The sequence below is a fragment of the Ictidomys tridecemlineatus genome, chromosome 14 (genome assembly GCF_052094955.1).
Source record: "Ictidomys tridecemlineatus isolate mIctTri1 chromosome 14, mIctTri1.hap1, whole genome shotgun sequence".
Lineage (NCBI taxonomy): Eukaryota > Metazoa > Chordata > Mammalia > Rodentia > Sciuridae > Ictidomys > Ictidomys tridecemlineatus.
Genome location: NC_135490.1, coordinates 50910177 through 50967362, shown reverse-complemented (window position 1 = coordinate 50967362; position 57186 = coordinate 50910177). Strand labels below are relative to the sequence as shown.

At 37.5% G+C, this 57186-nt stretch overlaps 1 long non-coding RNA gene across 1 annotated transcript; it reads left to right on the top strand.

Moving 5' to 3' along the window:
- The first annotated feature begins 1402 nt into the window (after positions 1-1402).
- On the top strand, positions 1403-54378 carry LOC144370390 (uncharacterized). The gene is made up of 4 exons (XR_013430368.1): positions 1403-4071; positions 7318-7482; positions 42435-42564; positions 43169-54378. It is a non-coding gene; the product is annotated as an uncharacterized LOC144370390 (long non-coding RNA).
- The last annotated feature ends 2808 nt before the right edge of the window (positions 54379-57186 follow it).

Below are 57186 nucleotides of genomic sequence, written 5' to 3'. Positions count from 1 at the left end.
AATCTGATCAGGCTGTAAAAACATGGTAGTTTATTTTTTTCTTTTTTACCTAAGCTGAGTCTCTGCTATGCTTATGGCTCTTTTTTTAAAAAATAACTTTTTAAAAATGAGTGCAATGGAATGTTACTCAGCATTAAAGGAGAATAAAATTATTGCATTTGCAGATCAATGGATAGAGTTGGAGAATATCATGCTAAGTGAAATAAGTCAATCCAAAAAAAAAAACCCAAAAAAACAGGGACTGAATGTTTTCTCTGATAAGTGGATACTAATCCATAATGGGAGGGTGGCGCAGGATGGAATGAGTTGGAGGAACTTTGGATGGGTCAAAGTGGAGGGAGGGAATGGAGCAAGGGGATAGGAAAGATGGTGGAATGAGACAGACATCATTACCCTACTTCTTGTGCAACCAGAGAAGTGAAAAATTATGCTCCGTTAACAATGAATTGAAGAGCTTTCTACTGTCAGGTATAATTGATTAGGATAAATTAAAAAATTAGTGTGTTATGAACATACAGAAAGGCAAAATTCACTGTGGTGTATTCATCATATATGTACATAGGAAAGTTTGGTCATGCTCATTCCACTATGCTTCTCTTTTCCCATCCTTTTACCTTCCCCCTAAGTTTCATTTCTCTACACCATCAATCTCTCTTCTATTTTTATGGGATCCCCCTTGCCCTTGCCCCCCACTCTCCGTATATTTTGGTCTAGTTTCAAAAAAAAATTGAATCCTTGACTTTCTGGGTCTGGCTTAATTCACTTGGCATAATGTTTTCTAGTTTCGTCCATTTACCAGCAAATGCCATATATTCATTATTCTTTATGGCTGAGTAAAACTCTATTGTATATATATATATACTATTTTTTCTTTATCAATTTCTGTTGATGGGCACCTAGAGTGGTTCCATAGCTTGACTATTTTGAATTGCACCTCTAAAAACATTGATGTGGCTGCATTCTTATATTTTGCGGATTTTAGATCTTTTGAACATATACCAAGGAGTGGAATAGCTAGGTGTTATGGTGATTTCTTCCTAGTTTTTTGAAAAATCTCCATACTGCTTTCCAGGATGGTTGCACTATTTTGAGTCCCACCAACAATATATGAATGTACCTTTTCCCCCATCTCCTCACCAGTATTTATTGCTATTTGTTATCTTGATAATTGCTATTCTGACTAGAATGAGATGAAATCTCCATGTCGTTTTAATTTGCATTTCCCTATTTGCTATATATGCTGACCATTTTTTCATATATTTCTTGGCCATTTGTATTTCTTTTTTTGAGAAACATCTGTTTAGTTCTTTTGCCCATTTATTTATTGGGTTATTTGTTTTTTTGATGTTAAGTTTATATATATATATATATATATGTATATATTCTGGATATTAATCCTTTATCTGAGGAGCAGGTGGCAAAGACATTCTCCCATCTTGTAGGCTCTCTCTTCACACTCTTGTTTCTGTTGCTGTGCAGAAGCTTTCTAATTGGATGCTGTCCCACTTATTGATTCTTGTTTTTATTTCTTGTGCTTAATGAGTCTTGTTAAGTAAGTTGATGCCTGTGCCTATATGTTGAAATGTTGAGCCTACATTTTCTTCTTAGAAGTTATAGAGTTTCTGGTCTAATTCCTGGGTCTTTGATCTATGTCTTTGATCTTTTTTGTTAAAAAAAAATGGTTCTTCTTAGTTATACATAACATTAAGATTCATTTGGACATAATTGTAAAAGCATGGATTGTAATTTGTTCTAATTCAGTCCCCACTACTTCCCCTTTCCCTCTCCTCTTCCATCCCCCTATTCCCCTCATTCTACTGATCTTTCTGTTTACTTATAGTTTTGTTTTTAAATTAGTACTAATAGATAAATACATAATGGTGAGATTTCACTGTGGTGTATTCATATATGTATAGGAAAGTTAGGTCAGATTCATTCATTGTTCTTTCCTTCTCTTGTCCCATCTCCTTCTCCCTCGATCCCTTTCTTCTACTCCACTGATCTTCTATTTTCTTTGGTCCACTTTGAAATGACCTTTGTCCAGAGTGAGAGATAGGGATCAAGTTTCATTCTTCTACATATAGGTATCCAGTTTTCCAAGCACCTTTTGTTAAAATGGTCATCCTTTCTCTTTTTAGAATCTTTGTCAAGTATCATAGGGCTATAAGTAAGTATATGAGTTTGTCTCTGGATCTTCTGTTCTGTTTCATTGGTGCCAGTACCATATTAATTTTGTTACTGTAACTCTGTGGTATAATTTGAGATCAGGTATTGTGATGCCTCCAGAATTGCTCTTTTTGTTCAGGATTGCTTTGGCCATTCTGGGTCTATTATTCTTCCAAATGAATTTTAGAACTGTTTTTTTTTTTTTTGGTTCTAGTTCTGTGAAGAATGCCATTGGTATTTTGGTGGGGATTGTGTTGAATCTATATGCTGCTTTGGTAGTATGGCCATTTTGATAAAATTCTGCCTATCCTAGAACATAGGAGGTCTTTCATCTTCTGAGATCTTCTATTTCTTTTTTCAGTGTTTTCATACAGGTCTTTCACCTCCTTGGTTAGATTTATTCTAAAGATTTTTTTTCAAGTTATTGTAAATGCGATAGTTTTCCTGATTTCTTTCTCAGCGGATTCATTATTGGTGCATAGGAAAGCAATATGTTGTTCTTGTATCCTGCTAAATTTGTTTATCATCTTTAGAAGTCTTCTCTTGGAGTTTTTCAGGTCTTCTAAACATAGGATAATGTCATCGGTGGACAGATAATTTGACTTCTTTTTTTCCTATTTCTCTCCCTTTAATTTCCTTCTCTTGCCTAATTGCTCTGGCTTGAGTTTTATGGAATATGTTGAATTGGAGTGGTGAGATTGGACATCCTTGTCTTATTCCTGTTTTCAGAGGAAATATTCTCAGTTTTTCTCTGTTCAGTATTATATTGGCCTTTGGTTTGTCATATATAGCCTTTACGATGTTGAGGTCAGTTCCTTCTATCCCTGGTTTCTCTAGTGTTTTAAACATGAATGAGTGCTGGACTTTGTCCAATGCTTATTCTGTATCGAAATAATCATGTGATTCTTGTCCTTAAATCTATTTATGTGGTGAATTCATTTATTGATTTGTCTACGTTGAGCTAGGCTTGCATCCCCGATCATGGTGTACTATCTTTATTTACTGTGTTTTTGAATGTAATTTGAAGCATTTTATTAAGAAGTTTTTCATCTGTGTTCATCAAGGATATTGGTCTGTAGTTTTCTTTCCTTGATATGCTTTTATCTGGTTTTGGTATCAGGGTGATAACTGGCTTCATAGAATGAATTTGGCAGTGTTTCCTCCTTTCTTTTATCTTCTTATACCCAAATTGGATGTATCCAGACCAGCTTTTTCCAGAATTAGCTTTTACCTCTTGAGAATTGGATTAATGGACTCATTTTACACACACACGCACACACACACACACACACACACAAATGCACGCATGCACAACCTACACACATATACATTTATTTCTGATTTTTTAAAATGTCTTTTAAAACTGTTTTACCTTTCTGGGAGCTTTAGGTATGTTAAAGAAAAAAATTAATTTATACTTATTTTAGTATATTCATGCTTTGATTTATAGAATCAAGTATTTTAGAATTGTTAATAATTCAAGTCTCAGCATCATCCAGTTAAAGGGGGTTAATATTTGGGCATCCACAGCATCTGATGTATTCTCCTAGGGCCTTTGGGAGTGAGACAATAATAGTTATCTGTCCTCATGAACCTTACATGCAGCTATGCTCATGGTAAATCAGAAGAATGTGCTGCATGGAAGAATTTTGCATAGAGGAAAATACTCAGAAAATGAACCATTGTTTTAATGGAGAAAACAGTTAATTTTAAACATTAGTGGCACTTTAGGACATTATTTTTCTTTAATCATTATTACATGAGAATCCTCTGATCAAGCTGGATGATGCTGTAGATGTTGATGAGATACTGACTGATACTTCTACCAGCTACCTTCTATGTATCTATGAAAATAAGGAAAACATTAAGGACAAAAAAATGGGGAACATTTTCATTGGCATTGTGGTAAGTATTTTGTAGGTGAAAAAGGAATAATAACTGTTCATGGTATTTCTAAACATGAGAATCACAAATGGTTTATAATGAGGATAACTGATGAGATATGCCTTGAAGTAGTTGAATTGGGAAGCATTGGATTATATGTTACATTACTAGTTACAGTATACTCCTATCTCAGCATTCTGTGCTATGGAAAAATACAGATAGTTTTGGTTCATATGCTTCAGGATTTTAGGGTTGAAGGTAAGTGGAGTAATAGGCATAAATGTGGACAGTGTGCACATAGTAGAATAAAACATAAGCCAGCCACATGCATGAGTAGCAAGAGTTTTCTAGATTTCCTCTACAGGCTTGAAATTAAACATGAATGATTCTAGAATATTCTATCTAGATTTGGAGAAAGGGATAGTTAGAGAAGTGATAATTGACCAATGTAAAACACCAGACTAAGTGTTAGGAATATTTATACTCAGTGTTTCATATAAACATGGTTTGTGAATTATAGTTTTCTTGCCCTTGCCTTATGGCAATTTATGAATACATTTGCCCATTTACATGCCTACCTGGACCATGCTCAAAATATTTTTAGGGCCTTTGACAATTATTAAATACCTTTGTCCTGTTGTACATTAAGTGAAAGCAGGGCTTTTTGCCTGAGTAATAATTTCTCTTTGCTTTTTAAAATTTCTACAGTCATTGACAATATCAATAAATTCTTACAATCTAAATGTCTCCAGTGTGACTTTTAATACCTTATTCTGTGTTACTCTGTGCTAACTTGGCATTTGCTTAACCTGTAAGCTCTTCTCTCAGGGAGTTAGCATTACCTTGGGGATTGGATGGCTCTAAGCCAATTAGATTTTTTTTCTTCCTTGAGAAGCACTTTTTATCTAACTGCAGACACAGTTGGACCTATCTACAAATAGTAAAGTTATTTGCTTTTAGGCTTTAACATATGTTGTATGCTATTTTATATTTACCTGAAACTCAGTTTAAAGAACAGAGTTGACAATGTATAGTTCCTTATTAGCACATTTAGAAATAACCTCTAATCTACTGCCAGATCTAACCATAGTATGTGAAGTGGGATACAAAAATAAAATGAAAGTGGTAATTTGCACTTTCAGTGTTTGTTTGTTTTGTTTTTTTTGTTTTTTTTGGATCCTCTCTTGATCTCAGAAACCACTTTTGGATTGATGATATCCAGAGTTAAGGATATCATCAGTCCAAAAGTGGTTATAGGGTGTGGATATAGGATGAATTATAGGATGTGGATATTTTCAGCTGGCTCAACCTCTCTCCTGAGCTCCAGGCTTTTGCATCTAAATTAGTATTAAGCAAGGGCACTCAGAATTTTATGACCCTTCAAACTCAGTGGCTGAAATGGAATTCATTTTCCTTTACCTTCAGAAAAGTTCTTCCTGGATTTTTCCCTGCTGTGATCAGTGTTAGCCATTCCATAGTCACAGCCTGGGAGTCATCTTCGTGTACTGGCAGTGAGTCTAGAATCGAAGGCTTCACTATTGGAAAAACACGGTGATTAGGACCATTGCCTTAAGTATGGACAGTATGGTTCTAAACAGATTGACTTTAAATTTCTCTTCTTGTTTTTTTGGTACCAGTGATTGAACTCGGGGGAACTTGATCACTGAGCCACATCCCATTCCCATTTTGTATTTTATTTAGAGAATGGGTCTCACTGAGTTGCTTAGCACCTTGCTTTTGCTGAGGCTGGCTTTGAAACTTAGATATGTATCCTGAGACACTGATACTATAGATAGTATAGTATGGAATACTATAGAAAGCTTTTTGAATGGAATTAAAAGATTTTTCTTTTTATAAAATTGTAGTCTTTTTTGAATGAAAGTATTTTTTTGATCTATGCGTGAGATATTTAAAAAATTATAAAATATTCAATGAAAAATGCATAAAATAAATTTGGCAGGGTAGCATAAGACAGTCACCCAGGTCAGAACTATAACTACTACAACCCATAAGATCCTTGTGTGTCTCTTCACTCCAGAAGTGACTGTAATCCAGACTTTTGAGGTAATAAGTTCCTTCCTTTTAGTTCTAGTTTTACCACTTTAATCACAAGTGTAGATATACTGTATGTATTTTTCTTTAGATCCTGCTTCTTTTGTTTCCTATGTTTTTATGTGAGATTTATTTACATTTGTTGCTGTAGGTTTTTCGTTGCTGTGTCCTATTATATTTTATGGTGTACAGTTTACATATTCCTCTGTTGGTGGACATATGGGTTCTCTCTAGTTTTTGGTTCTACAAAGAATGCTGCTATATGTATAAATGTTTTTGTGCATGTCTTCTACTTTATACATGCCTGAATTTTTCAGGAATTTACATCTGGGGAAGGAATTGCTGATTATAGGATGTGGATATTTTCAGCGGGCTGTTTTAGAAAGAGGCTGTGTCAGTTGGTTAGCCATCAATAGCATATGAACATAGGGATTAATGATTCTCCCTTCTTTTAGCTGGTGGAGGCTGTAACTCACCCTAGGCTTCTCATAGGCATTAGTAGTATATAAGAGTGTGGCCTGGGGAGTTAGACTGTGTGGGTTTGAATCCACCATTTAGTACTGAGACCCTGGCTAAGTAACTTGACATTTTTTTTAACCTCTTCCAAGTGGTAATATTTTCCAGTTTGTCTTTTGGCATAGGGTAATGGGGTATCTTCAAGTTATTTAATTGAATAGACTGCCTGGTTGGGGTTCATGAGAATTTGTTACATGTATATTGTTGTTTTTTTTTTTTTTGCAAAAGTTTGCTTTTTATTTATTTGTTTATATGATTAAGTGTATTCTTGAACATTTTGGTTTTCAGATTACTAGGACCATATCACTTATTACTTCTGTATCTATCTGTACAATGCCTTATATTTTCTAAAGCATTCATATTTTCTTTTCTGACTTGATCCTTACAATAGTTCTGTTAGGGAAATAAACTGACTTATTTCCATTTTGGAGGAGGAAACTGAGGCCCAAGTAGAATTTGGTGACTTGTCATAGTCACTCCATCTTTGCATTAGGTCCAGGGCCTGTACTCAGGTGCCTTTTGAAACTCCCATTTAGTTTCTTTTAGTTCAGTGACTCTGACTTATGTAAATGAGTCTTGAAAAACAACAGGTTTTCAAACACTTTAGAAATGGAATGTATCATCTTTACTATTTGCATGTTTAACCATAACTGGAAGAAATTATATTGTCTGTGATATTACATTTGTGCTTGTTTTCAGGGTGTGAAGCCTGCCACAGGTGAAGTTGTGTTGGATAGTTTCCAGGACTCTCCTTCCCGTTCTGAGCTGGACTCGGATATCAAGCCTGCAGCCGGTGGAGCTGCTACTTCCATCAGACTTGTCAGAGCAAACAGAGATGCTCATTCACAGGGTCACTGCTATTAGGTATGTTGGCATGCTGTTTGAAGATAATGATTATGAAACTGATTTACTGACAAAGCCAAACTTGTTAAAGTTGTTAAAAATAGTTTATAATTATAAAAATTATATTTCAATGTAACTTAAAAAAATTATATTTCAGCTTTTTTAAAAATTACATTTCAGAATTGTATTTCAAAGTAATGGAAATTTTCAAAAGAAAATTACCCGTACTGTCTCTTTAATGTAAGACTATAAAAATGATCATTTTAAAGGGGCTTCTGATATTACTTAATGCTATTGTTTGGTAATTAAGGGGCTTATGATATTACTTCAGTATATTGTTTGGTAATTTTCAGTTTCCGGAGATAAGATTCATTTTTTGGAAATCTTACATAGTTTTGAAAATGCTTTCTTTGTGCTTTATTTTCTTTTTTCTATTTTTAAAAAAATTTTATTGTTGGTTGTTCAAAACATTACATAGTTCTTGACATATCATATTTCACACTTTGATTCAAGTGGGTTATGAACTCCCATTTTTACCCTGTATACAGATTGCAGAATCACATCGGTTACACATCCACTGATTTACATATTGCCATACTAGTGTCTGTTGTATTCTGCTGCCTTTCCTATCCTCTACTATCCCCCTTTTTGTGCTTTAAGTTTCAGTTCAGTGCTGCGTCCAGTAGTGTCCAGTAGTTTTATTTACAAGATCTAAGGTCACATGACTTATATATGAAATGGTGTAATGGGCACTGTGGCTGTAGAGGAAGAAAATGAGTCTATTATATGTGTCTGGCACAGTTGACAACCCAGTAGGAGAGGCAAATATGTACATATCTAACTGGATTCATGAGGCATGATATGTTATGTACCATTGAGGAGGATTCTATACTGCCACTGTGGAGCAGTGGTGAAGACCAGCAGTGGTGGTGAAGAGACCAAAATTTTGGGCTGGGGCTTAAATGAAGAGGAAGTTGTATATTGAGGAACTGGACTTTAGAATTAGGCAAGCAAGCACATAAAGATTTTCATTTAGTAAGTCGACAAAACAGTTAGAAAATCAAACTGATTTATTAAGTGAAGTTCCATATGTTTCTTTGATCTTAAAGTTAAGAGTGTTCATTCTATTTAAATGTAACTTCCAACAAAGTAGCTTTCATAATTTGTTTTTTGATTATAACACAGACATATGTTCATTTAGAAGTTAGGATTTACAAAAAAGAAAGATAAAGTAATTCAAAATTGTAAAACCCAGAGATAACTACATTTTAGTGTATTATTTCTGTATACGTATACCACTTTTTTCATTAATGAACTTGGATTTGTATGGCAAAATCACTTCGGTATACTTTTTTTTCTTTCTTTTTGAGCCAATCCTGAGTAATTTATTCTGACATGTGTCAAGGAACATTGAAGAAAGAGCAGATCTGTGAAGCCCCAGAAGTTTTTTTGTTGTTGTTGTTTGTGTTTTTACTTTTTGAAAATTTTAAATTTTTTAAAAAATTTATTTTAATTAGATATATATGACAGAATGCATTTCATTCATTGTACACATAGCAGCACAACTTTACATTTCTATGGTCGTACACGATGTAGTGTCACACTATATGTGCAGTCATACATGAACCTAGGTTAATGATATCCATCTCATTCCACCATCTTTCATATCCCCATGTCCCTTCCCTACCATTCCTTCCCCATGCCTGATCAAAGTTCCCCCATTTTTCCCTTGTCGCCCCCATTATGGATCATCCACTTATCAGAGAGAACATTCAGTCCTTGTTTTGTGGGGATTGGCTTACTTCACTTAGCATGATATTCTCCAACTCCATCCATTTACCTGCAAATGCCATAATTTTATTCTCTTTTAATGCTGAGTAATATTCCATTGTGTGTGTGTGTGTGTGTGTGTATCACAGTTTTTTTTCCATTCATCTATTGAAGGGTATCTAAGTTGCTTCCACAGTTTTAACTATTGTGAATTGAACTGCTACAAACCTTCATTAAACAAAGAAAAACTCAACAAATAAAAATATCAAAGCCCTAGAAAAAGAAGAAAAAAACAACCCCCAAAATAGTAGAAGACAGGACATAATTAAAATCAGGGTGGAAATCAATGAAATTGAAACAGAAGAAACAATTCAAAAAATTGACAAAAAGATAGTTCTTTGAAAAAATAAATAAAATTGACAAACCCTTAGCCACCCTAATGAAAAGAAGGGAGAAAAACTCAAATTACTAAAATTTGTGATGAAAAAGGAAATATCATAACAGACACTATTGAAATATAGAAGAAAATTAGAAACTATTTTGGTATCCTTTTTTTTTTTAACTTAAAAGCTTCCCATATCTTTTGTTTATTTTGGAAAACTTCAAACATACAAAATTATTCAGAATAGTGTAGTAAAAGCTCATGAACCCATCAACTAGCTTTACCATTTCTCAATTCGGAGCTTGTCTTATTTCATCCATCTCCCTCTCTGGTTAATTTATTTTGAAGCAAATCTTAGTAAACATTATTTTATCTGCTAATATTTCAGTAGGTACTCTTGAAGGCAAAATGATCGCACAACATTTAGTTATGTAAATAGGTCATCATTTATCCATTTCCCTTTTGTTATGTTGTAATCATTTTTTTTCAGTATTACAAATATTGCTGTGATGAATATCTATGCAAATATTTCTGTATGTGTGGTGCATCTTTATTTCCTTCAAATGAATTCCTGAAAATAGAATTTCTAACTCAGGGGGTGATAACTATATATTTATAAAGTTCTTGATTACTTTTTAGAATAAATAATATTAATTTATATTTCCACCAGTATAGCACAAGAGGGTTCCTTGAACCCATGCCAACATTGGGGGTGATAATTTAAAAATTTTTAACCTTTCACATAGGTAAAAAATTCCACATCAGGTCCCCTAATTTTGTTCTTAATTCTTTTCTGTGTTCAAACTTGAATGATTAAAAATCATATAGTAAAGTTACAAGGGGTGCTGCTATTGGAGAGCTAAAAGAATTAATCAGATATCTACTTTTTATTTTTAAGACTAGTCTTCTAGAGCTATATTTTCAGTATTTCACATTTGACTTCATTTTTTTCATAATTGAGTATTTATTTGACTTAGGCTAATAGAAATTAAATTTGATCAGTTGCATTATCAGGCTCATTTTCTCTCTTCTTATTTATTCAAAATAATAAAGACAAAATTCAGTACAATGTCAAAACATCCCACAATGAAGACATTTCCAAAACTGAATTTTTGTTTAACAAGAACCATTGCCTAGTGATATTCATAAATGTCCATTTATTACATGAGATACCAAAGCCTAAATTTGGAGACATTTTAGATGTCATATATGAGTTTTACCAAATTTAATGATTGCATCTGTCTTGTTTTGATTTGTATTTCTTTGGTTAGCATTGGGAGTTTATATTTTTTCCTCTGTTTAATGACCACATGTAAGTGCTCATTCTTTTGCATACTTTGTTTATTTTAGTTTCATTTGACTAAACAGCCAAAAGTTGGTATTTCTGTGGAGTGCCTATAGCTAATTTATATCTGTGGACAGAGTGGAGCAGTGGAGATTGAAGAATCATAGGGTCAAACAGTGCAGACCCCTGTAACATAGGATTAGGTTGGAAAACTGATCTTCCCCTTAGTGACTAAGTAAATAACTCAACAGTATTACCCATTATTGTTCTTTTCTGGGTGATAAGTGTGTTTACCTTATGGGATTGCTGTATGGATTAAATAAGTTAATATGTTAAAGGTAGATCAGTCCTTATCTCTTTTAACATTGTCTCTCTCCTGTTCACTCCTGGAACTCTGTCATATGTTTTTTAGACCTTCTTATTTACTCTCTGTGCACGATTCTTTATGGTCTAATTGTATAAGTCTCCATCTATAGCTGTTTTTTATATCCTTTTGAATTTTTCTCCTTCAAAATTAAAAGAATTTTGACTCTTCTTTAAATTTTTTTTTATTATATTTGAGTTCACTGCTTATGCATTGATTTTAATAGACTGTCTGGACCAGTTAAGTCCTCCATGCCTCTAATCATATTCCTTTATTTTTATACTTAAAAAGTTCACTCCCCATACTGAAAGTACTTCATTTTTATTTTCATCTATATTTCACATTAGTCACTTTTTCTTTGTTTTACTTTACTCTGTGAGGTAAAATCTTACCACAATTCCCCCACTAAATACTAGTGGTTCCAGTTAACATCCATGAAGTTTAGCTTTAGCAACCTGAGCTATAACTCCTAGATGTATTTTTTAAACAAGATAACTTAGCCAGTTGCATAGGGAATACTTTTATTTAGGTATGAAGAAGATAACTCTAGAATTCTGCCATATTTATTACCAATAAATAATATAGCATTGAATTTTCAAATATAAAAGAATTTTTGTTTTTGGCAGTATCCTAGAACCCTCTAGAATCCCCTTTTTTCTTCTTCAGTATATGTAAAGGTAAAAAGAATTTTTCATCAATTACTGGTTGATATTTTGTTAATATTGAAGACATTGTATATTAATGCTATGTGAAAAAGACAAAAGAAATTGAATATCCTGAAGTATTAGCTTTTTTTTTGGGTAATCTTAACATTTACCACAAGAGGTCTCCAAAAGATTTTATATCTATGAATGGCAATTTAAAAGACTACTAAAACTTTACTTCACATTTATTTTCTATCTTCAGATATAGACTTACTTAATTTACCATTTTTTAAAAAAATATTTATTTTTTACTTATAAGTGTACACAGTACTTTCATTTTATTTTTATGTCATGCTGAGGATCGAATCCAGTTCCCCACACATGCTACTCTACCTCTGAGCCACAACCCCAGCCCCTAATTTACCTTTTTAATGCCAGGGATCGAATCAGGGGCGCTAAGCTACATTCCAGCCCTTTTTTATTTTTTGTTTTGAGACAGGATCTCGCTAAGTTGCTCAGGGCCTCATTAAGTGGCTGAGGCTTGCCTCAAACTGGTGATTCTCCTGCTTCAGCCTCCCAAGTCACTGGCATTACAGGCATGTACCACAGGGCTCAGACTACTTGCTTTATATTACATTGTAATTTAGAACAAGTATTAGTCCAAGATCATAGTAAGCTAAGCTAGAATTATTATTTCTAAATAGTGACAAGCTATCAATTTTTCTAGGGTTATTTATCTTTATGTAAAATGCATTTATAAGATTTCAGCCGGGTCTGAGGAAATCAGTTATAGTATTTTGCTACCCTTCCATTTGTTTTAAGAATATATAAAGAGAAAGAAATGGAAATCAATGATTTTGAGCTCTGCATTAACCTCAATTAAGATTGCTTTAGCTTAGAGATGTTGTATAAAACTAGTTGAGAGGAAAGCTATAGAAAGCAAAAAAAATAACATTATTATTAAATATTATTAATATTTACTAGTTCTACAGAAACCAGTTTTTGAGGCAGGTAGGGTTAAATTAAACACAGCAGATGATTCTCAATTTTATGTTTAGAGAAATGAGAGGATCCTGGGCACTGGTCTAGCCAAAGAAGGCTTTGTGGAGGAGGTAGGCTTGGATGGGGACATTTTCAGGGTGGAAGGCTTTGAATTGGAAGAGGGGAGGAAAGAAGGTATGTTGTGTGTGAATGCAAACAGTATGAACCCTGAGGCATATGGAGAAATAGTAGGAAAATGTGAAGACAGTGACAAGACTTTCCTTATTAGGGGGAAACTCCCATGTTGAGAACTGAGGAAGAAAGTGTCCCAGAGGAGCAAATCCAGGAAAGTGGGTATGGTGGACTCTTTGTGGAAAGTCAGTAAGGTTTTGGGCAATGTAAAAAAGAAGAGGAGATCCTGCTGCTTAGATGGGACAGTGAATTGTAAAAAATGAATACTTCCCCTAAAGGAAAAAGCATACATGAGAAGAATAAGATTGAGGAGTTTGGAGAATGCCAGTAGTTGGGAATAGGAGGAAGAAGAATGGAAATAGAAAGAGAGGACATAAAGAGTTGGGTGGAGAACTGGAACAAGGTAGGGATGTGGAGTTATAATTTATTTGTTGCACTGATATTAATAGTGAATTAGTTTTTTACAATATTGACTCTTATATTTCACTGAAACCACATGACATGTAGTAGTGCTAGCTTTTACTCCTCCTCCTCCTCCTCTTCTTAGAATTTTATGGTTATACATAGTAGTTAGGTTCATCCCGATTGACTCATACATGCATGGAAATCAGTTTCCATTTATGATCCCTCATGATCCCTCCCTTTTCCCTCCTGTACTCCCTCCCCTTTTCCATTCTTCTTCTCCTTCCCCTCTTGCATCCTTCCTCAGTGCTACTAGACTTCCTTCTGCTCAAGTAGAAGCTAGCTCTAACCAGTTGATGCTTTGTGAAAGAAGATCCTGCAGTAGTACAGTGACTTTAGCAATTTGACCTTTGAAATAAATGCTTGAACATGTCAATGTTTCTTCAAAGAAAGGGGTGTATACTGCAGATTTAAAGAAAGCATTGAAATACTACATTATTGAAACATTTATATCATCTATGGTTTAACCCAGACCATTAGCTAACATGTTGTTTTTATATTGAAAATTTGTATCATCTGAATGCCATTTATGATGACAGATACTTGATGTTACTGTTGTAGCATTTTAATTTTGTATTTTCTTATTAATGTAACTACTAGAGACTGCTTACCAATTTGTTTTGTTGTACTTTAATTTTCAGTTTCTTAATAGAAAATGTTCAGTAGTTTTAGTCTCAAAATGAAGTTATAGTGGGAGACTGTGTATGCTATTAACAGCAACTCTTCTGTGGACTAGCACTCTGTTATGGCTGAAGTCCAATTCTTTCTAATGTCATTATTTGAGTTTAGTATCAGTTAAAAAAAATCAAGACTTTTTGAAGGATGGGGGGAATGGAGGTTTTACTCATTAACTTGGTTAATAATATGAAATGTTATTTAGGGATCAATACTTAAGGGTACCAATTTAGTAATTGAAGTGTTCCAATTTGTTCTATCAAAGTTTAATAATCTCAATTCCTTGGGCTCATATGAGGTCATTTCAATATGATTCTTAGGCATTAGGAGCTAAGTAAATGAGGAATGCTGTTCTAAACACTGAGTAGCATACTGACATGAATAACAGACCCCTTAAATTTTATGGAAAAGTGAGATTGGATAAAGTCAGGGCATTCTGGGAAGTGTGAACACAGAATGGAACAAGGGAATTGCAGGTTGACTGGAAAGTCAGATGAGTGTGGATGAGGAGTGGCCAGGCACATGCTAACACATAAGAGATTCTCAGTGAGTATTTGTTGAATGTCTGTATATTCAAGGCAAAAAGAAAGACTGGAACTTTTCATTCAGGAGATTGGGCACTAGTGGGAATTTGTATTGATATTTCTCAAAGTTGGCCTATTCACTTCTTTTAAAGGTGTTTATTATTTTGTGTTAGAATAATAATTTGTTTTACATTTGTTAAATTGTAATATAAAAAATTATAGTAGCAACTCATGTTTCTTGTATAAGTGAGAAAATGTGTATTTTTTAAGAGAAAAATGATTTTTGTTAACCACATTATTTAAATATTAAAAAAACCTAGTGATTAGTTTATAAATTTGTATAGCAATAGAGTTAAAAACAAAACCTGAGAGTCAAGTCATGCAAATATAAATAAGAATCAAGTCAAACTCATATAAGTAAGTGGTTGTTTGTTGAGAAGAATGTTATTCTTGATACTGAAAATAAACTGTTCCTCCCAATTGGAGTGGTGTACCTCAACTGAGAATTAGGCGCATGCTCTTTCTCTCTCTCTCCCTCTCTCTCTCTTTTTCTCTCTCTCTCTTTTTGTCTTTATGTTTTTTAGACCAGTTTTAGGTTTACAAGTTTAGCAAAATTGAGAGGAAGGCATAGAGATTGACCATAGATCTCTAGTCCCCACACATGCATAGTCTCCTCTGTTATCAACATCTTTCACCAAAGTGGGAAAATTCTTTTCAATTCAACATTGCTGTGCTCTATAATGCATTGTGTAAAGATTCAGTTCATTACTTTTTTCTCTCTTTGAACTATAGCTTGACTTAGGTTGTTTGCCTTCCTCTTGGTACAAACATACCACTTTTAAGACTGCTTCCATTCCCCCCACCACCACCACCAATTAAACTTTGGCACCCATTAAAGTGTTCTTTATTGCTAATATGAATTTCTTTTAGTTGTAAATGGATACAATACCTTTATTTATTTATCTTTATGTGGTGCTGAGGATCGAACCCAGAGCCTCACCCATGCTAGGCGAGTGTTCTACCACTGAGTCCCAGCCCCAGCCTCACTAATATGATCTTAAATGTTAAGGCCAGGTGCAGGAATTGAAGCATGTAGCAGCATTCGTTTTAAAAATTGGTAGTTGGGGATCTAGGATAGTGTTTTTCAAATTGAAGGTAATGAAATCAATTTGATCATTAATAACTAACACTGACTTAGAATAGGATATAGAATAGTGCAAATGTGTGGTTAGGGTGGGTATTTTATGAAATCTTTTTTTTTAGTTTTATCTGTGTATAATTTCTAATCCTCTCTCCAATACCTATCATGTTTATAATGGTCCAAGAAAATAATTTAAACTTCTAATTTAATATCAGTTAAATGTAATTTATTAATGTAGTTTGGTGATTATTTCATATGTTTTATTGATTAGATATTACCCAGAAGTATATTTTTAAATAACACAACTCAAAGGAAGTGAATAATTACAGGCTAATGAATTAAAAATTCTAGAGTTGACATGATTTGCTGATTATATGTTGTCTACATAGAATATCCAGAAGTGACAAATTATTTGAGATAATCAGAATTCAGCAAAGTCATTAAATATAAGATAATTTATAAAGATGAAGTGTTAGCAACAACTTTTTCCATGGTGTTCTAAGCAGATTTCTATTTTCCTTGTGTCCTGTTTACTTCTTCGTGTTTGCTTTTTGTTGAGAGAACTTCCATTAGTTATTCTTTTAGAGGAGGTGAACTTGTGACATTCTCTTAGTTTTCCTTCATCTGAAAATATCAGTTTCTCCTTCATTTTGAAGGATTTTTTTTTCCTGCCAGATATGGGATTCTGGGTATATATTCTTTTCTTTCAGCACTTGAAAAATATTATGCCACTTCTCATGAGAAATCTACTGTCATTCAAATTGATTTTCCCTTGTAGTTAAATTATAGTTTCTTTCCTGCTCCTTTCAAATTTTACTTTGTCTTCAGTTTTTAGGATTTTAATTATGATGTGTCTTGGCATGGAGATCATTGGTTTTATTCTGTCTAAAGTTCACTCAGCTTCTTGAATCTGTAGATTTAATATTGCCAAATTTGTGAATTTTTCATTCATCCATTCATTCTTTCTTTCTTTTTTTAAATCAAAGAGTTTTTACTTTTAATACTTTTAGTTGTAGATGGATACAATGCCTTTATTTTATTTATAACCCAGTGCTTTACATGTGCCAGGCGAGTGTTCCATCGCTGAGCCCCAGCCCCAGCCCCATCCATTCTTTATTTCTTTTTTGTTTTTCAGCCTGCTTTTGTCTTCTCTCCTTCCAGGATGCTGATTTTAAAAAATGTTAGATTTTGTTGTTTTGGTTGTGCAGGCCTTGAGGATTTCTGTTCAGATTGGGTTATGTCATTTGTTTGTTCCATTTTTCCGGTTCACTGATAATTACCTTTGTCCTCTTTGTTCAGCTATTGATTCTATCCATTATGCTTTCTGTTTTGGTTATTGTATTTTTCACTTTTAAAATTTTTGTTTAGTTTTTCACTATGTCATCTCTTTGCAGAGAAGTTTTCCTTGCCTTGGCTTTTATCTTTCCATTTGCTTCAGGCATATATGTTTTGCTATTAAAGCATTTTTCATTGTGGCTGTTCTGAAAGCTTTGCCAGATAATTCTGACAATTGTGCCATCTTAGTGTTGACTATTGATTGTCTTTTTCAATCTAGTTTGAGATCTTCCTGTTATTTGGTATGAGTGATTTTTTATTCCTGTGCTTTTAAGAATCTGGATTTTATTCAAGCCTTCTGATTTCCCTGATGCTGCCTCAGCAGGATGGAGGTGTGCTGACTCATTATTGACAGGTGGGATAGAAGTGTGGGTTCCCTAAGTGGCCTCTGTTGTTACCTGAGAGAAATGGATGCTTCTTGTTCCTGCTGAGTGGGGTGGGAGTTCCAGTTCCCCATATGATTGCCATCAGTTCTCTGACATATCATTGTCAGAGGGAGAGGAGCCTCATTACTGTTGGGTGGGAGTGGAATTCTATGCTCCTTACATGGGCTCCTCAGATATCATGGGGTTCAAGGGCTCCTTCCTGGCCAGTGAGGATGAGAGTCTTGGGTTTCTACTTGTGCTTCTCTGACATAATTAGCAAGGGGTTTGGAGTGCTTCACATCAGCCTGATGAGAGTAGATATTTAGGTGTCCCTTAGTCACTGCTAATACAGGTAGAGGTGAGACCATAGGTTTCTTTGTAGACTTTGGTTAGGTAGAGTAGTTATTGTCTAAAAGTTTTCTCTTTTTAATCTGACTTTTCCTGTGTGTTTATCTAGGGACAAGAGATTTTGTGGGACTTTTTTCGGGGATGGGGATCTGTGCCCCCTTGACCTTTCTAGATTGTCAGCTGCTTAACTCCAATTTTGGGTTAAATATGAAGAATAAACATTGTGCCATTCCTCAGATTCCAGATTTCTCAGCTCATCCACATTTTCTCTACCTTTCAGAGTTGTCTTAGTTTTTTGTTTTGTTCTCTTGTTTTTTCTTGGCAGCACTGAATATTGAACCCAGGGCTTGTATGTGGTAGGCAAGTGTTCTACCACTAAGTTACACCCCTCACCCTCTAATGTTTGTTTTTTATGTAACACACAGGAAGCTTTACTTAGTGGGAGGAATAGAAATAAGGAAAATACATCTGTTACTTCTTCCTGGAGCAGACATCCTTTGGTCACAATCTTATTTTAGTGCATAAACTTTGTTTTTTTTGATGTTCTTTTTTTTGTACCACAATTGAACCCAGGAGCACTTAACCACTGAACCACATCCCCATCCCTTTTTATATTTTATTTAGAGCCAGAGTCTCACTGAGTTGCTTAGGGCCTTGCTAAAATGCTGAGGCTGGCTTTGAACTCACAGTCCTCCTGCCTCAGCCTCTCAAGCTGCTAGGATTACAAGCATGCACCACTGCACCCGGCTCTTTTGTGTACACACACACACACACACACACACACACACACACACACACGTGTATTTAGTTATTGATGGACCTTTATTTTATTCATTTATATGTAGTGCTGATAATCGAACCCAGTGCCCCACACATGCTAGGCAAGCATTCCACCACTGAGCTATAACCTCAGCACACCCTTTGATATTCTTTTAATCTAAATAAAAATGAATGCTTGGATAATGCCAATGTGTAAATCTTTCCTGCAGTAAAATTGAATTTGTGGGTGAATCTGTTTAAAAGAAAAATTTTTTTTTTCTTTTGTAATTTAAGTTGCTTTTTGTATTTTTAGAATCACTTGAAGTTTAAGCATGTTAGTTTTGGGTTTTTTTTTAAAGAACAATCAGTGGGGAAAAAAATTGTTGTCTCATTCTTGGTGAATTTAAGCATTCACAAAGTAATAGTAAAATTTTGCTAGCTTTCCATCATGTGATTAGGTCATATCACCTTCTTATAAAGTTTATCCTTTCTTGTTTATTGAACACAAAAAATTAAGTATTAACCTTAAAAATCAAAAGTATGTGAATGAACCTCAATACCAAGTAGACTCATGGAGCCCAGAGAAAGGCATAAATCATGTACAGAGCCCTTAGTTGAAAGGGGAATGGCCCTAAAGTAGGAAAGGTGCCAGATTGAGTTACCCGGGGCATTGGCCACCACAGGTAGAGCTGTGTTGCACCTGTTTTATGAACCTGATAGAATTTTAAGTGGTTTACAAATAAGCATTTTTTACTTTTGTAGTTAAATATTTACTTAAGATATATTAAAAATATGTGATTAGTGAATCAAACCTGATTTCATAAATTTTTATGGTGTAGAAAGATTCTTACACTGGTATTTGAGTTAAAAACCTGAGTTGATTTAACAAAAACTCTCAGGTTAATGTGACAAATGTGACATTATTGAAGATGGAGGAGGAATGGCTGAAATTAGGGAATGTATTAGAATATATGGTGGGACAATCTATGTCACATTTATCTGCTTGTTATTTAGTTTCTGTTTGTTTGTTTAGGTTACATCTAATATAAATTGGACCATTGTTTGAATATTTAAAAAAATTTCAAAGTCATGGCATAGAGAAAGATAGATAATGATTTCCTGATTTAAAAGGGCATTTAAGTTCTTGAAAATGGGCTGTTCTCCATTGGCTCTCCTTTATTATTGGGATATTTTATTCTAGGGCTGGGTATGGATCAGTGGTAGAGTGCTTGCCTAGCATGCACTAGGCTTTGGCTTTCATCCCTAGTACCACAAAAGAAAAGAAAAAGAGTTTAAGTTAATTTTTTTAACTTAGGTGGCTAGCAGTAAATTCTAATCAATTATCCTTTTAAAATTATTTTATTTTTGGTATTGGAGATTTACTTTACTACTCAGGTGCTTTACTACTGAGCTACCTCTCCAGCCCTTTTTAAATTTTTTTTTTTTATTTTGAGACAGGGTCTCACTAAGATGTTGAGGCTGGATTTGAATTTGCAATCCTGCCTCAGCCTCCTGAGCCTCTGAGATGATAGGTGTGTACCACCACTCCTGGCTCTTTTCCTATTAAGAAAAGTTTCAGTCTTGACAGATAGTTCCAGTAGAATCTCATTTTACTGTCAATCCTGTTAGTTAAATATTATTATGTATTCATTCATTTAATCATTCTTAGAAACATTTATTGGGTGCTGTGTGCTAAGTTTGTTACTAGGTGGTAAAAATGAATATAATTCTTACCTTTTGGAATACTTACAGTCTAGAGAGGAAGGTAGGAGTGGAAACAAACCAGTATGGAAGTATTGATTGTTAAGGTTTTAAGAAATACTTCTAGCATGGGAGCATCAGGGTTTGCCCAAAGGAATCAGGCAGAGTATCCCTGAGGAGTATGGTAGAACTGAGACTGGGAAAATTATGGCCAGGTAGATGGAAGTCGTGGGGAGTAAAACTCATATGGTTAGGCTGTTCTGCATGAACATGGTGACCTGAGGCAAGACAGAGGTGGACTTTGGAGAAAAAAGGTGTGGAAAGTAGTTAAAGAATCAAGGTGAGCTCGGTGCCATGGTGCATGCCTGTAATTCCAGTACCTCTGGAGGCTGAGGCAGGAGGGTTGTGAGTTCAAAGCCAGCCTCAGCAAAAGTGAGGCACTAAACAACTCAATGAGATCCTGTCTCTAAATAAAATAAAAAATAGGGCTGAATTCAATCCCTGCTCCCCCCAGCCAAAAAAAAAAAAAAAAGAATCAAGGAGAAAGAAACAGTGGAGGGGCAAGAAGACAAGGGGTTGGATATGGGGTTTTATGTGAAAAAGACTGAGATGAGATGGATGGTGATGGGAATAGTATAATAGTGATCTTTTTCTGTCCCTAACACCTCTCATAGTAGCTCACATACAGTAAGTACTTTATGTGCTTGATAATGAATGATTAAATAAGTGACAGTTTGAATAAGGAAAATAATGGATCTCTCCTTTTTGTTTGTTTTTTAATATTTTTAAGTTGTAGATGGACATAATACCTTCATGTTATTTATTTATTTTAGTGTGGTGCTGAGGATCGAACCCAGTGCCCCGCATGTACCAGACAAGTGTTCTACCACTGAGCCACAACTTCAGCTCTCCTTTTTATTTAAGAAAAATGATTTGCCTTTTATAAACCTAGAAAGTTTGCTGGATTAGCTAGAAATTCATACATAAAATATGTGTGATGATCAGTGTATAGTTACATGGGATACATATAGTCAACTCATTTACTTCTCTTGGGAAGACCATTTTAATTTCCTATCATTTTCTTTCCATTATTTTCATTCTTTAAAATAAAAAAATTACTTTAAATTAGTTTAAGCATCCTGACATTTTTTAAAGATGTTCTCTTATAGTATCTATTAATGGAAGCTACATGGTTAAATTATGATTAAGGAGTTAAGTAACTATTTTAAAGATTGATGTTGATCATAACTGTGCCTCAGTCCCATCTCTGGCACTTGAAATTTTTTTGTTGTTGTTGTGTTCTTAGGAAATAATTTTTTTTCTCTTTATATTCTAGTTCATCTTCTTTTTTAGAGTAGAAAGTAATTATAAAGTTGAGTTCTTTGTTATTTTACTCTATTATGTTTATTAAACTATAATTTTACTTAGCTGTTTAGAAAATCCAGAATTAAAAACTTGTGTTAGCAGAGATGGTAGTGGATTCAATAATAGAAATAAATTTCATACACAGTAGGAAAATGCTTATCTCTAGGAAAGCACTTTGAGAGGAAGTATTCTAAAGAAGTATTAAAAATCTGTTTTATATGGGGAGTACTCATCCTTTTAAAAAATGATATCTGTTTCTTTCCAAGAGGAAGTGCCATTGTATTTTCAGTAGTTTCCTTGATATTGATTTCTTTTTGCATATGTAGCTAGTGCTTTAATTTTTTTTTAGTTGTAGATAATACTTGTATTTTGTTTGTTTATTTTTTATGTGGTGCTGAGGATTGTACCCAGTGTCTCACACATGCTAGGTGAGCACTATACCACTGAGCCACAACCCCAGCCCCTAGGTAGTGCTTTTAATAGGCATGCTTAACTCATATATGAAAATCCAGATTTTAAAACATAATAAATTAATAGATGATTGTTACTCTGTAAGAATGTTTGCTCTAGGGTTCATTTAAATAATGAGCTTCTTTCATTGAGTAAATCTTCTTAGTAATATATCTACTTGAAAAGAATAAATGGGGTATATAGGCAGTACATTTATTGACAGGAGTTGAATAGGAAGAAACAGCATTTGAGGAGCCTCCAGGAAATGATTTTACTGATTACTACAGAGAGCTCTGAGGGGCGGGGGGTGGGGGTGTTCACTCTGCTTGAACAGAAATTTCAGAAGCAATTGTATGAGGTGTATAGCATTTGCTTTACTAATTCTACCGGACTTTTGTAAATGCACCTGTTCATTTAGGGTTGAAAATTTAATTGCACAGTCTCCTCACTAACCAAAGCACTTTGTCCCTTAAGGTTTTTCTCAGAGGTTTGTGTTGTAAATCTTAATATCCTGAAAGTATGCCTTTCCAGTCTACTGTAGAGAGTTTTATTTATATTTAATTTGCAAAAAATAGTTTTAAAAATTAGTCATCATTCAGCCAGGCATGGTGGTGCAGGCCTGTAATCTCAGAGCCTGGGAGGTTGAGGCAGGAGGATTACAAGTTCAAGGGCAGCAAGTTAATTAGGCCCTGTTTCAAAATAAAAAATAAAAAAAAGATTGGGGATATAGCTTAGTGGTAGAGTTCCCCTGGGTTCTGTCTCCAGTACTGAGGGAAGAGGGGAGTACTTTTAAATCATTTATGTTAGCAGCAAAAAAGTCCTACATTAGCGAGAAGGAGGAAGGGAGGCAAGAGAATATGTTGGGGAATGAATTGGAACAAATCATGTTATGTGCATATATGAATATATCACAGTGAGCACAATTATCATGCACTGATAAAAACAAAAATTTCTACACTAAATATCAAAGTAGTTTCTATCATTTCAGGTGAAGATGGGGAAACTATGAATTGCAAGGTGGGGCTGAAGGAAGAAAAGTGATTTCAGGAGATGAAGGGAAAGATGGATTCCCTACCATATTCCAGTTACACTGTTTCTGGTTTTAGTAACTCTTACACAAGCCTGTGAAGCAAATGTAGTTATCCTCATTTTACAGTGAGGTGCAGAAATACTGAAGTGTTAATCCTCTTTCAGAGTTATAAGATCATGTAGGGAGTAAGTGGCAAAGCTTACTAGATCCTCCAGGAAGAGTTGACCTTCTACCCTCATTAGGATATAACCTGATATCCATATAAAAGGGTAGAAATCCCCCTGTAATTGAACTCTTAATGCAGTTACCAGCTGTCCTCAGGATGTCAGTATTTCTAACTTTTTTTCCTATTTCTTTTTTATTGCTCAGAGAGATTCCTTTCCCTCTGTTTCCTTCTAGCAAAGCTTCCTGTTCCTTTGTCTTAAGTGAAAGACTTGCTTCAGAGCTCCTCTGTGCCTGCTTATCTTTGTGGACTTAGCCTTGTCTATCAGTCTTTTTAGTGACTCCTTCCTATCAAACCTCCCTGCTGAAAGGAGATTTCTTACTAATTTCTACTATTTGCCCCTCATTACTCTGAGATTATTCTCTCTTGTTTTCAGGCTGGGAATTTCTTCCTACTCCCATGCTGTGTCTGTGTGTGTGTGTGTGTGTGTGTGTGTGTGTGTGAATACTTTATAGCCTCTTGCCCAAGGCTTGATCCTTGGGCAAGAGGATCAAGCCTGGTATTTGATATTATCTTTCTCTAGTTTGACTTAACATACATAACTCTGAAGTTGATGATATTTTCTCAGGTTTGCCAGAATAATCTAGTGCAAGTTCCTAGAGTCTTTCTCTGAACAACAGCATGAACTCTTTCTTCCTGTGTACCTTCAGCTCTGACCAACTCTTCTTGGCCAGGCAGAGCTGGGCTTTGTACCTCATGGGAGTGGACATGGATCCTGGAACACTGTGTGTGGTGTCCTCCATTGTCCCCAATCCTAGTATGAAGGCTGGTTGAGAAGACTGCATGGTAAGTGGGTCTGCATGCCTTCTCTGATGGCCACACAGGGCCATGGCTGGCCCCAGGGTTGGTCCCTCCTGTTGGGAGATACAAGAACAGAGGAGTGCTAAGTGACCTGTAGATCTTTAAGATGGATTGTCTCTAGCCAGGAAAGTCTGCTCCTGAAACATTAGGGCAGTGCTTTTCCAACTTGGTCACACATCATTAGTGGATTATGGAACAATTTTGTGGGTTGTAGTTACCACTTAAAAAATGAAATAGGATATTATAGAGTTGATGATATTTGAATACATTGTATGTAATAAGCCTGAGGGTTTTTTTTTTATTTGTTTGTTTTTTTTCTTTTTGGTACTGAGGATTTAACCCAGGGGCACTTTACTTCTGAGCTACATCCCCAGATCCTTTTTATTTTATTTTCAATTTTGAGTCAGGGTCTTACTGAGTTGCTTAGGGCCTTGCTGAGTTGCTGAGGCTGGTTTTAAACTTGGAATCCTCCTGTTTCAGCCTCCCTAGTCACTGGGGTTACATGTGGGCTTGCTAAGCTTGAGTATTTTTTCATGAAATTCCCCTCACCCCCATTTGCTGTATATCCCAATCCTGACTTTTACCCAAGAAAAAATTGCTTCCAAAAGGACAAATTGACTTTTGGATATTTTGGTTTATAGTAGATCAAATAATGTATTCAGACAGCACATTAGCAGTTAATATTTTCCTTTACTTTTAATAAGCTCCACAAATGTTCATTGTAAATTTACCATGAATCTTACTGTTATTTAAAGGTCCATGACGGTTGGCTAGTGAGGGCTCCCAATCCATTTGGAGAGACAACATGAATACAGATTGCTCCAGCACAAAGCAGATTGATATAGTTTAGTTCCCTAAACTAAACTAAATACTAAGGAACTAAACTAAATACTAAGACCACAGAAGTAGAGAGTAAATTTGTCTAGAGCAGCACTGTTCACTAAAATTATAATGTATTCCACAAATGTGAGCCACATGTATAATTTAAAATTTTCTGGTAGTTACATTAAAAAGGTAAGAAGAGAGGTTGGTTAGAGATGGTGTTTGGACCCTAGCAGTTTACTTCCAGAGGTCCAGTTCTTCATAATTAATATGGGTTAGTGAGTACTCCATGGCTGATCAAAGTCAAGCTCATTTAGAATAGATGCCTTCAGCCATATTGAAGAAAGAAAAGGAAACTAAAAATGTTGAGCAGAGGAGATGGATCGTGGAGCTAGTTATTTCCTCTTGAAAAACTTGGCATCAAGACAAGAGGCTTGATTTCTTGCATGGTTATGTGTTCAAGATATGATACATCAATTATAGAAAATGGGGTATACTTTGGTGACTGTGATGGTTGATTTTACACATAAAATGACTAGACAAAAGGGTGCCCAGACATTTGGCCAAATATAATTCTGGGTGTATCTGTGAGGGTGTTTCTAGATGACATTAACATTTAAATCAGTAAACTGAATAAAAGATTCCTCTATCTAATATGATGGCCCTTGTACAATCAATTGAAGAACTGAATAAACAAAAAGGGCTAGCTAAGGGAAGTGCTTCCTGGCCACCTGAACTGAGACATTGGTCTTATCTGGCCTTCAGACTCAGACTGAAAGATCAGCTCGTCTTGGATCTCCAGCCTGCCATCTTTTAGACTATAACTTATACCATCAGCTCTCCTGGTTTTCAGGCCCTAGACTTGGACTGGGAACTGCACTTTGGCTCTCCTTGGTTTCCATCTTGTCAACTGCAAATCCTGGAATTTCTCAGCCTCCATACTTACATGACCCAATCCCAGTCTAAAGTAGGGGAGTTAAGAATATAGGTACCATTTTCACTACTTAATTTTATCAACTGTTGAGATTTTAGAAGGAAGTAGTTCACAGGCTTTTTTGTTTTATTTTGTTATTTGTGAACTGCAGTTGCACATAATGGTGGGATTATCATTACATATTATTTATGTGTACAATATAACAATATAATTTGGCCAATATAAAATAAAAAAAGAGGTTGGGAGTATAGCTCAATGGTAGAGTGCATGCTTAGTGTGAAAGGCATGCTTAGTGTGAAATTATATTCCCTAGCACATATTTCTTTTTTTTACACAAAGTAAAAAATGAAACAGGTAAAATTAATTTAATAAATATATTTTGTTGAATACAGCACAAGTGTTATCATTTCCACATGTAATTATTTTACATGCTAAGTTTTCAAACTGCAGTATATGTATTACACTTCTAACATATCTCAGTTCTGACTAGTGACTTTGTAGTTGCTCAGTGTCTGCACGTGGTTTACACCTACTAATTAGACAAAAAGTAATACTGAATTAGACAGATTTTTGGAAGTTACACTCCACAATAAGAAAAAAAGTTTTTAGGTGAAATGATTGGTATAAAATAGCTCATACATTATGTGACTAGTACTGATATTAATTCATGTAATTTTTATAACAACCCTTTGAGATGGTTACTAGTATGTGTATTTTATAAATGAGGAAAGAGGAGAGGTGAAGTAGAATTATCTATCCATGTATCTGGTGAGCAGAAAAATAACCCTAAAGTTAGCTACTTCCTAATTCCTGGAGTGTGTGACTTTGTTAGGTTACGGGGCAGAGGGAAATTAAGATTGCATTTGGAATTTTGGATGCTAATCAGCTGACCTTAAGAAAGGGAGGTAATCCTGGTTTATCCAGGTGAGCCCATTTAAACAAGAGTCCTTTAGATATGGAGCAGCAGGTGGATGAGGTCAAAGTGATGTATCTATCTTACTTGCCCACACTGGCTTTGAAAATGGAGGAAGGTGCGAGAAGTAAAGTCCAGGATGCAGGCTGCTGTGGAAGCTGAAAATAAATTCTCCTAGAGTCTTCAGAATGGTATACCTTGAGATTATCCTGGTGAGATTGGTGTTGGAATTCTGACCTACAGAATTTATTGTCTTACAAGGTAATAAATCTGTGTTGCTTTAAGCCACTTACTTTATGGTTATTTGTTACAGGAGAATAGGAGTAAAACACTAGCAATAGGTATAGGCACTAGGTAATGATGTAAAATCTTTTATATTTATAATATGAGTCCTGGGTTTGAAGAACTTTTTGTTAATTGTTAGCTATTTACTGCAATTAAGTCACATCACTACTTCTCTTCCTTAGGGGTCCTGTTTCTTCTACTACATTTTGAAAAACTGGTTGAAAGATGACTGGTGTTGAATACTATTTAAACAGACATAATTTTTCTTGCCAATAGGAATATAAATATGAGTTTTAGTTCTGACTGAAATATTGGGCATTTGGGAAGTCCTTGATAAAATGAATATTAGTTTGAGCAATTTCTGGTTACTAAGTTAGGTATCATTTATGTATATATAAATTACCTCGTAGGTAAGTATACTTTACTGTCTTTTATGTAACTCTTATGTATCAGCCTTTGATATTACACATTTACTTGTGGGTGATTAAATTGAGTAAGAGATTACCTTCCCATACAGAATAAAATCCTATTTCTTCTGCCTTTTAGAGAATAGCCTGGTCTGTGGATTGCCTCTCTCCTACTTGCTTATTCCCACAGAGTGACACATAGCTTAGCCTCTTTTCATATTCTGTCATTTTCCTGGAGCTCCAAAGGTAAGGGATTCCTTAGGTCAATTCCAAGGTTCTTACACATTGAAATATGTGCTTCTAGGAGGAGAGAAGCTACCTGCTAACATACTTGCCTCTGTACTAACAATGTAAAGATTTTACTTCAGGGATGTGTGTTTTGCTTACTGCTTTCATTATCCCGTGTAGCTTTGTCAAAATGCTGATATATCACAATATTCTGTGCAGATATAAAGACTGACTTTTTTTTTGGAAGTACAGTTCCTGAGGTGTACTGGTTGAATGTAGAAAAGAATGCTAGATTTTTCAGAAGTCTCCCCCACAGGGTCCTCCGGGACCATGGTGATGTGAAGTGTTTGTGGGTTTCTGTCTTGAAACCTCAGAAGGGGAAAACTTAAGCTTCTTGTACTGGGTGTAGCCTGGGCTCCAGGTGTTTAATTGGTGCAGTCTCATCTTCCAGACTATCTGTGGCTTAGGAACTGGTATGATTTTCCTGCTTTTGTTCTCAGAGACTCTAGGCTGCTGCTGATTGCTCCTGTGTGATTACAGTTGCTTTTACTTGTAAAAGTCTTTAAAGGTAAAAATTAGGATTTAGAAATAAGGTAAAAAAAGTTGTTGGTGATTTTTGTTTTCCAGAGAGAACTTCATTTGCAGACCTCTAGGTTTTCTTTTTTTTTTCAAATTTTATTTTGATTTGATGCATTTAAGTAAAAAGTTGTGCAAAAAGGCTAAAATGATTCACTTTTCAAGTTTAACTTGCAAACTGGTATAAAGTTAGCATACACCTGAGGCCACAAGTACTGCATGCTTTCTCCAGCCTGATCTGATTCCTCTCACTCTGGGCTCTAGCTACACTAGACTAATTGTTGTATTCTACAAGTATCATGTATAGTCAGTAGCAGCACAAAACAGTGGTTCTGAGTACAGAGGCTGGGGTAGATAGCTTGGACTTGGATCCTACTCTCCTTACTTATTTGTTGTAAATCTTAACCTCCCCATACTTTGGTTTCCTTATTCAAAAGCAGGTGTGTAATTATTTCATAGAGTTGCAGTAACCATTAAGTGGCTTAATACACACAATAGGCTGAGAACAATGCCTGGAAACTTGTTAAGTGTTCAGTAAATGTTACCTCCTGCTTTCATCACTTGTTTTTCTATCATTCTTAAGCTAGTCTCACGTGGTTGTTCCAGGTTTTTGCTATTTTTATTTCTTAAAATATTCTGTATTCTAATAGTCATTGCTTTCATGATTTTGCCCAAAAATGTCCAGCTATGGTTCTAACTTTGCCTGCACATTGGAATCATCTGTAGATAGTAAAAGATAGCAAGGCATGATTATTTTCTGTGTTAATCATTGTTCTTTTGCAGTACTGGGGATTGAATGCAGCCTTGTACATAATAGGCAAGCATTCAGCCACTGAGTTGCATCCCCATCCTTTTTTGTTTTCAATTTTGAGGCAGGGTCTTACTTAGTTGCCCAGGGTGGCCCTGCACTTGAGATCCTCCTGCCTCAGCCTCCTGATAAGACATGAGTGTTTGGTTTGTGATGGAGGTAGTTTATAGTAGCTTGTAAAAGCTGATTATTGTATTTTCAGGAATTTTATATCAGATTGTTGAAATATTGATAGCTTGAAATCAGCCATTGTAAAAATATTCACACTCTCAAAATTAGTACATGTTATCATCGCACTCCTCCCAATGTGCTTGATCTTGTAGTGATGTGCTTGTGATTACTTAGTAGATATTGACCTTTCTAGTAGGGTGTATTAATTTGGTAGGGCTGTTGTAACAAAATAATACCAAGTAGGTGGGTTAACCGAAATTGTTTCACACATCTGGAGGGCAGAAGCCAAAATGAAGGTGGTTAGCAGTGTTCATTCTTCCTGAGAGCTGTGAAGGAAGAATTGGTTCTGGGCCTGTCTCCTTAGCTTGTAAGGTGACAGCCTTCTTCTATGTCTCTTCACATTGTCTTCCATGTCCGTATTACCCTTTCCAGTCATCTTGGAGGAACATCAATTTGCTAATGTGTTCTTTGTTTTTTTTTTTTTTTAATTCATTATACTATGAATTCCAGACAATCTATTGATTTTTTTTCTTTAAGAAGCTCTTTCTTGGGATAATATCAGAATTAGTATTTCTAGAGAAAAATATTAGTTTAGAAAGATTATATCAGAATGTTTATTTCTATGTACAAATGTGGCACAAGGAAGCCCGTTGTTCTATATAATCAAAATGCACTAATAAAAAGAGAATTTTGTTATTTTAGGCTGTTTGAAGCAGTCATGAGCTTGTTAATGAACTTGTGAACTTGAGACACATAATCTGAGTGAAGTGGTCTTGATTTTGTGTCTTACTGAGAAAATGCTTTTAATCATGCATGAAAGAAATCTTCATGGATTTTCGGATGGATTTCCACTGATCTGAGAATGTTTTAATGTTGATAGTTCCCTTCAGGATTATGAAAGACTGTAGAGTTTTCAGAAAAGTCTGGGATTTTGTTTTTTACTTTTTCTCAAAGGTAAATATAATGTCACATATGATTTTGTGATTTTGCTATTGAAAAAAAAATTGAACTGCTGGGAGAAAAAACAAATTTTTAAAAATTTAAATTGTATCACATACAAATACATGTAGTAGACATTCATAAATAGTTAACTATCATAATTTCAAAGCATATGAGTAGGGAATGTCCTTTTTGAAGTTAAGTATTTTTCTTCAGAGTGAGAGCTACTACTAACCATTACTTTTTGCTCAATAAATACTGGAATAATAATCCTATTCAGAAGTATTTGGAATACCTATTTGCCTAGGAATTTTCTCGTGTTATTTTTTATGTTTTTTAAAAATAGAAAGTCTACCTATAAATTAAATATAGCAAATTTCAAAGCTTTATTTTAATCAACTTTAATTAGGTATAATTTACATGCAATAAAATTTACACCATTTAAGTATGAGTCAATCAGTTTATCACATATAACCCATCAGTAAAACTACCACCCCAATTAAGATCCAGGACATTTCCATCTTTCCCCACATTCTCTGTGCTGCTTTGCACTTGTTTTCTCCCCACACCACCTTGTACAAAAAGCAGCTACAGATCTGATTTCTGTCACTAGAGGACAGTTCACTGTTATAGAATTTCATGTTAATGGAATCATTAAAACATGTACTCTATTGTGTCCTGCTACTTTCACTTGGCATAATTCCTATCAGGTTCATCCATGTTGTAAAGGGTATGGGACATATGTTCATTTTTATTGTTCAGTAGTATTGCATTTTACAAATATACCAAAATTTGTTCATCCATTCACTTGCCAATTTGTTTCTAGCTTTTGGCTATTTTCAATAAAGCTGCTAAGAACACCCTTGCATTATTCTTTACATGGACATATGATTTATTTGGGGCAAAGATCTAAAAGTGGAATTGCTGGATTGTGGTATTTAATTAAATAGGAAACAGCCAAATTATTTTTCAAAGTAGTCCCTCAGTTTACCCTTCCTCTGCCAGGTGTGAGAGTTGTAGTTGCTCCACCTCCTTGTCATCTCTTGCTATTGCTGGTCTTTTTAAGTTTAGCCATTCCAATAAATATATAATAGTATCACATTTTGGTTTTAATTTGCTTTTTCTAGATGACCAGTGATATATTCATGAGCTAATTGGCTATTCATTCATGTGTCTTCTTTGCTCATTTTAAGACTTAGATTGCTGTGTTGTGTTACTGAAACCTTAATACATTCTGAATAAAAGCACTCTGTTAAATACATGTATTATGGATATTTTCTCAGTCTGGTGCTTGCCTTTTAACTTTTTTATTATGTTCTTGGAAGAACAGAAGGTTTTAATTTTGATTCAGTTAAATATATCAATTCTTTTTTTTATAGTTAGTGCTTTTTGTATCCTAAGAAAACTTTGCTTCCAATAAGATCATGAAGATTTTCTATTTTTTAAAGTATTTTTTTAGTTATAGATGGACACAATACTTTATTTATTTATTTATTTATTTATTTTTATGTGGTGCTGAGGATGGAACCCAGTGCCGCACATATCCTAGGCAAGTGCTCTACTACTGAGCCACAACTTCAGCTCCTCTTTTATATTTTCTTCTAGAATTTTTTTTTCTTTTTTTAGTTTATACTTTTACATTTAGACCATTATATGTTTTGACTTCATTTTTGAGCATCATGATATGAGAAAGAGGGTTGAGGTTCATTTTTTTTTATACAGTTACCTGCTGCAGTCTTGGCTGGGCACTGAATCAGGAGCCACCACACACCTTGTAGATTCAAACAGCAATTCTTTATTCCCGAATTCACACCGGCCTCTACACACGTTCTGGGGAAATCCCTGTTCTGCCTTGCCCAATTCACGTCCCAAATACTTTCTGAATTCCACAGAGAACTCAATGGGAACTCAGGCAGCAGGAATGCCCCATTCCCAGCAGGAATAACCTTCAACCTGGAACTTCCCTAAAACCCAGATTGTCTTAAACCAGGAACGCCTTAAACCCAAATTATCCTAAACCTGGATACTTCCTAAAACCTGCAGGATACACCTTAAACCTGGATCCACCCTGGTCCTTGAGCAGGGTCACCTTTCTCAAAGACACATGCAATGACACAGCAAATTTAACATGGGGTACGCTGGCAAGGAAATTTCGATGCGTCATTCCTACTTGGCAATGGCCCTCAGCAGTTACCAATAGTGTCCATACCATTTATAAAGAAGACTGTTTTACCCACCTTCAAAGGCTTTAGTTTGAATTTGACTTTGAAAAGTAGCCTAAAATTTTATGTTCCTGTAGTGCATATTTTAGACATTGACTTTTTAGAATGCCATTTTAAAAAGTTTTCTTTGGGTTTTCCTTGTTTGTTTTAGAAATTATTTATTACATATTAGAACTGTACTATGGGATAGGTCCCACCATGCCAATTTCTCCCTTATGGGTCCAACTGGAGATGAATATAAAATAGATGATGGTGATGATGATGATGAAGAAGAAGACGACTTAGAAGTGTGTGTATATAAACAAGCTAATGGAATTTGTGATACATTTGGGAAAGCACATAAATATCATAAACTGGTACAATCTTAAGTAACCAATATTAGAGTTTAACAACTCTTATCATTAATTTTCTTATGTTAAACTTTAAAAATAGCCCTAATATAGATAAGCCTTTCTGTACCTTCGGTTTTCTCATATGTAAGAAATGATACTGAAATGACTTTTGAATAACTACTTTTGTTTCTCCTTGTAAAAAGAAAATGCTTTTGAACCTGTGAAAATGTTTTGTACCTGTTTCAAGGCATTTTAAACATTAGAAATAGGTGGTATTTTGGGGACAGACAGTATAGTTTCTGAAATCACAGATGAGCAACTTTTCCTAGCCTTTTTCTTCTGTTCCTTTTGGAGAGAAAAGGGTGCTACTGAGAATATTCCTGCTTGCTGGTGTTTTCTTTACCTTGTGCTTGTCCTGCCCAATTACAAATATTCTATAACCCTCTCCCTTTTTTCCCATTGATCACATGACTAACTACTCCCAAGTCTTGTTCTTAAATGACAATAAATAGTAACAATGACAGCAATTGCTGATACTGAGTATTAGCCAAGAATTTATATTTATTTACTTAAAGGCTTTATATTTATTGACTGAGTTAATCCTCATACTCTGGAGAGAGAAGCCCATGTTATCTTTTTTCTACCCATGTTATTTTTTTCCTCCCCATGTTATCTTAAAGCAGATTTTACAGATGAGAAAACTGAAGTGCAGAGGTGTTAAGTGACTTGTCTAGGATTATATAATCATTAAATGGCAGAACTGGGATTTGATCCAGACTTCTTGGCTCTGCAGCATGCTTGGTTATATAGCCTCTCAGGAAGAACAAGGAAATGACTATTCCCTCCTGTCTCCTCTGATTCTGGAAATTTCAAAGGAGTAGTTTTATAGCACAATTAACATAATTTTGGTATTGTTTCTTGAAATTTCTTTTTTTTTTACCATGCACATTCCAGTTTATCTCTTTCTCTTTCTCTTTCTCTCTTTGTCCCTCCCTCCCTCTCTGCCTCCCTCCAGCCCTCTTTTTCTGTTAGTAAATTTTCTGGGGGGGTGGGGTGGGGTGGGTACTGTACTGAAAACAGTGGGTACAGTACCCACTGAGGAGACTGAAGCAGGAGGATCACAATTTTGAAGCCAGCCTGGACAATTTAATGAGACCTTGTCTCAAAATGAAAAATAAAAAGAACTGGAGATATAGGTCAGTGGTAAAGTACTCCTAGGTTCAGTCCCCAGTACCAAAAGGAAAAAGCCTGCATGTACAGGAGAGAGCAACACGGAGCCTTGCGTGTGGTTATTCTTCTAAGAAAGTGGCTGAGAGGTGCATGGTGCTGGGGGTATGGTATGTGTAGGTGGCTGGTGAAAGATTTGGGATTGTGATGAACTGACAGATAAAGAAGGATGGGGTTGGGCTGGGGTTGTGGCTCAGTGGTAGTGTGCTTGCCTTGCATGCATGGAGTGCTCGCTGGGTTTGATCCTCAGTACCACATAAATAAATAAAATAAAGGTATTGTGTCCATCTATAACCTAAAACTGAAAAAAAAAGGATAGGGTTTAAAAATCTTTTTCAAGGCAATTCTATCCTTAAGATTTCCAAGATCAAGGAAGAAGCTTTTCTTGAAGTTCTTGAAGACAGGAAGGAAACCTTCCCCTTCAAGTTTTTTTTTCTCCTTCCCTTTCCCTTATCTTCAAAGTTTGAGAACTCTTTTTTTCCCTCTGCTTGATGGAAGGGGAATCCTTCAGTTCTGCAGTATCTCTGACATGTACTCTGTTTTCTGGTTAGGTTTTTCTGAAGAAGACGTACCACCTGAACCTCAAACATTCAGTGGTAGAGTGCTTGTCTATGATGTATAAGGCCCTCAGTTTGAACCCCAGCCCTGTCAAAAAGAAAAAGAAAAGAAAACTCTGTAATTTCAAATGAGCCCTTACTGAAATTGTTTTAAGTTAAAAATGAATTTATTGGCTCATATGAGTGAAATCATATGGCAGGATGGCACCAGCTGCTGTACTCCACACTTTCAGGTTCAAGCCCAGGGAAAGGAAAAATATCTTTTCTGAGCAGCTGCATAAATTCTGTAATCTATGCTTTACTTTTTAATTCTCTCTTTTAGTAATCAATTTCATTTTTTGAATAAATTGTGTATTCTCAGATTTTAAAAACAAAGCAGTTTTAAAAAGATATAAGGTAAACAGTTTTTCTTCTAGCTTGTCCCTTTTGAATACTTTTTGTTCTGAATTTTATCTTTCTGATGATGAAATCTGGGCTTATGCTTTCTTTTTATTTGCACTTGCCTAGTTTATACAGGCATTTTTCAGCCATTTTTTATTTTAAATCTTTCTGAGTTACTTTATTGTGAGGTATGTTCCTGTTTATAGCACAAGAATTTTTTATGTAATCCATTTCAAGGTTAATATTTATTTATTTATTGGCCATTGGGGATTGAACCCTGAGGCCCTCTATCACTGAGCCATGCCTCCAGCCATTTATCTGTTTATCTATCTATCTATGTATCTATCTGCCTATTTATTTATTGAGACACAGTCTCATTAAGTTGCAGAGACTTGCCTTCAAACTTAGGATCCTCTTGCTTCAGCCTGCAAAGTTGGTGGGATTACAGTGTGCACCACCATGCCTGGCTACTAATTTTCTCTTAGTAATGGGTGTAGCCCATTTCTTCTATTACTGTATCAGATATATTTGATATTAATTTGTCCATATTATTTTGTATATGTTTTATTTTTGTATCTTTTAAAGAATTTTTCACTTTATGGTTGCTGATGTTATGGGGTTATTCTGGTATTTTTGTTCTAGTACTTATTATAATTTCACATAATGCCATTAGTCTTATAATAAAGTGGTCATAGTTCTGTACTGTGAGCACTTATAAACTTAATGAATTTCATACTAATTCTAGTATAGAGATATTACAACCATGTTACAGTGTGTGTCTCTTAATCAAGAAGTCTGTTTCATTCTGCCTTCAGAGGAGAGAGCAAATTACTCAGCCAGGAAGCTTGGAACTCAGTCAGGATTATCATTATCAATAAGTGGGCTGTCAGAAGAGGCCTTGTGAATTTTTCCAGAGTAGACTGTGAGCCTTTAATAAGTCTCTTTTTATCTATAAATATTAGTTTCTAAAGTCATCACAAATCATAAAATGTGTCAACTGATATTTGTTCACAGTTGAACCTTGGCTAGGCATCTCTGAAGCTGGTCTGTTTTTTGATACTGAAAAATCACCAATTTTATGTCCATTTTGAAATTAAAATATATTATAGATCTGAAGTTCTCTTGTAGTGTGGGCTCCATACTTATTGAGAGTTTTATCACCATTTAAATTTTTAAAACAATATATTTGGCAACAGAGGCATGTTACATATAAAAAGGATTCAGTTCTGTTGGCATATCCTACTTAATAACCGAGACCCCTTTCCTGATCTTATCCTGATATCTGGGCCCAGGGAGGAGCCTACCTTCTTTCAGCCTTCTGTCCACTCTGGACAGAAGTAGCCTCTGTGGAGGATGGTAGAGGAAAAGCGGTTTTAGACTTTTTAGACCAAGTCAATTATACAACTATAGATGAATTCCTTAATTTTTATTTGGTGGAAGGTGTTTACTGCCCACCTTTCATAGAACAGTTGAAACAGACTATCACTGGGGTATGTTCTTTAGAGAGTTCCATTTTCATTTTTCACTATAGTCCTATGATGGCTGTCAGGTAGGCTAGTATATCAGTCTGCAGTTTATGTGTTAATCATGCAGGAAACCTGTTAAAAATGAAATTGTTCCCTTCCCTCTAACTTTCTGCTGAATTTGGGGTGTGGAATCTGTGCCTTTGATGTGTACTTCAGTCGTGTGACTCTGATATAGGCCTGCCACAGACTATACAGTTTGAGGAAATTAAGAGTTGACAATTCTGTGAGACAGTTTTATCACTGTTTAATCTTTCAAAAACAATACATTTGGTAACAGTCAGGAGTGTTACATGTGAAAATGATAAAGTAGAGATTTTACTAAAACACAGTTTTACAAAATTCTGGTATTTCTTATGTGCAGAATTTCTAATAGATTTTTTGTTCTAAGGAGAAGGGCATTAGAATTTGCCATTTCTTTAATTAAGAAGTCTGGGAAAATACAAATAGGAGATTTTATAACTTTAACTATTTTGTGAACAAAATATTTGCATGAGGATGTTTAATATACAGATTATGAAACAATGATTTTAACATTCTTGTAAATGTTTCTACGAAAGCCTCAAGAATAATTGACAAGTTCAATTTATCAAATTTAATGGGTTTCTAAATCCTTATCTGCTTATCAAACAGAATCTTAATTAGAACAGTAATTGAGTAACCAGCTGCCTCTTGTGTTCACTCTAGGAACTTTTATGAAAACATTGTGGAGCTCATGTAAGGTCATTCATTGTTTTTTGAGTTGCTAAATAATAACTTTGTTGTAGACTTCTAAAAATCCAGGTATTAAGGAAATCTGTAGGAAGATAAACATTGCTAGGAGCTTTGCAGTAGTTAATCTGATACTCTCTTCTTAGTGGGTTAAGATAGGGAAAACAACAACAACAACAACAAAAACCCTTCTTCAGTACCACAGATGGGAGAAAATCCCCCCTCTTAGGTTCTTCCTCCATGAGCATAAGCCTGCTTAAACTGTAGGAGAATTGGGAAAGCCCTCAGAGCTGGGTGCTATCGGTTTCAATATTATTAATCTGTATCTCTTTGTGACTTTGGACATTGTACTTAATCTCTTAAAGCTCAGTTTACTCATTTTTAAAATTGAACTGCTGCTGCCTGCCTCAAGGGAAGAAGGATTGTGGAACTTGTACTCATTTATTCATTTAGTTGTTCAGTGTAATACTACAAAGATTGAGTACCTCTTCTGTACTAGGTACTGTTTCAGGCATTGGTACAGCAAAAATAAAACTGCTAAAAGACCCTGTGCTCGTGAATTCTAGTGATGAATGCCATTTTACATTAGGTGATTGAGATAGATGTCACTGAGAAGGTAACTTGAAGACCTGAGGAGGATGAGGATGTCATGTGGTTATCTAGGAAAGAACATTTTGGGCAGAAGGAAAGTAGATGCAAAGTCCCTGAGGTAAGGCCTTAGCTGTGAGTGTTATTAGAGCAGAAGGAATGAAGGTGAGTTTAGAAATATATGAGGTTAGAGAAAGTGATTGGGCCAGATCAACATCTAATGTTTAAACCACTACCACTACTACCACCACCACTAGTACTACTACTGCTATTACTACTACTACTACTACTACTACTACTACTACTACTACTACTACTTTTTACTTAGCCCTATTAAAAAAGCAGGTCTTCTGAGGGCAGGGGGTTTTATGTGATAGAGAATTCTGAATATGCAACTTGGAAATTCTTTTCCTATTCATAGTGGAGAATGCGGAGCTACTGAAGGAATCAGAGAAGGAAAGTACAGCTCTCAGAGGAACCTTATACAGGGGCTTGAGGGGTAGACTAAATGTTACTATTTTGTTATTCATTATGAGTCCAAAGAGTAATTGGTAGAAATGACTGTGAATGTTTACAAAGCATTATATGGACTATTTTTTGGAATCATGTTGATTAATGAAAAATGCTAATTGTTTGCACCACACTTATTTTTCAACTGCTTCCTATTTTTCCCCTAATTGTGGAAAATTCCTCAGTGCATTTTATTTAGGAATTTTTTCTTCATGACTTATTTTTGCTTCAAAGATTGATTCTTAATTAAAAAATAATTTGTTTAAATGGAACATTTTTTATTATTTTATTTTGTGTCTAATTTCTTTTACATTCCCTGACACTTATCTCTGTATTTTTTGGAATAATTTTTATTTATATATATTAAACATGTAGAAAAATGCACAAGTCACACAGGCATAGTGCAGTAAATTTTTAAAAAGTGAATACACCTCTGTACACAGCATCCAGATCAAGAAATAGAGCATTGTGAATACCCCAGAAGCCTCCTTTGTGCCCTCCCTGACATTTTTTTTTAGAACCAGGGGTTGAACCCAGGTTGCTTAACCACTGAGCTGCATCTCCAGCCCTTTTAAAGATATTTTATTTGAAAACAGGGTCTTGCTAAGTTGCTTAGGCCTTGCTAAGTTGCTGAGGCCGACTTTGAACTCATGATCATCCTGCCTTAACCTCTCCAGCTGCTAGAATAACAGGAGTGTGCCACCTCGCTTGGACTTTGTGGCCCCTTTCTGTCACTGCTGTCCCTCAAAAACTCTACATATAAATTAATTTTTCCTGTTTTGATTTTTATATAAATAAAATTATATGGCATACACTATCTTCTGGCTTCTTATGTTTTTGAAATTAAAAAGTTATTCTCATTGCTGCCTGAATGTCCCAAGGAAAACAGGGCAGAGGCTGGGAGGGTCAACCACTCAAGAAATGCTTCCTACTCAGGCCAGAGAGAAGAAAGCGGCTCAGTTGGGACGCGGGTCTGGACCCCCACTTGCTACCTGGAGCTCAGTTCCACAGGGAAAACCCTTCACATGGATCTGTGACTCAGGACCTGGGGAGCTGGGGCTGGAGGGCGCACTGGAGCCCTAAGTCAATGTTTCCAGAGCAAACACCACCACCAGAAGTGGCAAGGTCACTGACACACCACATGGCTCTCCCCAGCTAGGGCCAGGTCCCTTTAGGAACATTGTTATCATTCCTGGATCCGCCATCCCGGCCCTGGCGCTGCCATCCCGGCCCTGGCGCTCTGATACTCCTCAATTGGTCCATTCAAACAGAGCCCCATTTTGCATATTATTCTTAATAAATATTCATAGTTCAAGCCATAATGGCCCTTTCAAGGCTCCTGCTTTGAATGCATGTTAACAACAGAGTGTCTTTGTATACTTACATGTAAAAATACACTGACCACCCTGTGGATATGCAGCATATATATTTATAAATAGTTATCACTGAGTCATGGCTGACATTTTCAAAATGCTGTATTTGAACTAGACCTCGTTTTTTTCTGTCTCCCAAGCTGAGAGGCCAGAAGAGGTTAATTAATCCAATTTTGCCTAATAATGTGTGGCGTAATGATCTATTATAGTTAATTGCAACCATTTGAGTTTATGAAAAGCTAAGCCCATGATGAAACTATGAAGAAAAAAATAATTGCAATTACACTAGGGGAAAAAACCACACCGCTGGGTGTGAGTTAATTGTTGCCCAAACTCCCATTATAAACAAACAAAGTGTGTGGGGACAAATGATTCTACTGTGAAAACAACATGAAAATGGTTCATATAAATAAAAAGTCCAGGGATCAGAAGTAAATTTCTCCCAATTGATTTGATGCTACTTCCCCTTTCTTATTTTATTTTATTTTATTTATTTATTTATTTATTTTTTTGGTTACAAGGATTGAACCCAGGAGTTAACCACTGTGCCACATCCTTGGCCTCTTTTTTTTAATAATATTTTTTTATTCGTAGAATCCCACTGGTTATACAGTTATATATAGAGAGTAATAATGTTTACTGATTCATTCTATTATCTTTCCTACCCCTATACCCCTTCCCTTCCCTTCATTCCCCTCTACCTAATCTAAAGTAATTCTATTCTTCCCTAGCTCCCTGCCCCATTGTGAATCAGCATCTGTATATCAGAGAAAACATTCAGCCTTTGGTTTTTTGGGATTGGCTTATTTCACTGAGCATGATATTCTCCAGCTCCATTCATTTACCAGAAAATACCAGAATTTCATTCTTCTTTAAGGCTGAGTAATATTCCATTGTATATACCACATTTTTTTTATCCATTCATCTGTTGAAGGGCACCTAGGTTGGTTCCATAGTTTAGCTATTGTGAGTTGAACTGCGATAAACATTGATGTGGCTGCATCACTGTAATATGATGATTTTAAGTCCTTTGAGTATAAACTGAGAGGTGAGATAGCTGGGTCAAATGGTGATTCCATTCCAAGTTTTTTGAGAAATCTCCATACTGCTTTCTGTTTTGATTTTCATTTCTCTAATTGCTAAAGAGGTTGAACATTTTTCCATGTATTTGTTGATCAATTGTATTTCTTCTTCTGTGAAGTGTCTGTTCAGTTCTTAGCCCATTTATTGATTGAGTTATTTGTATTATTATTATTATTATTATTATTATTATTATTAAGTTTTTTGAGTTCTTTACATATCCTGGAGATTAATGCTCTATCTCAGGTACATGTAGTAAAGATTTTCTCCCATTCTGTAGACTCTCTCTTCATGTTACTTTTTTATATTCTATTTAGAGACAGGGTCTTACTAAGATGATTAGGGCCTTGCTAAGTTGCTGAGACTGGTTTTGAACTTGTGATCCTTCTGCCTCAGCCTCCTGAGCCACTGGGATACTTCTCCTTTCTTGACACTTAAATAGGGCACTGTATTGCAGGTATATTCATGTCCAAGGTTATCTAGTGGTTAAGTTTGTGGCTAGGGCTGACACCCTGAGAAGTTTCATTCAGTCCATATCATGGCTCAGACACAAGCTTCTGCCTGAAGTACCTGGCATGATTTTTTTCTGCACTGTGAAACTATCTCTACTGGTGGAAAAGCTTACCAGGCTTTGCAACTATTGGCTTCTATTGACCAATCAAGCACATGCCTGACTCTTAGGACAACAGCATATACCCACCTCCAGGCTGGATCCCATCTCCAGGCTGGACTGCTCACAGTATCTGCCCTGCACGCCACAGCTATGGGTGTTTTTTTACATCCCAACCCTTACTCTGCTGTGCTTGTGATCCTTCCCCCACTCCAGCAGAGTAGGGGCTTCCTTAGGACTGTGACAGTCATTTTTTTCCTCTATACTCTGGCAATAGTAGTTGCCCAGCCCCTTAATAAAGTTTTAAATGAATAAACAAAAGAAAGAATGAATGAATGAGTACATTTTCCTTCCTTACAGGCCTAAGTCAGCACAAATCACTTGTTCTTTTCCCCAAAAGTGTCCTTTGTTTCTTCTCCCTGAGGGGACTGTTTCATGGGTTTCTTGAATCCTTCCCAGGCACACAGTAGTGTAACCACAAGATCAGCTACCTAATTTGTAGGGCCCACTGAAAAATGAAAATGCAAGCCTCCTACTTTTAATTATTATTCTAATAATTTTGAAGCTTAAAAATTCTTTAAAATTCACAAACTTAAATTATTGGGACTGGGGTTGTGGCTCAGCGGTACAGCACACACCTACTGTGCTTGAGGCACTGGATTTGAACCTCAGCACCACATATAAAAATAAAAAATAAAAGTATTGTATCCACCTACAACTAAAAAATGTTTTAAAAAATATTAAATTATTAAGAAGTATTAAGAATTTCAAAACAGAGCTGTATTAATCCTTTCTAAGAGCCAGGCCATGAGTCTGGCCCATGGTCCATGGTTGCAGGTCCATGAAGTCTGCTGTGTCTAGCCACCTATTTGAAATTACCCTGCATGCCATGCCCTTTTATCTGGTAACTGCAACTTTTATTTGAGGACCCAACTATGTATGTAGCTTGCTTGGGACTAACATCACCTCACTATTCCAGGTGTGGATGTGTGATCTGACCTGGCCAATGAGAGAACTGCATCCTCCTGGCCATGATTGGTTTAAGGATGGGCATGTGACTCAAGCATAACCAATGAGAATATGCCTCAGAATTTTGCTTCAAAAAGGAGGTACTTTTTCCTTGTGCTGTTAACTTGGTCATCAGTTGGGAAACCCTGCCTGGGAAAAAACTGATACTAAAAAAGCAGGGCTGAAATGATGAGATGAGATTCCTGCCAACATCTGATTGAGCTGATCTTCTATTTGTTTCTGTTCTTTCTTTCATTCCTCTTCTTGTTCTTTTAAAATATGAACCAATAAATTTCCTACTTGGCCTAAGCCAGCTTATGTTGGTTTCACTCACTTGAAACTGAGAGAGACCTGACTAATGGGTTGGAGCTTAATAAATGCCTTTCAGTTTGAATGATATACTGCAAGGACTTGAAGGAGTCCATTGTTTAGTTCTAGTTCTGTCACCGTTCTCTGCTTGGTTTCTTCGGACTGGAATATCAAGGCAGGAAATAGAATAGCCCAAAAGCTGTGACTGGGTTATTAAAATGAGAATTTAATAGTATGTTAAGGATTATTTCTTATCCATGCTCATTTTTTATGTGTGTAGAGGGAGGCAGAAGGGGAAGGCCTTTCTGCTTTGGGGATTTGAAAACAGTTTTTAACATTAAATGTGTCTACTTTTTATAATATGAAAGGATCATTATTAAGTTTATTTTTTCATAGAATTTGAAGAGAATCAACTCAGACCATCTTGCCTTTCCAGACCGAGCACTGGTTCCAAATAGCTAACTCTGACCAGCCATGCCAACCCTTCCTGTGAGGACAAGTTTAGGGGTACACAGCAGTCCAGGTGAGCCCCATTCTTTCTCACCCCAGGACTCAGCCTGCTGCTCCTCCCTCTCTGCTCAGCGTCTACCATCTTCAGGCCATTTGGGGGCTTACTGACTTGGGCTTACCCACAGCCCTGCCTGCATCCTTTCACCATAGTTTCATTTGGACTCTTGAGCCAAGGTCTCAGTTTGCTGATTCCACTGCCAACAGCAAACATTATCTATCTTCTGGATATGCTGGCAAGGAAACCATTTTTTTGTTTTGTTTTGTTTTACCCTTCGGGGCCCGCCAAAATCAGAGGCCAGTTAATCTTCCTGGTGATCTCATCTGAGTATGCTTCTCATCTGCCCAGAATGGAGCCTAATCTGTGCTTGGCTGCAATGCTGTGAAAGCCCCACCTCATTCATCTGCCCCTGAAGGTGACCTGATAGCCATTGCTGAGGATGGTGCTGGGTTGTCCTCTTTCCCCCTGAGTTTCCTGTTCTATCTGCTCCCACAGATCCTTCACTGAATCCTTTTTGCCTTTTTGAAGCTTGATAATTCCATGGATTCCACCTGTCCTATGCCCTCTCATGGCTCTCAGGTAGAACCTTCCAGTACCTCTCCCCAGCACCAGTCCTGCCATCTTCCTGGATAAGCTGAATATTTTTTTTGTCTCAGCCAGTATCCTAACCTCAAATTTGTTTACCTCCTCAACTTCAGTGACCTCCTCTCTCCACCACTTCAGCTGTGACTATGTCTTATGCGTTCTCAAAACTCAGAACTGAAATGTTAAGCTCCAAACCACACCCTCTCTTTTTCTTTTCTTTCTTCTTTTGGTATAGGGGATTCAACCCAGGACATTTATACCACTGAGTTATATCCCTAGCTCCTTTTATTTATTTATTTTTTCTAGGCAGGGTTTTGCTAAATTTCTGAGACTACCCTTGAACTTGTGATCATCCTGCCTCAGTCTCCTGAGTCTCTGGGATTGTAGGTGTGTGCCATTGTGCCTGGCCTCAAATCCCATTTCCTAACTTCAATTCCCTTCAGTTCCTTGGTTTCCGGCAATAATACTGTAAGACATTTAGCATTTTTGTTTATAAAGACCCATGGACAATGGACAAATCCATTTTCCCTGAATTCACACATTCAGAGCCAGGAGTGTAGCTTAGTGACAGAGCACTTGCCTAGCAAGTGTGAGGCCCTGGATTTCATTCCCAAGACAAACCAAAAAAACAAAAACAACAACAACAAAATCATATTCAGCAAATATCTATTGACTCCACACGTGTGCCCAGCAGTGCCTGGCACCGCACATAAACCTTCACTGTATTGGGAGGAGGTTGCAGTGACCTATTGCTGTGTAATGAACCTCTCCAAAACTTAGTGTCTTTAAATAATAAGAATTTATTAAGCTTCAAAAATCTCTTCTAGAATTGGGTCAGGACCAGGTTAGGCAACTCTTCTGCTGAACTGTGTCATTGGCATCATTGGGGTCATTCACTCATCTACAGGCAGTAAATAGCTGGTGTGGGCTGATGGGTCCATCACTCATGTCTCTTTTATATGCTCCTAAACATGTCCTCTCTGACTCCATGGAAAGCCTGCAATTTCTTACAACATGGCGGTCTTAAGGTAGTCAGACTCGTTACATGGTAGCTAGTTTCCAAGAGTAAAATCGAAAGTGAACAGCCCAGGTAAAAGTTAGACCCAGCATCCTTTCTGCCTCATTCTGTCATTCAGAGAAAGTAATAAGAAATAGTAAGTCCAGTCCAGATTCAGCGGAAGAAGAAATAAGCCTCGCTTCTTGACAAGTAGAGTAACGTAAATGTACAGTGAGAGGAGAAAGTAAGGGTGGCCATTTTGAAGATTATCTCCTAAAGAGGAGAGAGACATTAAATATACAAAAACGGGAAAATACTAGGTAATAAGAGCTGCTCGGAGAATTGAAACAGGATGACTTGACAGAAAATGACCTATAGATTGAGGGAGTTGTCAGGGAAAATCTCTCTGAGAAAATGATATTTAAATATCCTAAAAGGCAAGAAATGTCCAGCTGTGTAAGGTCTAGGCAGGAGGAAGATCTAGTAAAAGCTCTAGAAGGGGGATGAGCTGAGCATGTTTAAGAACTAGAAATGAGTGTATGTTAGGGGTTTAGACAAAGACAGAGCAGGAGGGTTAGGAAGAGGGTAGACAGGCAGGAGGGGCCATATCAAGTGAACTAGGGGAAGAAGATTGGACCATACTCCCAGCCCAGCTCATGAAAGCCACTGAAGGGTTTCAAGCAGACAAGGGACACAGTACAACTTACATTATTAAAAGGTCCCTCTGGCTGCCTCATAGACAACAGGCTGTGAAGAAAAGTATGGAAATAGCAAGACCTGTCAGGGGGCGGCAGCAGGAGCCCAGGACAGAGGACATGGTGGCTTGCTCTGGGTGCTGGCTGCCAGGAGGAGGAAAAGCAGAGATAAATTTGGGAAATGGACCAGCAGGCAGTCGTGAGGATTGAGCCTGTTTTGTCTTGGTTCAGTCTCCTTCATGCCTGGACGATCAAAACTCCTGCACATTCCTCACCCAAACTCAGACCTCAGAGCTAGTGCCCCTCCTTAAACTGGCATTTTAGAGTTTTCTAGATAATTTTAAATTCATTGTCTTTGCATATCAGGGAGCCCTTCATGACAGGCTCTGCCTTCCCATGTGTTAGATCTCTTTCCTGTCCTTGTCCCCCATCTGCCCTTTGCTCCAGCCATGCCTAATTTTTCTGTTCCCTGATCCCATCAGCCTGTGCCTGGCATGGGCTGTTTCTTCTACCTAGAATCCTTCTTCTCCCTCATTCCATTATTTCACATACCCAACTTCTATTACTCCTTTAAAATATAACAGTGTCAGCTCTTCCACTAAGCCTTGTTTATTTAGATGGTTATGCAGCACGGCAGCATAGATATCCAAGTCCTTGTTTGTCTTTTCCAGTTAACTGGGTAGGGACAGTCACTGCAACCTGGTGGAGTGTTCCAGAAGCTGACACTAGCATGTTTGCCATAGTTTGCTCTTGGAGTCTGAAAATGTACATTACAAGATCAAATCATAGCAGAAAGAGATATTTGTAGATCCTGTTATAAGGTCCTCTGTTCTTTTCAGCTGATACTGGGAGGCTACCCTCACCACCTTAGAGGCCTGCAAGTCTTCAGGGGAGAACTTATGTAAGTTCCCCATTGCTCAAGCTTCTCCAGGAAGCATCTGCCCTCTGTACTTGGGACAATCAACATCACTGCTGGTAACAGTATTTACTCCTGGCAGAAGGAGGACTCTAATCGCCATTTTCCCCTAGGAATGGTTTCTGGGAAAATCTGAAATGCTTACTGCTGGCAACACAAAGTTTAATGTGATACTTTAGGTCACAGGCTCTAAAATCCAGAGCCAGAGCTGGTCATTGCCTCTGATCTTCAGATTCTCATAGCCATTTGCCCAATGGTCTTCCCTACCTGGATGTCCACCAAACTTGGCAGATCTAAAATTGCACTCATCACCTCTCTTGCCCTCACATACCCCTGACTGGTAGTTCACCAGTGAGCAATGAGAGGATGAATCATTGGTGGATATTTTTTGGGTTACTCTCCTCTTCATTTCTATTGCCAGAATTCTGGTCCAAGTCCTTGGTTTCTCTGGTCTACATAGCCACATTGTCCCCTCCACCAACCTTCTACCCTCCTCTGCTTTCCAGGGAATTTGTCAATATGCTAATCTAACCTTGGCCTTTCCCCCTGTCTGAAATATGTTAATTCCCACCACTGGTTACCAAACTGCATGCGGATCACGTAGAGAGCTTCTTAAAAGTACAGATTTCTTGTACTTTATTCTTTTTCATGGAATAAAGTGTTGCCCAATTCTAGAATAAAAAAAAAATAAAATCAATAGAGATTATTGTTTTTTAAATGCAGATTCTGCTGGTTTTGGTAGCACATGCCTCTAGTCCCAGCTAGTCGGAAGGCTGAGGCAGAAGGATTGCTTGAGCCCAGGAGTTTGAGGCCAGCCTGGGTAACACAGTAAGAACCTGTCTTTTAAAAAGAAAAAATATTGTTTTAAAAAATGCAGATTTCTGAATCCCTTTCCATATCCAATAAATCTGATATTCTGCTGGGTGGGGACCAACAGAAGCATGCCTTTAATTGGTGCCCAAGGATTCTGATAGAGCCTGGACATGCACCCGGAGAATAGCTGTGATCCACAGGATAAAGTTAAACTTTGTGGTTCACTCTCCCTGCCCTTCTCATGTGTCCCTTGTCCCCTGTCAGGCAAGGTCCTCCTCATCTTCCCTGCCTCCTCTACTCTTTCCCCACACACCTTGCTCTCTAAGGTACATCTCATTTTCCCCTTTGCTCTTTTTGCCTGGTGTCAGGAATGTCCTCCTGATTGACCCCCTGTATGGGGCAACTCTTAGCTATATCTTTTATAGCTGATGCAAGGTATCAGCATTACCTGGGAGCTTGTTTCGAATGCAGAATCACAGGCCCTTCCCCAGCCCTGCTGAAGCAGGCCGTCAGTGCTTCCTGTGCACATCAGCAAATAAGAAGCACAGACCTACAACGTGGTTCAAAAGCCACTCCTCCAGGAAGCCATTCCAGACACACTCATCAAGTAATCATTCTTCCAAACCAATACCAGGAATTGTGACCACCGTAATTGCAACATCTCAAAAGTTAGGACTTTCATAGTTCAGTTCCAGAGAACTGTCAGGTTTAAAGTGGCCCAAGGGATATTTTATCCCTAGGCAGCCCCCAAGTCAAGAAAATATCCTCTCTCCTTCCTGTGGTCCCATGCCTGTCTCCTACCCACTCTCTGCTGGTGCTCAGCCCACAGGAGGTGCGTCATCTAGCTGGGTCCCCCTGCCTACTCTGGTTCTCTTTCAGCTCTCTCAGCCTTTCTTCTGAGAAAACAGCCAGAATGGCCTAGTCTTTTTCTGCTGGCAGGAGGAGTGAGGTCAGCAGCACCTTATAGTTTCAGTGGGTTCTGAGCCCCTCCCTGTCTTGGTAGAAATATTTCCAGGGAAAGTTCTGGATTCCTTTTCTAAGATGTAGGGCATCTATACCAAAAAAAAAAAAAAAAAGCCTCAGTGGATAAGAGAGAGAAGCCCTAGGTCAGCTGTCTACCAGCTGCTCTGAGTCTCAGCCAGGGCTCTGGGCAAGAAAAAGCTCAATGCTCTTGGCATCTACCTAAGCATGGAGACTGGAGATCACCAGTCTGCGGCAGGCTGGGTGTCTGGCGCATGTGGAAGTTCTCATTGAAGTGTTCCCTGGAGCCATTAACTCCTTCAGGGGGACACTGGTCATCTAAGGAGCTCCCAGCTGAGTCCTGGGTTGCTTTAGCAGAAGAGTGAGGAACCGAGGCTGTGGGCCCTGGCGTGACTGTGCTCACCTAGGACATTTATGGTATATTTATTTATTTTTTAGGCTGAATGGAGGTGAGAGGGTTCTATTATTGGGTATGAGGTGAGAACTCTTTGTCATAATCTAGATTTTGATAGTGGAATATTTCCCTTCCTCATTTAAAAAATATGACTGTTTATGGCATATAGGGGCCATGTATCACATGTGCTATGCAATAGTATTAGATGTTTGACTTTTTATTTTTTAAAAGCATTTCTAAAGATTAAACTCAGGGCCTCCTGCTCGCTGGGTGAGTGCTCTACTACTGAGCTATATTCCAGCCCCTAGAAACTTGACTTACGTTGTCCTAGTGAACATATCTTTTTCAGAGTTGAAAATGAGACCCAGAAGCTCATGTAGCTTTTAGAACCTGAAGTAGAACCTTGCACTTCTGATTGCCACCTCCCCACCCCTTCCTCTGTAGGCCTTCCAGAAGCATACCATGGAAACTTATTCCAGAGGATCTGCTATGGCCCAGTGAATTGGGGACCATCCAATGAATCATACCCTTCTTTGTTTCAGGATGCCATAAGAGGAAATCACAGAAGGAACAGCTCTTCTGAGTTTGTTTCTTCTTTGGGCAAAGAGGTGCAGTGAAGAATGTTGTCAAGTAGGAAATCAACCCAAGCTTCCACACCCTTCTGAAGAGTCCCATTGCATATTAAAATGTTTAAAGCTTTATAGTAAAGAAATCTGTTTTATTCCTTCTAACCCAGTGCTTCCCAAACTTATTTTTTCTTGGCATTCTTATCAACTTCCCACAGGCACTGTGAGAAAAGCTGGGTCCCATCAGGCTGATTGTCCTCCATCAAATGTCTAGAGAATTTTTTATCGTAGGCCCAGAGTCAGACATTACTCTTAGAAAACACTGGGAACAAAGAGAATGATTCAATAATTTGAAGAAAAATAAAGGCAAGAGTTTTTGTTCTTTTGCAGGCTTTTTTTCTCTTTGGCTATTCTAAATGAATAGGTTGAAGAATTGGTTTTAGTTGAATTTCTTCCCGTTAATCTTTTCCAGCACTCCAGTGCCACCAGGGAGGGTGGAAATGACTGCTTTTAATAGTGATTAGAGAGGGCCCCATGGTTAGGTCAAATCAGGACTTCACTTCCTCCCCTTCTGTGTGTGCATTAGCGAAGCCTGTAAGAATGCTTCTCCATGGCCACTGATCCCAGCCAGGAGCCTGCCAGGAGCCTGGACAGCTGGCAGCCGCTCTTACCAGAGCTCTACCACCAACCTCCCCCTCTTCCTTCATCCTCTTGTCTCCCTACCCTCTTACTTCTCTGTGATTCTACCCTGGTTAGAAATTTCTTATTGGTTTAATGGTTTACAGAAAGAAGGCCTTGAAGTTCTGCTCAATTGGTATTTGAATGCAGATGGAAACACACTGTAGCTCTTTACTTAGAACAGTGCATGCACTCTCCTCCTATAGTCCTCAGAACTAAGAAGGGGGAGGGGTTTGGGCAACAGGAAGGACAGGCTTAGCCCTCAAGGTAACCAAGGTGCAGGTTGATTTCTCATCCATACCCACTTGCTCCCCCTCCTGTCCATCCTTGGTCCTCACTCTCTTCTGTGGGCTCACGTCTGTCCCACTCTGATGCAGTTTTAAGAGATAGGGCCATAGGAGGAAGGACTGGTAGATTTGTGCAACCTTCGCAGGCTGCAACTTGAACCTCTGGGCTACTATCTGCTGGGTAAGATTGGGCTTGTGAGATATGACTTGCTAGGGCAACAGAGAGATGCTCAGCTCCCTCTGCCTGCTTCACAGGACACAAAAACAATGTGACCAAGAAGGACAGTTTGCAGAATCAATGGCAGGACACCAGCTGAGAGGCAGCTCTGAGATGGGCTTCTGGAGCTTCCCTCACTTCCTCCAGCCCACAGTGTGTGTCTTCCTTCCCTGTGACTTCAACACCTGCCTAGTTCAACCTTCCCTCTCTCAGGATTCATACCTCCTGACCTCCTCACCTCCCACTTCTTCCTCCTTATTTCCAAAACAATGTCTCACATCCATCTGTCTCTCTTCTGTGGCCTCTGCCAGAGTTTGAGTCTCTATTTTTCCCCTGCCATCAGTAGTCATGTCTCTCCTTCTTCTCTTTGGTGGCTTCCCTGAACTAAAAGTCTTTTCAGTGACCCATTTTCTGGCCCCTGCCCCATCTCAGACCCTGTCTCTGCTCACTGTAAGAGGCTTGCTTCCTGTCAGTTCTGAGCAGGGCTGGCCCGAGGAGCCTGAGACAGTGCAGTCACCTGGGACCCAGCTCCTGGAAGGAGCCATGTGCCTGGGTGTAATGCACTGTTGTCACCATCTTGAATCTGTGTTCTTTAAGTGAAGTTAGATGGGAAAATGGGACATGCCATCTGTACTGGACTGGGAACCTCACCAAGTCTGTATTCCCACCTCCTGCCATCCCCTTCCTCCCTGGCCAGGTACATTGGCAGAGGGAAGCCCACATTCTGCCATTGTCCTTTACCCCTGAAAGGGGCTTGGGTTGGGTGACAAGGAAGGCTGGAGTGAGGCGTGTTGGGGTGGCATCTCTGTATAGGCACAGCAGAGTCTTCTCTGCCTACTAGGGAGCCCCTGGTGCCTTTGGCAGGGTCTTTCATCCTGTCTGGCCCAATGCAGATACTAAGCACGTCCCAGGACAGAGGTCATAATCTTGTGGGGTTTCCCATCTGCCATGGGTAGGGGTAATGAGCCCCTGGTGTGGAAACTGATTCTCCCACCCCAGCCAGGGTCACATTTTCATTTGTTTATTAAATGGACTTATCAAAATTTACAGCCAGTACTTTTTCTAACAGTTTTGGGGCCTCCGTCCAGATGCTCTTCCCCTGGCTGTCTTTCCCATCTTTAGGGCCATGCACAGCCCACCTCCTCAGATAGTTCTACCCTCCTGCTCTTATCCAAGGCAGCCCCAACCTGTTTCTGTGTTTTCTTCATATTGTGCATCATAATTTGTAATAATGCATTTGTTTTGTTGCTTGTATTGTATTCTGCACAAATATTAAGCTCCAGGAGGGCAGGTTGCTACCTGTCTTGTTCAGTTAGATCCATGTCACTTATCAGTCTTCAGTACAGTGTTTGTCATGTAGTATATGCTCAACAAATATTTGTTGAATTAATAAATAAATTTATTTCAAATACTGCATGGAGAATAAATAACAAACACATCCTGTATGCTTAAATTAATAACATTTTATGGAAGATTTTTTAAAAGAAAATATTGGGGACAATTATACACAAATAATAATACAAATCCTCTAGCCGGATACAATGGCACATGCCTATAATCTCAGCAATTTAAGAGGCTGAGGCAGGAGAATCACAAGTTCAAAGCCAGTCTGACAACTCAGCAAGACCCTATCTCAAAAAATAAAAAAAAAATACAAAAAGGGCTGTGAATGTAGCTCAGTAGTAAAGCACCACTGGGTTGAACTCCAGTACTAGAAAAAAAAAAATTCTGCAAATATTATTTTTTAAGTTGCCCTTTTTCTCTCCAAAACAAATCTGCAAGGATCTTTTCATATTGGTCTAATAGATCAATTCATCATTTTTAATTGTTAAATAGTTTTCCACAGTGTGCTGTAGCAACACATTTGAGTTGTTTCCTACTGTTGAACAACTACGTTATTTAATATTTTGCTGCTGCAAGCAATGCCTCCCCATGCATAAGTTTAAGAATTTCTCAAAGGTAGATTGCAGAACAAATAATTGCTTGGTTCGCACAGTTTGCATAGTGTTTTTTGGGGAGTGGATGTGGGTGGGAGGGGTACTGGTAATGGAATCCAGGGGTGCTTAACCACTGAGCCACATCCCAGCTCTTTTTAAAATATCTTATTTAGAGACAGGTTCTCACTAAGTTGCTCAGGGACTCACTAAGTTACTGAGACTGGCTTTGAACTCGTAATCCTCCTGGCCTCAGCCTCCCAAGCCACTGGGATTACAAGTGTGTGCCGCCATGACTGGCTGGGTTTGCACATTTTAAAAAATAGAATAGATATATGCTTTTGAACCATTGCATCTCCTTGGAACCCCTGAAAGGCAAGGTCAGCAAGGTGTGTGTGGATCTGAGTTGACAGATGGACTGACCCTGTCACTGTTGCTGTGTTGCTTCTTTGGCCTTCTCATTTCCCTTGGTTAATATATTGAAAGTTCTAGCAATGACTCGTCTCAAATGTTTTCCCCTTCTATGTTTCTACTCAGTAACTTTCTCTTCTTCATGGGAGTAGGATGGAATTGGACCAGGAAGGACTTGAAAAAGGTATAAGAGCTGAGAGTGGTGGTGTACACTTATAATCCCAGCTACCTGGAAGGTTGAGGCAGGAGGATCACAAGTTTGAGGCCAGCCCCACCAACTTAATAAAGGCCTTGAGCAACTTAGCGAGACCCTGTCTCAAAATAAAAATTAAATGGGCTGGGAATGTTGTTCAGTGGTTAAGCATTCCTGGCATACACACACACACACACACACACACACACACACACACACACACACAAGTATAAGAAATTATTTGTTTAAAAATAGCAAAGGGGGCTGGGGATGTGGCTCAAGCGGTAGCGCGCTCACCTGGCATGCATGTGGCCCAGGTTCGATCTTCAGCACCACATACAAACAAAGATGTTGTGTCTGCCGAAAACTAAAAAATAAATATTAAAATTCTCTCTCTCTCTCTTTTGAAAAAAACAGCAAAGGAGCTTGGGTTGTGGCTTAGCAGTAGAGCGCTCGCCTCGAATGTGCAGGATCCTGGGTTTGATCCTCAGCACCACATTAAAAAGAATAACTAAATAAGTGAGACAAAGGTATTGTGTCCAACTACAACTAAAAAATTAAATATTTCTAAAAAAATATCCAGAGTATATAAAGAACTCAAAAATTAAACAACAAGAAAACAAATAACCCAATCAACAAATAGACCAAGGACCTGAACAGACACTTCTCAGAGGAGGACATACAATCAATCAAGTACATGAAAAAATGCTCACCATCTCTAGCAGTCAGAGAAATGCAAATTAAAACCACCCTACGATACCATCTCACTCCAGTAAGAATGGCAGCCATTATGAAGTCAAACAACAATACGTGCTGTCGAGGATGTGGGAAAAAGGGTACACTTGTACATTGCTGGTGGGACTGCAAATTGGTGCGGCCAATTTGGAAAGCAGTATGGAGATTCCTCGGAAAGCTGGGAATGGAACCACCATTTGACCCAGCTATTCCCCTTCTCAGACTATTCCCCAAAGACCTTAAAAGAGCGTACTATAGGGATACAGCTACATTGATGTTCATAGCAGCACAATTCACAATAGCTAGACTGTGGAACCAACCTAGATGTCCTTCAATAGATGAATGGATAAAAAAAATGTGGCATTTATACACAATGAATTATTATTCAGCACTCAAAAATGACAAAATCATGGCATTTGCAGGGAAATGGATGGCATTAGAGCAGATTATGCTGAGTGAAGCTAGCCAATCCCTAAAAAACAAATGCCAAATGTCTTCTTTGATATAAGAAGGGCAACTAAGAACAGAGCAGGGAGGAAGAGCATGAGAAGAAGACCACCATTAAACAGGAACAAAAGGTGGGAGGGAAAGAGAGAGAGAAGGGAAATTGCATGGAAATGGAAGGAGACCCTCATTGTTATACAAAATTACATATAAGAGGAAGTGAGGGGAAAGGGAATAAAAACAAGAGAGAAATGAATTACAGTAGATGGGGTAGAAAGAGAAGATGGGAGGGTAGGGTAGGGGAGGGGGGATAGTAGAAGATAGGAAATGCAGCAGAATACAACAGACACTAGTATGGCAGTATGTAAAAACGTGGATGTGTAATCGATGTGATTCTGAAATCTGTATATGGGATAAAAATGGGAGTTCATAACCCACTTGAATCAAATGTATGAAATATGATATGTCAAGAGATTTGTAATGTTTTGAATAACTAAGAATAAAAAATAGCAAAGAAATACTGCTTGGAGTTTTCTTTATATTTATTTATTCTAATCAGTTATACATAATAGTAGAAAGCTCTTTGATTCATTGTACAATATAAAGAATTTTTCACTTCTCTGGTGTGCATGAAGTAGAGTTACACCATTCATGCAATTATATATGCACCTAGGATAATGATGTCCATCTCATTCCACCATCTTTGATTTTTATTTATTATTATTATTATTTTCTGGGGATTGAACTCAGGGGTGATATACCCCTAAGCTATGCCCCTAGCCCTTTAAATTTTTTATTTTGAGACAGAGTATTGCAAAGTTTCCCAGGTTGGCCTCATAAGTTATGATCCTTCTGCCTCAGTCTCCTGAATAGCTAGGACTATAGGCACCCATGCATCACTTCCAGCTTTGATCTTTATTTACTGAAAAATCTGATTCTAGCTCCTGTTGTTGAAATGGACAACAGGAAGGCTTGGAGCCACCCTAGAGTCTATCATGCACTATCTCAATAAGTATTTAAGGAGCATGTTCCAGGCATGTGAGGTTAATCAGAACTCGGATTAATCAGAACATCACTGGTCCTAATGGAGAGGTGGGGTCCTGGGAGCTCCCTGCTGTGAAAATCGATGACTATGTAGTTGGTACAATGGACTAAATCATGTTCTCTCAAAATTCGAATGTTGAATCCCTAACTTCCAATGAAGGCTTTGGGAGGTGTTTAGGTTTAGATGAGGTTATGAGGGTGGGATCTGATCTGATGACATTAGTGCTTTTATGAGAAGAGACACTAGTGTGCACTTGTGTGCACTCTCTCTGTTTCTCTTTCATCTATCATGAGAAGACTTGGAGAAAAACAGCCAGAAAGAGAAATTTTACCAGGACAAAATCAGTTGGCATCTTGACCTTAGACTCCCTAGCTTCCAGACTGGATGGAAAGCTTAGGGAATTGGAACACTTCCCAACCTCCAGAACCACCTGGACTATGGTAATTTTTTATGGCATCACAAACAGACTAAGGCAGTTAGAACCTGGAAAGTGCCATGGGAGGTATATGGGACTTTGGGGCAGTGACTAGTAACCAAAACTGGTACAGAAATATTTCAATATTTTAACCATTGACACTAATCTACTGTGATGTATCAACACTGTTCATAGAGTTCAAATTTTAATAAGAGACAGATAACATACAAAATAAAATAAAGAATGTGTCGAGAGCTGTTTTCTGGTATGGAAAAGAATAAAGTAGATGACAGGATTAGAAAGTGTCCTAGGGAAGCTGAATATTTATGTTGCAGGAAGAAAGAAAGAGAAAGGCATGGTGTCCATCCTCAAGGGGCACTTGCCAGAAGCTGCATATACTGCTTACACTGAAAGCCTCTTGCTAGAGAGAAGATGGGAAACACAGTTACATTGGGAAGCATCCACCACTGAGGATGGAGAGAACTACTGCAGAGCAACAGACATGAACTGTGATTGGATTGTGAGGTGGAAAGAAAGATAATTTTTCAGGATCTGTCAGAATACAGCTCTCTTTTGCCTCTCACATTTGTGGATGTCTTGCAAACTGAGGTACTTGCTGCCTGGACTATCTTTCTAAGAATGTTTGTATAGCAAATAGTCTTAGAAAACAGAGGTAATGTCTCCCTCTGGAGCAAAGTGCAGGCAGCTTAGTGTCCAGTGTCATAAAGATGGTGTCTCCCACAGAACAGCTCAGGAGACTTACCGCCCATTAGGAATCTAATTTCCCAAGCTCAGGGCTCTCTCCAGTGTGACCCCTGTGTGGGCAAGTGTCACCTGGCCTTCTTTGCAGTAACCTGTGGGGATTGTTGCTAAAGAAAAGGGCATGGGAATATATGTTTATTTAAATATTCTCAGATGACCAGGGAAAAATGGGACCTTTAGAATGGAGAGAGCTGGCAGATATCCACCTTAACAAAGTGATCAAAGTCAGCACTTCCCTATAATTTCACCTTTATAAAAACAAAAAATTAGGGAAAATGGAAGGAAATTCTGGGACCCTGTGGAGGATGGATTGGAGGGAAGATGGAGCCTGCTTTGGACCACTGGGTTAGGGTCTCTGTCTCCTGATAACCTTCTGCATCACTCACCACAGTTGCTCCCTGCAACAGCACCTCCTCTGTCCCCACTGTAGTTGGTCTTCCCTGGGCAGCCTGGCACATGGACTAGCTTCTTGGGACCCCCCCAGCATTCCAGCTGGCATCTAGAGAGAAAAGATGTGTCAGCCCAGCCGTGGCACTGGCTTGCAATTCAAGTGACTGGGGAAAGCTGAGGCAGGAGAATTGCAAGTCTGAGGCCAGCCTCAGCCACTTAGTGAGGCCTTCAGCAACTTGGAGAGACCCTGTCTCAAAATGATAAATAAATAAATAAAAAGGGCTAGGGATATGGCTCAGTGGCAAAGCACCCTTGGTTCAATCTCTTGTAAGAAAAGAGGGTGGGGAAGGAAAGAGGTGTCTAACCTCTGCTTCCTTTTGAAAAATCCTGGGGAATGGCTCTAAATAGCTCAGCTGGGATCATGTGTCTACTCTTGAGTAAGAAAAGG